General features: G+C 56.9%; 3 protein-coding genes across 3 annotated transcripts in view; 1 reads left to right on the top strand and 2 right to left on the bottom strand.

Moving 5' to 3' along the window:
• Positions 1-2779: 2779 nt before the first annotated feature.
• On the bottom strand, positions 2780-7079 carry PURB (purine rich element binding protein B). The gene has a single exon (XM_034761634.1). The coding sequence runs from the start codon at positions 7053-7055 to the stop codon at positions 6135-6137; it is 921 nt and encodes a 306-aa protein (XP_034617525.1). The 5' UTR covers positions 7056-7079; the 3' UTR covers positions 2780-6134.
• A 26704-nt stretch (positions 7080-33783) lies between these two features.
• LOC117872836 (neuropeptide Y receptor type 1-like) lies at positions 33784-39115 on the top strand. Its single transcript, XM_034761635.1, has 3 exons — positions 33784-33983; positions 35437-35664; positions 36803-39115. The coding sequence occupies exon 3, from the start codon at positions 36863-36865 to the stop codon at positions 37964-37966; it is 1104 nt and encodes a 367-aa protein (XP_034617526.1). The 5' UTR covers positions 33784-33983; positions 35437-35664; positions 36803-36862; the 3' UTR covers positions 37967-39115.
• A 28982-nt stretch (positions 39116-68097) lies between these two features.
• LOC117872837 (E3 ubiquitin-protein ligase MARCHF5-like) overlaps positions 68098-69763 on the bottom strand; it is a 4288-nt gene continuing 2622 nt past the window's right edge. The window contains 3 exon segments of the mRNA XM_034761636.1: positions 68098-68417; positions 68941-69110; positions 69467-69650. Of these exon segments, the coding sequence (XP_034617527.1) occupies positions 68262-68417; positions 68941-69110; positions 69467-69650 (510 nt within the window). The 3' untranslated portion in view covers positions 68098-68261.

Genomic DNA, 69763 nt, shown 5'->3' on the forward strand with positions numbered 1-69763 from the left:
ATTCTTGTGAATCCCACATACAATCAAAGGCAGGCTTTTCGAGCCAGATGGGCCTTTCACCACAGCACAGAGCAGGAAATTAAACATTTGGTCTTGGAAGATCTCTGAGGTTAATATGAGGCGTGATAGCCACTGCTGGAAATTAAGCTCTCTTTGCAAATTTCAACTCCCTCTCTCTATCTTGCCATACACAGAGCAGCAGTAATTGAGAAAACAGCCTCTGTGCAACCTGCAGGAGCTTTGAAAAGGCAGAGCACCTTACTGCTTACCTGTGGGCTGCTTTCCTCTGTAGATACAGTACGTAAGAGATTAAGGCTAGATAGCAGCATATTACAAGTCGCCTGTGACAAATGCACATCGCTTTTATGTTCCTTCTGTGGAACTTCCGATGCGATCGCCAGGTGAGTTTCAGTTTTTAAAAGAAGAAACTTGAGCTCACTCACTGCATGGGTTAAAAAGGAGAGGGGAAGGCAGTGAAAATGACTAAGAAAAATGCAACTCAAAAAATAAACTCCTCCTGGAATTACAAGGGAGCCTTGCAAAAGACCACTTGAAAGCACAAGTTTCTTCATCAGCATAAGGTCGCTGTGCCTCTGGTACCAAGTCTTCCCTGGGACTCTGCCAGGCTGTAAAATGCAACAGATTCTTTAAGAGTGGGGGAGTTCGTGTACTTTTAAAGGGTCAGGAACCACTAAGATCCCATCAGCCCGCGGTGCAGTCGCGCCTTTTAACTCACTGAGGCTGCTACAAAATCCACCGCTTCAGACAGGTTGAAGAATTTGGGCGCATTCATAGTAACATACTGGGGAGAGTTTCTCTCACAGTTTAAAGAGATGGAGAGAAATTTTGGCAAGGGGATTAGACCAAAATTTGTCACGAGTTTTAGGGGGGGGGAAATCGAGGCACTGTTCCATGTTACAATTTAAATAGGACTACAAGGTATTATGCCATTCACAATATACAGGTAAGAAAACCAAAGCTAAGTGCCAGTGGCAAAATAATTGCTACCACATAGGTAAGAGGCAGTAATTAGTGACCACGTTCAGACGTTCTGATTCCTGCCTCTGATCCCAAACCTCTTTGGATTGGAAACCACGTGCAAGAGGGTTTCAATACAAGGCTGTCTGACCAGTCAGAATACCACACACAAAGCAAAGCAGCATTTGTCCCAGTACTTTTTTGGTATTTTCTCGTGTGGGCTGAAACCAGAAAGTGCAGGAGGTGTGAGATTTGTGTCAACCTGACCAGAGGAAGGGGCTTCTGTTCTTTTACCAGAGTCATGTCTTCCCCATCCTCATAATCCAATAAAAAAAAATTGTTCTTTCAGCAGTATGCAGTTTTAAAAGACAAATAAAATGGGTCTTGGGTAATTTTCAAAACCCAGCTTTAGGTACAGTATTCTTGCCAACCCAAAGTTCTCCTAGGCATCCTAAATATCATTAGAAGACCTGGAATCAGATTAGAGCATTCTCTGGGAAAGGGAGCAGGGGAAGGGTTCAGGGTGTTTACCTGGCAAGCGTCCTACTGAAGACACTGAACGAGCAACACTACCTCTTGGACTGGTATACACACAATGCAGAAACTGCCACAGCTGTTGGACATTCACCTGCCTAAAGATATGAGCATCTGACTCCACAAGGAAGAGGAAATTGAGTGCAACAGGTTGAGGATCTGCTGTCTACAACTAAAATTACTTACACAGCAAGTTTATAGCAGTATTCTTTAAAAGTACAGATCCATTTAAAACACATTTACCAGGGGGTCTTCTCATCAATTCAAACAGTTAAACCTAACATCAGATCAGTTATTCTCATTATACTAATGTGTTTATAGCAAACAGCACATGGCAAGACACTAAGATTGTTCACCTGCTTAAGAAGAGGCATATTGGGATAACATTTACTACTAAGAACTCACAACAATTTGCAGCCAAAAAAGTGCCATTTTTATATAGGGAAACCTCTAGATTTTCCTCTCCCTCCCTCACGTTAGACTCAAGGCCACACTGTTTTTCACTGAATATCTGCTGAGAGATTAATTGTGCATCAGATAAAGTACCATAATAATTCTGTTACACTCGTAAGAGAAGACGTCTGTGCATATACTATGCACTGACCAGTTTTTCACCAAAATTAAAAAAAAAAAAAAAAAAAATCAAGAAACTGCCACTCTCTCAAGAGCAAAGTAGTTTGTGAGTTGTCAGTCACTTTATAATCCTTTGTGTAGATCAGATTCTACACCCTTGTTTTGGATGGGAAAAGATCACATTTTAGCAAGTCCTCCTCAGCTATTACAATATCGAAAATGTGCAGTCGTCGACCGGCCACTCAATATGAGGGGATTTATTGTAACCAGCCTCTTGTGCCCCTTACCCTGAACGTTTGAAAATCAGACAGGATAATTACGTGTTTTTTGGGAGGGAAACTGAAGCAGAAGCTTGAATCTCTTCCTTAACAAGGCTTGTGATTTCTTACAAAAGGATTCCTGGATAACTGACAGTGCTGCCTGCTTTCTAAAGGCAGCTCCTGCTGCTGCAGCAGGAATCCTTTTGCAGCAAACACCTATGGAACAGAACACCAACCCGTAACGCTACGGGAATTTATACCTGTATGCCTCGAGTATTTACATTGGAGGGTTTGGTGCTATACAAGATTTACATTTTGTTTTGTACAGCAGATGCCTTGACATAGTTGCATTCTGGAACTGTCATTCCAGGGGCAACAGAAATCTGAAGTTCCATAAATTCAGGAAATCTCCTCTCCAGGGGTGTTTTGCCATATTTTTTTTTTTTTTTTAAACAGAATCCAAGTTTATGGGGATTTTTTTAAAAGAAGAAGTGTCCAACCCTTCTTGTTGCAGAGGTCACGTTCTCGATCCAAGCAGTAACACCAAGAATGGGACAAATTTCCTCCCCCTTTTAACTATACAGGACTTGTTTAAGGATCAAGGTGAACTGTTTGATTGTCCCACAAACAATCCAGTTAACATGCTTGCCTGGAGTAAATGGATATACCGGTCACATCAAGATGTCCCAATCTTGTGATGCCAGATTCTATAGAAATAGGACTATTCTGAATATCCAAATAACTAACATGTTACAAATTAGTGTCAGAGTGATGCACTGTAAAATATACAGTGTAATTTTTAAGAGGCTGTGGATTATGGGGACCTTCTGGAGCCCCATCAGAATCAATCCACTTAATTTATAACCCAATACGTATTTCTGAATGATCCTCTTTGCATCTCACAAGAAATATTCAGAGTGAGCCCAAGTACAATAGAAAACTAAAAATCTCTGCAGAAATTCTGCAGTTCTGAGGCAAACTCCCTCCTTTCTGCCCCACCTACCCTGTCTCCAGATTCCAATTGCCCCACCCCCAACAACAGGGAATGATTTCCTCAGTCAGTGAACCACTATACTCAACATGGCCTTGTGCCACTAGAATTGGGCTCCATCTTCCTGCAGAGGGAAGACCATGAACCCGCTGTAGGAAGAGATAATCCTCAACAGCAGTTAAGACTTATCAACCCACCTTTCATGATAGCTTAGTTGGATACAGGCAGGTTAACAGTTTTGAATATAAAATTTCTTCTGGAAACACACTGCATTCTGACCACACCTGATGTTTGCTGGAAGGCCAAACTGAGTTGTATAGGAGTTTTGTACATCGATACATCACTTATCTGGTCTAATGACTACAGAAGAAATGTTTCTGGTTGCCAAAGCCGGTGCCATATATGGCTGTGTTCTTGGCATACATGATACATGCTTCTGTCCACTTCCATACTTCCTAGACAGCTAATGATAGCTTATGTAGCCACTGGCAAGGGACTATCAAGACCCTGTCGCTACCACATAAGTAGAAAGGTAAGGCTAGTTACTGCAATTCAGCCAAAAAATAGAATCCTCTGGAAAAGGAGAGGTACTGCATCTTCGCAAAACGTGAATTGGCTCACTGCAGCTGAGCAACGAAAAAGGTCAATCACCATTGAAGCAACAAAACACGTTGTTGGTCTATACATAAATTGTACATAGTTTTAAAATGAATGGAAAAATTACACCACTATACACCCAATGTCTGCAGCCTTCAAAATTCTCATTGCTGCCTGCAATCTGTAATTAGTTACGCAGAGTTTTCTACACCCCTAAGTGCTGTGATGTCTCAGCCCTTCTGTCTGCTGAAACGGTGGAAATTTGTTCTCCGCAGCAAAGAACTGAACACATGTGAACGAAATACATAGGTAAATACAGCAGGACATTATTGAAAACAGCTGCCTTAGAGTACAAAATACAGTACAAGTATACGGATGTAATTAAAACATCAAGAAGAACTATTGCTCCCGTACAGTTTAGGAAACCCGGTTCTTTGCAACGGAGAAGAATTAAAAAAAAAAAATCTTTAAAAATTGGTGTTAAAAAGACCTACCATGGACATCAGGAGGAAAGAATTAGTTTTTAAAAGGGCAACAATACAGGTCTGTGGCTGAAACAAACTCGTGGTTAATGTTCTGATAACTGATTTTTATCATTATCTCAAAAGCTTTTTTTTTTAAATCCTACCCAATCTCCCCCCCCAGCCACAACTGCATGAAAAAAAAAAAAAGCCTTTTGTATGTTCCTTATTTTCCAATAAATACAAAATAAAGATAGTATAGGTAGAGTAATAACAAAATAAGGTAATAAGGGTATGCAATAAATTAAAAAGGCAGCTCAAATAAAGGACAGGCATGCACAGTTTAAAAAAAAATATGAAAGATTCTATGATGTCACCCAAGTAATATCTGGAACTTTGGAATGAATAGCACTCTCTCCATTCAGTTCAAAGTTACTAGAATATGACTAGGTGTCTAGAAATACCTTTCTGGAGGGGTAGGGTTGACTCAATTAGCTAAAAAAATCATTTTAGAGTGAAAACCCATTTAAAGTGGTGCTCCCTGGAAAGAGCCCCAACTGCATTCTGGAGCAACAGCTGGACGAATTGGCAGTAGCCAGTCTATGGTGAAATTTCAAGGTGGTAAAAAATGCTGCTAGGGTATATTTATAGTCACAGAGCTTATTCATTTTGTTTCTGCTCCTTTTCAGTGATGGATCTGAAGCTCCCACAGGTTGTGTGCTGCTCTGAACAATCCATCCGTGCATTTTTGACAACTCTGCTGTTAACACAATGTGAGGTACTGAGGAAACAGATTGAGTTCTCTTCTCTTGTTAAAAACTCTTGTAAAAGAACAAGTGATGGACTTTTGGACCTGAGGTTCTTGGTGTTTAGATTCATAGTCGAACATGTCCACTGATTTCCATTGAAGATGAATGACGCTCATGTCTCACTTTGTGCCAGTCATTCTTCCACAGACTAGACTTGTAGCCACATGTTGCTGTTCTCAACCAAGTTATGGTTTAAAGATTTAAAAACCCAGCTCCCAGGCTGGATTCCACTTATTGGCTGGGTCAACCCACTGAAGCCAAGAGAGTTGGCTCTTACTTCTCCCTATTGCTAACGCTGTTTCTTTTCCAAGACCACCTTACTTGGAGAGAAGGGGAAGAACTTCAGTGAGCAGCAACCAATCCACTCAGCTTTCCTTGTGCTTTATGCCTGTTTTTCCTTGAACCTACCTCTTCGCAACCCCCATGTTTAAAAACAAAAAAATCAAAACAAGAAAGTGTCTCTTAATCTTCAGCACGCTGCCAGCGGGAACTCGCTCGCTGACCGGTTCCGGCAGCGCCCGGAGCGGAGCAGTTTGCATCCCAGAAAACAAGTCTGCAAAGGAAAGGACAGAATGGACGTTGGTCCGGAAACAGGCTCGTCCCAACTCTAGGCCCGAAGCTGCCGGGATTCCCCTCCCGCCCCGGCTAGGCCCGATCTCCTTCCCCATCGCAACCTGTACCCTCGGATCTGGATAGCTGCGGCGGCCTCTCCCTTCTCTTCAAGCGCTCGGCGGCGGCGCGGCCGCCGGGATGCTGGTTTCCATGGCGGGGGCGGGGGGGGGGGGGGATCTCGAAAGGGGCCGGGGAGGGATCCGGGCAGCAGGGGCCGGGGCTGGGGACGGTCGGTGTCTGCGGTGAAGCTAGATTCTCTCTCCGCCGGGGCCAGGGCTGGGGGTGGCGGCGGCGGCTGCTCCCCGGCCGGGGGCGCCGCTCAGTCGTCGTCCACGTCGTCCCCGTCGGAGTCGTCGCCGGCCCCGCTGCCGCTGCCCGGCCCGGCCGGCCCGGCGCGGCGCTCGTAGAGCTTGTCCCGCTGGCGCTCCTGGATGTCGCGCATCTCGTCGGCGTAGCGGCAGAAGGCGCCGCCGAACTGGGCCCAGGCCTTGCAGGGCACGGTGATGGCGTTGCGGTAGGACGGCTTCACCTCGCTCACGCGCAGGAACACGCCGTACTTGTTGCAGCCCACGTCGAAGAAGAAGCGCTTGGAGTCCACGGTGATGGAGGTGCCCTCGGGCAGCTCCCCGCCCAGCCCCGCGCCGCCGCCCGGCCCGCCCAGCTCCTCCTCGTCGCCGCCGTAGTCGTCGATGAGCTTGGCCAGCGCGTCGCGGAACTCGATGAGGCCCTGGGCCGGCAGCGCGATGGTCTGGCCGCTCTGCAGCCCGGGCGGGCCGGGGAAGCCCGGGCCCGGGCCGCGGTTGATGGTCTGGCGGATGCGCAGGAAGCGGCCGCGCTGGTTCTCCTTCAGGTCCAGGTAATACTTGCGGTTCTCGCGCACCAGGAACTCGCTCTTCAGCGCGCGGCGCGGCCCGGCCTCCTCGCCCGGCCCGGCCGCCGCCAGCTGCTCGGGGCTGCTGGGGCCCAGCTGCGCGTAGTGCTCGATGAAGTCGCCCAGGTAGTCGCGGAACTCGGCGGCCACGGCCATGGAGAGCGTGAGGCGGCTCTTGGAGCCGCCCGCGCCCACCTCGGCGATCTTGAGGAAGCGGCCCTTGGCGTTCTGCTTCACGTCCAGGTAGAAGCGCTTGTTCTGGATGTCCAGGCGCTTGGACGCCAGTTCCTGCGTCTCCTGCTCGGGTCCCGGCCCGCGCGGGCCGCCGAACCCGCCGCCGCGCTCGCTGCCGCTGTCCCCGTCCGCCATCTTCTCGCCCCCGCCCGAGCCGCGCCGCGCGTCCCCCCCGCCCCGCTTCCGGCGCCGGCCTGCGCGCGCGCCGGAAGCGGGCGACGTGCGCCAGGCCCCGCCCCGCGGGGCTTGGGGCGCGCGCTCTACGCCCCGCTGCGACAAGGGTGACGTCACTGCCGCACCGCGACGTCACCGCGTGGCGTCATCGTATTCGAGCCGCGTTCCCTACCCCTGAGCCCCGGCCCCTCCCCCACGCTAGGCCCTGGCCCCGCCCCCGCCCCTACAGTCCCCCCCTCCTTACAGGCCACAGCCCCTCCCGCATAGGCTGGCCCAGCCGCCCGCTGCAGAGCTAGCTGGCCCCTTCCCTGGCCCATACAGAGCTGTTCCCCCAAACTTCCCTGCCTCCCTCAGCCCCCCCCACGAGCCCCCTCCCCCCCACGAGTCCCCAGCCCTTCCCCTTCAGCCCCCCCCACGACCCCCCCCCCCCCCCCCCCCCCCCCCCCGGCCCCCGCCCCCCCACAAGCTACCAGCCCTTCTCCCGAGGCCCCCACCAGCCCCCTGTTGGCCCAGAGCCCAGGCCCTGGAGTGGAAGAGGCAATAGCAGCTCCCCACCTTTCCCTGCACTCTCCAGACCCGCGATTTGCTCTTTGGGGGCAGCTAAGGGGAGCTACCGGCCCCAGCCTGGCCAAGTCCTGCAGCGCCGAGACAGCCCCACCCCAGTCAGCGGGCAAGGTGGCCACGGGTCAGCGAGTCCCCAGAGCAGCTCCCTGGGGCGAGGCCTTCCAGGGCCGGTGGGTAACTTGGGGGCTAGAACGAGGGGCATCTCGCCCCCTCGCAGAGATTGGTGCCTAAATCCAGGCCCAGGGAGGCGGCAAGCCCTGCTTGCCATCCTCAAAGCAGGGCAAGCTGGGCATTTGGCCACCAGAGTCACAGGTGGGGCCTGAAACAAATTGGCTGGCCTAGCAGATAGGTTATTCACACAGGCTGTGGGAGACACCCCACCCCACCTCAGTTCAGGCCCCTCTTCCTGCAGGGGGAAAAGGGATTTGAATTCGGGTCAGCCATCTCTCAAGGAGGGCTCGAACCGCGCGAATGTAGAGTTATCCAACTCTTTCACTGGCCCAATTCATATTTAATTATTCAATTATTGAAAGTGGAACAGCTTCAACAGGCGTGGCTGAGGGAAGCCCACAACAGGATATCCCCTAGCCCAGTGGCTGGGGAACATACCAGAGAGGTAGCAAAGCTCTGTTCAAATCTCTTCTGTCCCCTCTGGAGAAGGGGGGGACTCGAACTGGGGGTCTCCCACCTCCTGGGTGAATACCCTAGCCACTAAGCTGAAGGTTATGAGGCAGGTCTCCCCCACCCAGCCATTCTGTATGAACTTGCCTGCGTAGCCCAAGCCAGCAAGCAGCCTCTACAGCAGGGGTCGGCAACCTTTCAGAAATGCTGTGCCGAGTCTTCATTTATTCACTCTAATGTAAGGTTTCGCATGCCAGTAATACATTTTAACGTTCTTAGAAGGTCTCTTTCTACAAGTCTATAATAAAGAACTAAACTATTGTTGTATGTAAAGTAAATAAGGTTTTAAAAATGTTTATGAAGCTTCATTTAAAATTAAATTAAAATGCACAGCCCCCTGGACTGGTGGCCAAGACCCGGGTAGTGTGAGTGCCACTGAAAATCAGCTCGCGTGCCGCAAGTTGCCTAACCCCGCTCTACACAAATGTTGCTGCATTAAGCCCCCCTACTCGATGCAGGCGGCTAAAGGCCTGGCTTTCACGGCTTGCGAATCACTCTGGGGCTTAGATAGGAGACATGGGCAGAGGGTATCAAAGGCCAGGGCAGGCTAAGCCTCCCCTGACCCAGGCCCTGGCCCTGGCCCTGTCCTCCCTCCCACTGTACCCTGAAGCTGGCGGTGGCTCAGTTCTAGCCGGAGAGCCTGGAGTATGGGCAGGCTGGGCTCTCCAAAGAGGGGTTCACCTGCTGCCCATGGTGGGAGATAGGCACCTGGTGCCTACAGTCAGGCTGTTGCACGTATGCCCAGAAGCAAAAATGTAGGTGGCAGCCGAGCGGGCATTTTGTGGATCGCAGTGGTGCCTAAAACTGGATGTAGGGCCCTAGGCATCTCCACATATCGCACCCTCAGAGCTGCTCACAGAGAGAAGTGTTGCTTCTAGGAACTTCAGCCTGCGCAGTCCTAAACTATCACTGGATATTGTTTTAAGTCTTGTTGGATTGAGGTAAAAAATGTGTCAAGACCAATGACAAATTTTGGCTCAAGTATTGTTAGAATGGAGACAAATTCAGCGGAATCAGTTGACAGAAGCAATTGTCCAGGGGATGGTTTGAATCTGTTGCAAAGAAATCCTTCAGCACCGATGGTGTTAAACGTTCCTCGCTGACACCAAAATCCCGCTGGTCCACTTCCTTGCTTCTGCTACAGGCTGGACAATGTTCAAGCAGAGCTTGCTAGCTTGGGGGAACAAACTTTAACACAGTCATATGGCTCTGTCCTTTGCAATTCAGCTGCTCACATTTGTGAGCTCAAAGCTTTAAACCACCAAAGGGACTGGGTTTAAATATCTTATGTGGCTCATCAGAAGCTCTCACCACTTTCCAGCGGCGGCTCGACACCATGATGCCCGTTTCACAGAGAGGAAAACAGTCCCGGAGGCTGAGGGCTTGCCTACCCGGGGGTTTAATCAGCAGTTTCGATGCGTGTCAGCTAACGCACAAGCCACGCTAATAGTGTGCATGCGAGATGGGGAGCGCATCAGTGTGTATGCACAGCAGCAGCTTGCTGTGTACTAAGGGCCAGGTGTTGTCAGAGGGTAGCCCAAGGTGCTCTGCTGCTGAGCAATGTGTATTGGGATTTTTCTCACTGCATTGTGGGATGCCTGGTGGAAGCCAGATGAGTTACATTTTTGTAAAAATCCCATGTTTCTCCACCCCACACTTCCTTTCTGGGCGGGCTAGCGCCATTTTCAAATAGCTGTCGGCTAGCCTAGACCCACCAATGCTCCATGCTGGCAACCCCAAACGCATGGGCTGCCCTCACCACTCCACGCTGGATGAATTCGGCTGCAGACTCTGCCTGTCGCACCGCTGAGCAGATTTGTCAGCAGCAGGGCTCTTCCCGCAGGAGCTGAGTACGTGGGACGAAGACAAGGAAGAAGAGGCAGATGCTGAGCAGCTGATAATACCAGCCTGGTTCCTGGAGCGCCCTTTCCGGGCTTGGGACACCAGCGAGGGTTGAGGGGAAAGGATTGCTCTGCAGACCTGGGATGAGAATTTCAGGATGGGGAAGGCAGCCGTGTTGGAGGATGTGCTGAATTAACTCTGGACTGTAGCCACGGCCGGCTCCAGGCACCAGCTTACCAAGCAGGTGCTTGGGGCAGCCACTTCGGAGAGGGGCAGCACGTCCAGCTGTTCGGCGTCAATTCGGCGGACGGTCCCTCACACCTGCTCGGAGTGAAGGACCTCCCGCCGAATTGCCGCCGCAGATCGCAATCGCGGCTTTTTTTGTTTGTTTGTTTGGCTGCCTGGGGCGGCCAAAACCCTGGAGCCGGCCCTGATTGCAGTGTCAGTGTGCAGACATGCGGTGCCCCATACCCACGGACAAGGGGGTCGCTGTTGGCACCTGGAAACTGCCCCCCCAAATGCTACCGGTCCAGAGCCAACTGGTTTGGCCTGGGAAAATCATCTATTGGGGCTGTTGTCATGCGGGTGTGTGAGGATTTCATCTGATTGATTTCTAACCAATTCTCCAATTTGTCAAGATCATTTTGAAATCTAATCCTGTCCTCCAAAGTGCTTGCAACCCCTCCCAGCTTGGTGTCATCTGCAGACTTTATAAGCTTACTCTTCACTCCACTATCCAGGTCATTAATGAAAACACTGAATAGTACTGGACCGAGGACGGGCCCTGTGGGACCCTGCCCACCCAGTTTGACAGTGACCCATTGATAACTACTCTTTGCGTACGATCTTTCAGCCAGTTGTGCACCCACCTTCTTGTAATTTCATCTCACCCTCATTTGCCTAGTTGAACTGTTGTTTCAGTAGCTGCAGGATGGGAATGGAGTGTGCATTTGGCCATTTGAAAGAAAGGTGGCGCTGTTTGTGGATCAGGTTGGAAGCAGCAGAAAAGAACATCCCAAAGATGATACCTGTAGGTTGTGTTTTGCGCTGTATTTGTAAGGTGCAGAGCCGCGCTCAGTGGTTTGGGCAGCCCGTGCAAAACGACACAGCTTGTTGCTCTTATTTTGAGTCTAGGCTGGAAACCGTGCAGCCGGAGCTCTAGCTGTTAATCTGTGGAGAGGGATGGGGGTGGATGGGATGGGAGCGGGTCGGTGTTGTTCATGGGCAGTGGAGGCACAACGCTGTGGCGATCCTTATTTGGCAGCCTGTCTTTGCCTATGTGCTTTTGTAAAACCGTACAGATTATAGGACACGGAATGAATTTCTGTGTTTAAAGCACTGTTGACTCCACAGGAATTTGTTCAATAACAAACACTGAAAATCTATTACATAATAAGCAAAAATAAACCTTTAAATGAAACCGCAATGCAACAACATTGTTTCATAATGAAACAATCTATTGAACCAATCTGGTGTCTAACAGCTACAAAGAAACCTTCAGTTAAAACAACAGTCAAACAAAACATCCAAGTGCAGCAGGGCAGGACCCGGGGCCGGGGGTTGGAAGTCGCAGGCGTCTGCCTCTCCTTTCTCATGGGCCTTCTGGGGTCGAGTGCCAGGCTCCACGGTGCCAAGGCAGCTGAGGGCTCAGACTGGGCTCCCAGGTGCAGTTGTTCTCAGTATCGTGAGCTTACGTCTGCAAAGGGCCTGGCCCGGGATCGCTTTGGCAGGAGCACAGGCAAGGGGAGATGCTAGTGTGCCCAGGCCAGTAGCCTGGGTTGGCCAAGGGCTGCAGAGCTGGGCTGGGGCCGTGGTGACAGCACTGCAGTGCCTGCTGCCCGGACAGCAATATTTGCTGCAGCTGCCTCTTTTGGCATTGCCTCCGGGCGTTCTCTCTCAGCACGGCTGCAGGCGGCTGTTTGAGGCATGTCGGAGGGTTTCTGGGGTAACAGCGCACCTCTTGTGCTATGCTCGATTCCAGGGCAGAGGGGCAAAATCTGTCCCCGCGCAACGTGAGCCCAGAGCAGAGGAAGGCACCCAGGTAACCAGACACAAAGCAGTGTGGGATAGCCATTGGAGGACTGCCAAAGCAGCATCGGGTGCACACGAAACACACTGAACTATCTCGACTCCCAGCAAAGTCAGTTCACTTTGAAATAGAACGGCAGGGTTGACAGTCAGTGCAGAGTTAGTGCACTCTCATGGATGGCGTCATGTGTACACAAGCGTTTTCAAACCAGATTAACTCGACTTCATCCACGTTACCCCCTCCCCCAGTCCTCCCAGTGTAGACAAGCCCTAAGGCCAGATTCACAAAGGGACTTAGGCGTTACTATGATCTACAAAACCATTGCTCAGCTGCCACCTAATCCCATAGACTCTGGTTTGGCAGAACTTTGGCTGTTCCCTACACACCTACGTTTCTGCCTCTGGGCCTGCGCAGGTCAGCCACGTGAAGTCAGGCAGTGGCAGAGAGCCAGGAATGGATCCCAGGATGCAGATAGGGCTCCTGGGAGTTTTCAGCTGCGTTAGCACATTAAGTTAAAGGCTAACTCATGAAAAATGCCAACTGCCTTGTCTTGATTGGGCTGTTTGCTGGAGTTAAGAACCCACCGTTCCTAGCGATGGCAGCCTGGGAGCCTCTTGCTCTGCCTAGGACACGGTGCTGCCTCACCTGGGCAGCGGTATCGCTGGGAGCCAAACTCTCCCCTCCAAAGCCATGACGGGGGTGTCGAGCCTTCCAGCTGTGAATGGCTGTGACTAGCTGCAGGGAGGTGGGAGGCGTTCGCACACACACGACTCAGCATCAGGAGATTCCAGCCAGTGATTGTACCACAGACAGCTCTGGAAGCCCGTGTGTACATGGCATCGGCCAGCCCAGCCAAACTGCCCGGGTTTGATGGAACTGCACATCAGGCAGGTTTCTCTTGGTTCCCACAACTCATTCCTGCCTTCTCCTGGCTGCACTCCCAGCTGACTGGTTCTAACAGCCTCTTAGCCCCGTCCCCTCCCAGTGCAACCTCCGCCCTCCACCTGCCCAATCCAGACTGTTCCTCCCAACACCTGCTTCAAGCTCCCACAGTCCAGCTGCCCCAGAACCTCCTGTTCTCACACCCTGCCTCAGTCCCAAGCCCACGCTGGCCCCACAAACAGCTGAGAGGAAGAGTTGAACCTGTATGGGTCACCCCATTATCCCACCATGCATAGCGTGTGAACACTGGTAAGCCCTAGCTCTTAGCTGGCTTTTTTCACCCATTGAGCTCAAAGCGCTTTACAAAGGGGGTCTGTAGAATTACCCCCTGTTTATAGATGGGAAAACTGAGGCACAGATGGGCAGTGACTTGTCCGAGCAGGCCAGGGGCAGGGCTGAGAATGGAACCAAGGTCTCCTGACTGCCAGCCCTGTGCTTGGCTGGTTCTCCCTGTTAACCAAGGGGCAGAGGTCCTGGGATGCTGAGGGACGCTCATATTAATTCAGCCCTGGGGAATCCTTGCCCCAGCACGCTCTGCCTGTGGCTATTTGCCGGTGCCGCTGGGTTAGCTGCGAGGAGCCCTGGAGTCTGGTCCCAGCGTTCCCACTTGCTTGCCTCTGCCTGAGTTATTTCCCCTGGCTGGGAATTAGGGGCAAATGGAGTTATTGTTCCAGGTGAGGCTGGAGATTGGTGGAGGTAACTCTGCTAGCACAAAGTCCGAGGACTCTTGGCGTGGTATAGATCCAGGGCCTTGCTGTCTCCTGGGAGTCACCATGACTGAGAACATAACAACTGGATGGTGACAGCCTGCGAATCCCAGCAATGCTTGAATTTGGTGAGATTCCGGACAGACCGAGCGCTCGACTGTGCTGGGGCCGTTTCCAGCACTTCCCACTGCCTCACAGACGCTCTGGGCTGCGTGTGATGCACAGACGGGCAATCCTGGGATCTTCTCATACACGGCTATTAAGTGCATTCTTTACAGGAGCTCCTAGAAGCCCCCCAAATCCGGGGCCTCCTTGTGCAAGGTGCTGCCCGGACCCACAGCGAGAGAGAGGCCCTGCCCCTGAAGAGCTCACGCTCTAAATGAACTGCCCCCAAACCCTGTCAGCAGAGTTACGGGTGCCCAGTGCTGCCTCATGTCCTTCAAGAGGGTGGCAGGGGCTAAACGACCTGAAACGCGGACAGCATAAAGTGAGGGGAGGGGCCACTCCCAGCACGTGGGCGTCGCTCAGGTCAAGGGCCCTGGCCTGGCAGTTCTGCTGACGCCTGCACACCTGTCCCAGCTCCGCTGACATGCACATTTCACTCCTCGCTTTGCCAGTTTGGGTTGCCCCCTTGCTGGTGTCCCCGGGCAGCCTCCAGAAGGCCTGACCCCACGTTTCCCAAAGGAGCCGTGGGGGCCAGGCACTTGCTGAGATGAGTCACGGGAAGCAGGGGGCTCAGTTTGGCATTTGAGCCCCAGGTGTGTGTGAATTAAACATTCGAAGCAGCAGAGGATTTTGTTATCACAGGCTTTTTAGGGGGCTCTGTCTGGTGAACCCTCTCGTGACTGATCCCAAATGTGGGCCACTCGCCCTACCAAGGGCTGCCATGGGGCACTGCATGGAGCGAGGCGATCTGGGCATGCGTGTGGATTTTACAGCACTTGTTTTAAACAGTGAGCAAGTCTCACCCTTCCCTGCTGTGATAGTTACGGCAGAGGGTGGGAGGGGAAAGAGGGGCCCAGAGGGCAAAGGACTTGTCCTGGGCCACACAGTAAGGGAGGGGCAGGGCAGGGAGGCCCCAGGTCCTGGCACACAGAGACACACGCAGTCCCTCCCAGCTGCCCTGAGCCCAGCCGAAGTGATCTCTGCTAATAGTGTCGCTCTGCATGCGGGTGGCTCAGCTGCTGCGGGCAGGGAGCTGGGAGGGCAGCACTGGGCCTGTCCAGCCCTGGGAGGGGGTTTGAGGGCCGGCTAGATCCTGCTGTTTCTCTGTGGAGGAGAAAGCGAGTCGCGTCAGGTCCTAGTGGCCCTTTGTTCCCAAGCGGGTGAGAGAGGAGACGTGACCAGCACAACTGCGACTATCACTGAGCCGGCAGGGCCCTGTGTGCGAATGCTGCACGCTTGGCTGGTCGCTGATTTATCCCCCTGCCCCTTGATTGATTGATTGGCCCCTAGTGCCAGCAGGTTTGCTGGCCAGAACCGGTGCTGGGGCTGGGTTGAGGTTCCCGTGCAGAGGGTTGATGGGACTGGCGGGACGCTAGGCCAGGCCAGGCCAGGCCAGGCCAGGATCGATCCGGCACTAAGGACGCTCCGTGCCGGAGCACGCCCCAGTGCGGTTCAGTCTGCATGCTGCAATGGCAGGCAGTGTCCAGTGAGACGCTGCGATTGCCTGGCGGATGTTGGGCCTGTTTTCTGCCTTGTGAAGGGCCAGGTTGCAGCGGAGGTGTGGTGGGTGGGGGGCTCTTTCCTCGAGGCCTGGGGCTGTTCAGAACCAGGCTGGTCCCATTTCTAGCTGGGATCGGTTCTGAGCCCGGGTGACAGCAGGGGACCAATGCTGATAACACAGTAACTTCCCCACACTGTACCTCCAGCCCCACTGAAATGCAGCCACCTCGGGGGTGGAGGACAGCAGGCAGCACACAGCGGCCATAACAATGGTGAAAGGAGGGAACATTGTCTGCAGACACCTGAGCAATCCCTCAGCCCTTAGGAGAAGCTCCCAGGGATCTTAACTGTCCAGGCACAGCCAACGAGCTCGGGTTTAAAGTCTCACGTGGCAATAAACAGCCTGCTGCCCACAGAACCCATCCACCAGTGGAGTTGGCAGCACCAAGCACCGGGTTCAGTAACTAGTGGTTCCTCCAAACCATACAGAACAAAACCGAGCCCCCAGCCGGTCAGCTGGGAAAACAGAGGCACCACTTACCCCTTCGCCAGCAATGGGCCTGGGTGAGCTGAGAGGGGGAACCCGGCAGTAAATCGGGAATTCTGAACTCGTAGCTAGCCAAGGCGGGCGCTTGTTAACACACAAGTCAGTGGATTGTATCTGTCCACACCTGGAACTGAGCCACACACAGAAACTTCTCCATGACGGCCCATTCCCAGGCCCAGAACTGCAGCTGGTGAAGGGGCCAGCGAGTCTCGGCTGGCATAGGCCCCAGGTTTCCATTTGCCTTCCAGGTCCTGGTACAGGACGGCTCCCAAGCCCCCCGCGGGATCCTGAGGATACACAGCTTGTGTGGGTCAGCAAAGACCAGGTCCGGGGCAGGAGTTAGCTCTGAATGATTCCCCCCAAAGCCCTTTCACATCTCTCGTCCCACAGTTTCCAATGTGCCGAGGGGTGCTCAACCCCCTGCTCTACCCCAGGCCCCGCCCCCACTCCACCCCTTCCCTCAAGGCCCCACCTCTTCCTGCCCCGCCTCTTCCTGCGCAGTTACACCCCCTCCCCCAAGCGTGCTGCATCCTCGCTCCTCCCCCCAGAGCCTCCTGCGCGCTGGGAAATAGTTGATCGTGGGGGGAGGGAGGGGGAGGTGCTGATCCGTGGGGCCCGCTGGTGGGCAGGAGGTGCGGGGAGGGAGGGGGAGGTGCTGATCCGCGGGACCCGCTGGTGGGCGGGAGGCACTGGGGGTGGGGAGAGCTGATGGGGGGCTGCCTGCCAAGGTCATTCAGCGGCTTTATGATGGTAACATAATTCTTCACAAGCCTGCGATAGTAGCCGCTAAATCCTAGAAAGGTCTGTAACTATACGGCCATGTTGTGATAAATGAAGGGGGTGGGGGGGTAGCTCCCTTTTATGGACCCAGCCAGCCAGTAGCTATAAAATCCCTCCTAGTAGCTGTTCTCTAATTGCTTTACCTGTAAAGCGTTAAAAAGTCTCACTGCTCTGCATAGGTCAAAGGAGGTGAGCGGGCACCTGGCCAAAAGAGCCAATAGGAGGGCTAGAACTTTTTAAAATTGAAACAAGACTCCCCTTTGGTCTGTCTGTTATTGTTTTCCCGGGGAGAGGCGGCCAGGGTAGAGCCATGCTGTAAGGAACTTGGGCCAGGTAGGAAAAAAATCATCAGTATCATAGCTAGAAACTACTCATTTAAAACCCCAGATATGTAAGTAGATCAGGAAATGTCTAGGAAGATTCAATTAGGTTTATTACTTGTATTTTGTTATGGCGTGTGGATTCCTCTGTGCTAACCCCAAGTGCTTTTGTTTTGCTTGTAACCTTTAAGCTGGACCTCCAAAGAGCTATTCTTGATGCTTAATCCTTGTAGTTGCTCTTTTAAAATCTAGCAACAGCCTGAGTTCCCAGATGTATTTTCTTTTTTTTATTAATAAAATTTACTTTTTTTTAGAACAGAATTGGATTTTTGTGTCTTAAGAGGTTTGTGCACATGTGGTTTAATTAGCTGGTGGCAACAGCTGATTTCCTTTTTTTTTTCTTTCTCAGCTCTTCCCCGAAAGGGCTTGAGGGTACCCCACAGGAAGGAATTCCCAAGTGTTCCTTCCTGGACTCTCAAAGGGGTTCTGCACTTGGGTGCTGGCAGCATCTACCAATCCAAGGTCAGAGAAGAGCTGTAACCTTGGGAGTTTAATACAAGCCTGGAGTGGCCAGTATTAATTTTTAGAATCCTTGCGGGCCCCCACTTCCTGCACTCGGAGTGACAGAGTGGGGGATCAGCCTTGAAATGCCCAGCCACGGATCCTTCCCCCAGCCTGCCTGGCCATGCACCCTTCCCCCATCCCATCACGCCACAGACCCTTCTCCCGGCCCACCCCCTCACAGACCCTTCCCCCATCCCGCCACGCCACGGACCATTCCCCCGTCCCACCCCACCATGGATCATTCCCCCGTCCTGCCTGGCCACGGACCATTCCCCTGGCCTGCCCCCTTACAGACCCTTCCCCCGTCCTGCCACGCAACGGACCCTTCCCCTGGCATGCCCCCTCACTGACCCTTCCCCCGGCATGCCACACCACAGACCCTTCCCCTAGCCTGCCCCCTCATGGACCCTTCCCCCATCCCGCCACGCCACGGACCCTTCCCCGGGCCTGCCCTGCCATGGACCCTTCCCCCGTCCCGCCATGCCACAGACCCTTCCCCCAGCCTGTCCTGCCATGGACCCTTCTCCCAGCCTGCCACTCACACTTCCGTATGCCCGCCCTGCCACAGACCCTTCTGTGACAAAGTCGGGGGTTCTCTTGTTTTTTCCAAGGGTTTGCATGCAGAGGGGGTGGGACTCAGTTCCCCTGGGTGTTACTGGTTTAAGGAGGTGAGGGGAGAGGGACGGAAGAGGACCAGCAACAGAACTTAGGACCCCAGCCACTGGCCTGGAGGATGGAGACCCCAGTGACTGGTGATCTGATGACCGGGAGGCCCAGCTCAGGAGTCACAACCGGTTCTGGCCAGTGGGAGGACAATGGGCTGTAAAGAGAGGATCCAGGTGACCTGATCAGCTGGTTCCAGCCAGATGGGGCCAGAGGACAAGAAAGGGGAGAGGAGGCCCAGGTGACCGGTTTACCTGGATAGGGGACAATGGACAGAGGTGGGGCCTGGGGCCGGTGATATCAGATGCCCAGCTGGGAAGCAGGGGGGCTCTGGGCTGGAGAGGGGGAGCAGGCAGAGCCCACCTGGATGCAGGGAGACTGGGATGTGCGGTGCTGAAGGAGGCCAGGCCTGAGGCCCTGAGAGTTTCCTGTGCTGTGTTCAGACGCTCAATAAACCCTCCTGTTTTACGCTCGCTAAGTCACTCTGGTCTAGAGAACAGGGTTGCATTATTCCCTCTGGGAGTGGAAGCCCAGGGGGTCCAGAGCGAGTGGACTCCCTGAGGGGGCCCATGGCAGAGACAGACGTGCTAAGGCTCAGAGAGGTGTATCTCCAGGAGTTGAAAGGGCCTAATCCCAAGAGAGAGTGGACGCCCGAGAAGGACTGTATCACTGAAAGGGGCACCCCCCCACGGACCGCACAGGGCCAAGAGTGGGCACGACCTGTGAGTCCGTGACACATTCTCTCCACCTTCCCCCGTCCCGGCCCGCCACGGACCCTTCCCTCCGCCTCCCCCCTCACGGACCCTTCCCCGCCTGCCCTTCAGGAATCGCCCCAAGTCGGCTGCAGGTCAGCACGAAGGACAGGTCCTGGCAGCTCTTGGCCCCGTACCCACAGCTGCCGGATGGGGCTGTGCCACCTAGAGCGGGTAGCTGGGCGGGGAGCGGGGCAGACAGGGGAAAGCTCCTTGCTGTATGACCAGCGGGGGCCATTCGATTGCAGCTCCTCTCCCAGGCACGAAGCTGCCGCTCCACACGGGTCGGGCCAGCCCTGGCCGGCAGCCGCAGCAGGGCTGTAACGTGCCACGGAGACGGAGCCCCGTCTTGTCCCTGGAGCTCAGAGCCAGAGCCTGTTGCCACCAACAAACAGCCATTTCCTGGCCTCTTAGGAGGCCTGGTGTCACCAGCCCATCAGGCCCCCAAGCCCAGAGAGGTTTCAAACCGGTCGCTGACAAGTTCGGTTCTTCACCGTCTCCTCTTGTCTCCCCATCACAGCCAAAATTCGCCCTCGTCCCAGGACTCCAGGAGCTGGAGCTTCACAAACGCACCAGGGCCCGTAAGACTCGCGGTGAAATGGGGCGAGCACCCGGCGCCTCCTGGGGCACAAACGGGGAGAGGGAACTAAAACCACAGCCGGAGTGGGGATCAGGACACCTGGGTTCTATTCCCAGCTCCGTCGCTGAGCTCGGGCCAGTCACTGCCCCACTTGGTGCCTCAGTTTCCCCATTAATAAAGTGACTCCAGGGGGAGCAGGGATCTGACTCCAGTCCCCTGCTCATGCACGTCTGGGCAGCGATGCTGCCGCTGGCCACCAGGTGCTGCTGTTGAACCACTTTTCACCCTCAGCCGACTCTCGGGGGACACCTGTTCCCAGCCCATCACCCCGGGCTATACCAATACCACCCAGTTCTGCGGTGCCCCTCACTCCCGACCCGCAGCCCCCACTACCCCAGCCCTGCGCCCCCCACAGCTCTGCTGGGACCCCTCACTCCCGACCCACAGCCCCTGCTAGCCCAGCCCTGGGCTCCCCTCAGCTCTGCTGGTGCCCCTCACTCCCGACCCACAGCCCTCTGATAGCCCAGCCCTGAGCTCCCCCCAGCTCTGCCGGTGCCCCTCACTCCTGACCCCGAAGGAGTGGGTGGCTCCCTCCAGCTCTGGCCTGAGCTCTCTCAGCACCTGCCTTGCTTCAGACCCCAAGGGGTGGAAGACGTGGTGGCACATGGGGAGCCAGCGACCAGGGCCTAGGGGTTGCACAGAGATTTTGGCTAGAACCCCCAGGGATGGGGCAGGGAGAAGCCAGAGCCAGGGGGCCTGTCTTGGCTGTCGGCTGGCAGTACTGGGTTGTGTTGCTACCACACACCCGCCGCTAGAGGACACCCCAAACGCACAGGTTCACAGCTGATCCACAGGCTGGAGTCATGGCAGGACCCCCCCACCCCATTAGCTGAGCAGGTGGGGCCATTCTAGTTGCCACAAGATGGCCTCATGCTTAGAACAGGACTCTGGGACTCAGGACGCCTGGGTCCTATTCAGTCACTGAGGCATGGTGGGCAAGTCCCTGCCTTTGTCCATGCCTCAGTTTCCCCCTCTGGATATAATGGTACTGACCCACCTTTGTAAAGTGCTCTGAGTCCCTCCAGTGAGAGCTGGCAGAGGGGCAGGGCCCCGGGGGGCTCTGGGATCCTGGCTCCATGGCCCTCCATCTCCAGACTGGCCCATCAGAGGAGCTTGGGGTGGGGGCAGGAGGGTGAAGATGAAGGAGGGGGGATCCCAAAGACCACACCTGGGGTGCAGGGATGCTGGGGAGTGGGTGAGGGGAGAGGCCCTTATTTTTAAAATAGAGATTGGCTGTTTGTCTAAAATAGCTGCTCTGGCCTGGGGCAGGTCTTCGGCCCGGGGGATGCAGGTCAGACTAGACATCACAACAGCCCCAGCATCCCACTGATCAGCCTCTGCTCCCGGCCCCAGGGCTCCCCTGGCTTGTGTAGCTCTCGACCAGGTTGTTCTCTGTGCAGCACCCAGCCAGGGCTGGGGCCACCACAAAACACAATCCCCCAGCGGGAAGGGCAGCGAGACGGGGGTCGGCTCCCAGCTTCTAGTGACCCAGTGTCTGCGGGTGAGAGAAGCTGTCGAGCTGCAGAGCTGGGAACAGCTCCGAACATCACAGCTAAATGTGGGGCTGGTCCTGTGACATCACCTCAGAGGTACCACTGCTTGACCCAGCTCCAGGGGATCGCAGCAAGGACCTGGCTGGCAGTCAGGGCAGCCTCTGTAGTCACTGTCCCCCCCATACGGACTGAGGCTGAGCAGACCTAGGGGCTCAGCCCTGAAATCACCTCCAGAAGCCAGCAGCCAACCAGAAACAAAGACTCTCAATTGAGTCCCATCAGCTGATTAAACACCAGAGAGCACCAGGTAGGTCCCTGTGACAGTAACCACATCACGGGGCAGCCCAGCCCTACTACTGGCCTTTGGCATCCCTCCCCCCTGCTTGTTGGAATGAGACAGAAACCCAGTGTCTTGTTCTCATGGTTTCTAGTGTCTAGCAAAGTTAGGAATTTACGGTCCCAGGCTTGTCTTTTGAAGGTGTTGGGCAGGTTCCCTTGGAAGACAAGGACTGACAGGTGGGATGTAGGCTGATCGCTTTGTGAAATGTGTTCGCCCACAGGTGTTGGGGTGGCTTTGTCTTTTACCATGTTCCTGGGTGAGTTCATTGGAGAGCGCAGTGATTGTCTGGTTTCACCCACACAATTGTTGGGGCATTTACTGCACTGGCAGAGGTACCCACATGCTGTGACAGGCCTGCGTAGGACCCATGGATCTTGACAGGAGTGTTGTGGGGGGTGTTGATCGTTGTAGCAGTGGAGATGTGTCTGCAGGTTTTGCAGCTCTTGTTCTGACAGGCTCTGGTGCCGCTTTGAGTTGGTGGGTGCTGGTATGTGGGGAGCTTGCTTGTGATTGTAAGCAGGATCTGAATGAACTCTCCCCTGACAGCTAGCTGGGAGGGGGAGAGACTTCAGGAGCAAACTGTATTTACATGAATGCCCCTACTCTGCTTCCAGCAGATAGAGCGGTGTCATTCAAAATAATCAGCTTTGGCTGGTGTTGGGTTACAAATCACTTTAGTACTGAATGCTGGGGTAGTGAAAGGCTATCACTAATGTTGTTGTCTTTATTGTATGAATACAGGGCAGCAGGACTGTGCTTATCTTATCCTAAATGAGGGGGTCACCCTCAACTGAAAGCACCTCGCTAAGCCAGAGTCTCGAATGCCAGAGCCCTGGGAAAATAAGAGGTGTGGCAAGAGATATCCCAGTTAAGAGGTGTTTCATTTCTAAAAGAGTCCCTTGTTCTGGTTTAACCTATTTCTCTCCAGTGTTCAAAGAGAGAGCTAAATAGGTTTTATTAGGAGCCTTTTTGTTCTGTTAAAGTGCTCTATCTACCCAGCCTGCTGAGAGCTGAAAAGCACTAAAAAACTGACCTACAGAGGTCACAGCAGAGATAGGTGGCAGGGAGGTGGGCTGGCAGGAGGTACTGAGAAACATTGGCAGGGTGGCCAGGCAGAGCAAGTGCTCAGAGAGTGGAGCAAGTCAGCTGCCTTCTTCCCTGGGTGGGAGGGGAGCTCACACCCACGTGCCTCTGAACCTGGGTCCTGCTGACCAAGGACATGCCCTGTGCGTGGGGTCTGGCGGGGGGCACCGTAAAGGAACTGTAGGTTGTAGAACTCAGGACCATGAGGCAGAAGGCTCGGCCCCACGCTCTCTGCTCACAGTTTTAGGATTATGAATCTTGCTTGTGGCATTTCCCCTAATTAATGTCGGGTGACTTCCCTCCTTTCATTACAAGTTTCTTTCCTACACTCAAACTCGGTGCTAGCGAGTGGAGAATTCCTCTCAGAGACACCCAGGGGTGGGGTGTAATTTTCCTAGGTTACTGGGTGGAGGCTCGAGCTGGTTCTGTGTTGTAATTTCTGTGCTAGGAAATTTCTCTTGAGATTGAATCTAAATCTGCTCTGCTAGAGTTCGACCTCGTTGCCTCTTGTCCTGCCTCCATGGCAAGAGAGAACAACTTTTCTCCATCTTTTTATGGGAGCCTTTCAAGCATGGGTGGCGGGTGAACAAGCTGTTGGGGGAGGGAGGCTAGTTTCCAGCCCCTCCCCCTGTACCCAAGCCCCGCCTCCCCTTTCTGCTTCCCCTCCCCCGCCGGAGACCAAAGCACACACACCCTGTGACCACCAGCCTCCCCCTGCCGCGCAGCCCTGGGCCTTGTGAGCACTGGCCCCAGTCTGCCTGCCCCGGCCTCTCAGCCAAGGAAGAGCGGGAAGGAAACTGGAAGCAGGCAGGAGGGGGCCTGTGGACAGAGCATGGGTGGGGACACACCAGGCTGTTTGGGGAGGCACAGCCTTCCTTGGCCTAGGACACCCGCCGCCCATGCTTTCAAGTGTCTGAAGACCGTTATCATAGCCCCCTTTAATCTCCTCTTTTCCAAACTAAACATACCCAGGTCCTTCAGCCTTTGCTTATGTGGCTTGTGTTCCGTCCCTTTGATCATCTTTGTCACCCGCCTCTGGATCCTTCCAGTTTCTCAACATCCCTTCCACACATTGGTGACCCAAACTGGACACAGACTCCAGCTGAGGTCTAACCAGCGCTGAGCTGAGCGGCGCTAGCACCTCCCGTGACTTGCCTGCTGTGCCTCTGGTAATGCAGCCTGAAATCGCATTTGGGTTTTTTGCAACAGCATCGCGTTGCTGACTCGTGTGGAGGTTGGGATCCACCACAGCTCCCAGGTACTTCTCAGCAGCGCTGCTGCCAAGCCAGTTCTCACCCACTGTGCATTTGTGCATTTGGGTTTTCTTCCCTAAGTGCAGTGCCTCCCATTTGTCTTTGGTGAATTTCGTTTTGTTGTCTACAGCCCAGTTCTCCAATTTCTCAAGAGCTCTCTGAATTTTAGCTCTATCCTCCAAAGTGTTGGCAACTCCCTCTTGCTTTGTGTCATCTGCACACTTGATCACCATGTTCTCTAGTCCTAAATCCAGGGAATTAATAAAGATGTTAAACAACCCCAGGTCCAGAACAGATCCCTGTGGAACCCCATTTGAGACCTCCCTCCAATCTGACACCATCCCATTCATAGTGACTCTTTGTTTGCGGTTGTTTAACCAGTTATGTATCTACTTTCCCCACTTTTAAAGGTGGGCACCACGTTAGCCCTTCTCTAGTCTTCCAGGACCTCTCCTGTCATCCATGAGCTTAGTGGCTCCGAGATTTCTTCAGCTAATTCCTTCAGCACCCTGGGGTGAACAGCATCCGGCCCCACTGATTTTAAGTCATTCTGATTGGTCAGAAATTCTCTGACATGATCTTTACGTATCCTATCGGCCTCCTTCCCCTTTACTGTCTGTGGTAACTTCACTAGTCGTCTGGTCACAGTGAGAAGACTGAAGCAAAGTCGGCATTGAGCAGCTCTGCCTTCCTCTCACCTTCTGTACCCAGCTCACCTTCTTCGTTGAGCAGTGGCCCCATGCCGTCCTTGGGCTTTCTTTTTGTCTGACAGATTTGTAGACCCCCTTCTTGTCGTTTCTAACATTCCTTGCCAGCTGTAACTCGTTCTCTGCCTTGGCTGTCCTGATTTTGTCCTTGCACGCTTGTGCTATTCCCATGTACACCCCCTTGGTGACGTGCTCCCCTCCCATTCCCTGTATGGATCCCTTCAGGGTTTTAGACAGCTACAAAGCTCCTTGTGCAGCCACATGGGCATCTGTGATGACTCTTCTCTTTCCTCTGCATCAAAATAGCTTGATGTTGAGCCTCCAGGATTACAGCTTTTAGGAACTGCCATCCCAATTGGTCTTTCCATGGGACTTTGCCCACTATTTCTCTGAGTCAGTTGAAATCTGCCCTTCTGAAGTCCAGTGTCTTTGTGTGACAAAGTGGGGGATGTTCTTGTTTTTTCCGTGTTTTTCCAATGGTTTGCATGCAGAGGGGATGGGACTCAGTGTCCCTGCGTGTTACTGGTTTAACGAGGTGAGGGGAGAGAGAGTTGTTACAGAGGACCAGCAACGGAACTTGGGACTCCAGCCAATGGCCTGGAGGAGGGAGACCCCAGCGACTGGTGACCTGGTTACCCGGAGGCCCAGCTCAGGAGTCGCAGCTGGTTCTTGCCAGTGGGAGGACAATGGGCTGTAAAGAGAGGATCCCGGTGACCTGACCAGCCGGTTCCAGTGAGAGGGGGTCAGAGGAGAGAAAAGGGGAGAGGAGGCCCAGGCCACCCTGTTTCCCTGGAGAGAAGACAATGGACAGAGGCGGGGCTTGGGGCCGGGGGTATCAGATGCCCAACTGGGAGCAGGGGGGCTCTGGGCTGGAGAGGGGGAGAAGGCAGAGCCCACCTGGATGCAGGGAGACTGGGATGTGCTGTGCTGAGGGAGGCCAGGCCTGAAGCCCTGAGAGTTTCCTATGCTGTGTTCAGACGCTCAATAAACCCTCCTGTTTTACGCTGGCTGAGAGTCGCTCCGGTCTAGAGAACTGGGTGTCATCAACCCCTTCAGGGGGTGGAGGCCCCGGGGGTCCAGAGCGAGGGGACTCCCTGAGGGGGCCCACAGCAGAGACAGACGTGCTAAGGCTCCGAGAGGTGCGGCTCCAGGAGGTGGAGGGGCCTGACCCCAGGAGAGAGTGGATCCCCGAGAAGGGCTGTCTCACTGAAAGGGGCACCCCCCATGGACCGCAAGGGGCACCCTCCATCAATACTAGCGCATGTGTTCGCTAATCTGGTGACCTGCTCCGAGGACGCCTCATTCATCTGCTCTTCCTGACCCGGTGTCTGGAACAGACCTCCCCTCACCCACCCGCCCAATCGCTACTGTTCCTTTCCCTTGTTCTCCGCACCCAGAGACTGTGTCTGTCACCAGGGCCGGCTCTAGGCACCAGCTTAACAAGCAGATGCTTGGGGCGGCCTAGGGAGAGGGGCGGCACCTGCAGCAATTCAGGGGTGGCAGGCAGGGCCAGCTCCAGCATTTCTGCCGCCCCAAGCAAAAAAAAAAAGCCGCGATCGCAGTTGTGACCGGCGGCGGCAATTGGAGAAAAAGAAAAGAAAAAAGCCGCGATCGGCGGTGGCAGTCCAGCGGCAGGTCCTTCGCTCCTAGAGGGAGTGAGGGACCTGCTGCCCCCGAATTGCCGCACATGCTGCCCTCTCCCTTGGCTGCCCCAAGCACCTGCTTGTTAAGCTGGTGCCTGGAGCCGGCCCTGGCGGCAGGTCCCTCACTCCCTCTAGGAGTGAAGGACTGCCGCTAAATTGCCGCCGCCGATCGCGGCTTGTTTTTTTTTTTTTTTTGCTAGAGCTGGCAGAAATGCTGGAGCCGGCCCTGTCTGTCACTCATTCCCCTCGGCCGCGTACAGCTGGTTGGGACGGGCCCAGCCAGCCTGGGCTGTAATTGTTTGATGCGTGACACTAGCATTGTGCAGCCCCACCGCTGGGCACATGGACAGGCCAGAAATTCCCGGCTCTGCTGACCTCCCCTCTCCAGGCACCTGTCTGGCAGGTAACAAATATTCACCAATCACTAACGACTCCTTGCTAATTCCCAGAGCTCTGTCACCAATTCGAACAAGCTGCTGGTTCAGAACCGGTCACTGATGGGGAATAATTAGGGCCCACATATTCAGAACAATGAATCACTAACAGCTACTGATTAATACACAGGAATAATTGATCACTTTGTCATTGTCTTCTCTTTGAGCCGCTCGCTGGGCTGAGTCCCGGCCGGCACCGTCCCAGACCCATGGGAATCCCCTGGCCGTAGGGCCCAGATTGGGAGTCACCCACCTCCTCCAGCCCCGGGACCAGCCCAGGCCGCAGCGGGTGGAGAGATGCTGTCAACGAAGCAGGCCCTTCCCCGATTGAAAGCAGGCTGGTGCCCAAGGGAACTACGGCTCCCTGGGCTCTGGGCACCCAACTCCCTTGGGCCAGTGTGAATAGTCCAACCTAGACTGTCCCTGTTGGACACTAAAACGGGGGCTGGGCAGACTGTGCCGCCCCCATCCCCGCTAATGGCCTGCGTCAGAGCCCAGCTGGCCGCCCACGATGTCCGAGCTGCTGTGACGTTTCTCCTCCGCAGGCCCAGCCATGCCCACGTGAGGGCACTAGACACCAGCGCTCAGAAGGAGCCGCTCTGGGTTTTAAAACCTACTTCCCAGTCCAGCTCTCAAGAGCGAATGGAGGGAGGCTGTGAGCACCAGGCTGAGCGCCGGGCGTACCCAGCCTGTGTGAAGCAGAGCAGATGGTTTGGAACAAAGGCCCTGAGCCCCGGACACACACAGGCTGATCCGGGCGGGCCCAGTAGAGCAGCCGACTTGCCCTGTTTCCCCCAAGCCCGATGCCCGCGTGTGTTGCTTTTAGATCCGTATGTCCCGGAATCAGGGGATGCCACAAGAATTCCAGAAGAAATCGCCGCCTTCCCTAGAAAACGTGGCCCTGGGCACCTGGAGGCCGGAGAAGCAGAACCCCAGAGTGACTGGCGTTCAAAGGGGGGTTTGGAGCCTGCTCATGATTTTCCGGCTCTGACTCAGCACGGGGCGGCTGGAGCTCGGCTGATGAATGTTTCCAGCACAGCCCCCGCCAAGGCGTGCAGCACAACAGCGACGAGCTGAGCCTGACAGGGCCGCGGTGCGTCTATAACTAGCGGGCATCCGCTGCCTTGGCAAGACCATGGCTGGACCAGGCTGCAAACTCCTGGCCCCAGGCCCCAGGGAAAGCAGGGGGTTCCCTGGCTGTCCCCGGTGTCGCTCTGGGAAGGGCTGGAGTGTGCCCAAAACAGCAGTGTCAGGGGAAGGAGGCCTGGGACTCACCCTGTGACAGGGAATGAAGCAGGGCCCAGGGTCGAGGGCCCACGTCCCCCAGGCGAATTCAGCTGTGCCGCAAGCCGGAACCGGGCAGTTACAAACCAGCCTGGGCCGGAGAGCAGGTGTCGCGTGTCTCTTGGTGGCTGTATTACCCTGGAGCCGAACGGCCCCTCGGCTCAGCGCCTCTCTCTGGCAGGGCGGGTTGTTCCAGCAGCAGCCCTGGCGTGCTGGGTGCTGGACACGCTTCATGAGAGGCCCCAGCGTGCGCATCACTTCAGAGCTAAGTGACTCCCCCAGGGGCACCAAGCAGGGCAGTAGCAGAGCTGGGAAAACACCCGGTCTCCTGACTCTGAGGGCAGGGCTCCACCCACCAGGCCATTGTCCCCGGGTTCTCCCTGCGTCTCCTCTCGGCCCTTCCTCCCGTGCGCTCCTACGAACGCCTGTCCCCCTCGGCTAGGCTGGGCTGCATTTCCCGCGCCTGCCCGGGGGATCCGGCCTGCACCGGCCGAGAGCGTGAATGGGGCCCGAACACCGGGTCCCTGGGTCCCCACCGGAGCAGGCTGGGCTGTCCCAGGGCTGGCACTGCTCCAGCCGGAGCCAGGCCGACGGCTCGTAGCAAGGCAGCTCTGGTGCCTGGCTGGAGTCGCTGCATCAGGCCTGGCTGGCTGCATAGGAGCCGCACTGGCTGGGGACAGGCCAATGGGCCCTTCTGGCCGTCATGCCCCGATGGCTGCAGCTGGCCGGTGAGGGCCTTGGGAAGGGCTCGGCCTGGGAATGCCTTCCCCTTCCCCTCCCCGCTCACATGCAGACCGCCAGGGTTCAACACAGCCCCACACATGTGCCCCACGGCCTAGCGCAAGTCACCAGCCCCAGTGCCTGCAGCCCCGCTTCTCCCCACAAACCAGAGCCCCCAGCCCAGATGCCCGTCAGTGCCTGTTACCCACCGAGCCAGCACAAGCTGCTGAAGGCTGGGGGGAGCCTCCATGGCCACTGCTGTAATAACCAGCCCCCCGGGATCCAGCCTCCTGCCCCTGCTCCTGCCGGGCTGGCCAGTCCGGTGCACGTGAGCCCAGTGTGTCTGCAGGGGGGGAGGGCCCCTGTGCACTGGCAGATGCCCCAGGCTGGGCTTTGCATCATGGCTAATCAGAGCTGAAATCCCCGGTGACAGGAAGCAGGCGGCAGGGGGCAGGGACGGAGAGAATGGAGCCGCCAGCAGCCTCCCAGCCCTTCAAGGAGCGATTGCTGCAGGGAGTGTCTAGGGGTCGGTGCCCGAGGGGTCCCGGCCAGAGCCCGTCTGTTAGTGTTTGGTGTATTGCAGTAGGACCTAGACACACCCCACAGCATCAGGTGCTGGACATCCCCACACATTGAGCGACCCACGGCCCACAGAGCTGCCATCGAAACCAGGGAGCCAGCAAAGGGGAAACTGAGGCACAGAGCCTCAGTGGGAGAGCTGGGAACAGGTGCTTGTGCGCTAGGTGCCACCCCAGTGCCTCCGCCACTAGCCACCCCTGCTCCCAGGGCACCTGTGGGGCACTTGCTCTGCTGTGTCACTGGCCAGAGCCCACGCGAGGGACCCAGATGAGCCCCTTGAACAGCCCCCAATCTGAGCTGCGGCGTTACGGCCAGCCAGCAGCTAGGGCGGGAGAGGCCTGAGCCACTTCCCTCGGGACCCTGCTCCCCGCACGGGACGTGGCAGGCAGATCCTGGGCAGGCTCCGCCAGGCAGGCATGGTGCCCAGGGGGGCTGCCCGTGCTGTAGGGTCAAGGTGATGTACCCACATCCAAGGGCTCTAAGCTTGCTTGCGCTGCCTCAGGAGTGCGGGGGGACTGCGGGTGGGGTGTGCACCTCCCCTGACTGCAGGTTAGCACCAAATCCCCAGTCTGGAGTGCAATATCGGAAGCCGCCTGCCATCTGTCACTGCGGGGTTCCCACAGGGCTGGGTGACAGGCGGCAACAGGACACTGAGCTGGGGGGCAGGGCTGGGGCGGGCTAAAGGACATACATGGCAGCCAGGACTCCTGGGTTCTCTTCCCGGCTCTGGCAGAGGAGCAATGAGCTCTGGTGGGTCCGAGTGGGGCCGGGCAAGTCCTGGGTTCCAGGCTTGGCTCGGGGGGCGGGATCTGGTGGCCAAGGCAGGGGACTCCTGGGGGCTTCTCCCAGCTCCAGGAGACAAGTGAGAGCTAGGGATTTGCTGGGCGCCGTATACCCAGTTCTACCACTGCCTGGCCGAGTGGCCTGGGCAAACTGCTGCTCCACTGCGTGCCTCAGTTTCCCCACCTGCACCATGTGGATAATGATCCCGCCCTGCCTCTGTGGGGAAGGGGGGTTGACTGCTTGCCCAGTGGTTTGAGACGAGTGGCTAGGCAGGTGCTGCTGTGATTCCCCCAGGCCTCAGGACTGGAAAGGCAGCAACACCCCCCTGACTGGGCCGGGAGCCAGTGCAGCCAGGAGCCTGGAATTTCCTGCCAGTCACTGGCTGGGCTCAGTGGCGGAGGCTGCCCCAGAGACACCAGCATGTGGCGAGATGGCTCCGGAACAGGACGTGCGACCTGGGCCCTGACGGCAGCAGCCACAAGGCAGGTGTCGCCGCGCAGGGCAGGAAAAGCCCGGGTCCAGCCCAGGGAGCTGAGCTCACCCAGAGCCTGGCGCAGATGGTGGCTGGCCTGGAGGAGCTGGCGATGTGCCGGGGATTAGACGCTGGGGAAACAACCGCTCTCCTCCCAGCCTTAGCCAGCTGGGGAGCCCAACTGGGAGCTCGCTAAGCAGGGCCTGTCTCTCGCTGGGTCTCTGCTCCGTGCCCGGCACAACGGGGCCCTGGCCTCAGCTGGGACCTCCAGGTGCTGCTGCAACGGGGCCAGTCACAAGCAGGGGTCAGCGAAGAAGAAATGCTGATATCTGAACTGGTGCCTTGTGGTCAAAGCCCTGGTCTGGGACCCAGAAGCCCTGGGGTCAAGGCCCAGCTCTACCAGCAACTGCTACCCTCTGTGCCTCAGTTTCCCTATCTGTAAAATGGGGATAATGACCCTGACCTCCTTGGTAAAGTGCCCCTCTCTGCAGCGGTACCTGCCCTGTCTGTCAGAGGAGAACCACTGGGGCTGGACTGAGAATTGCTCCTACCCCAGGGTTTTGGTTCAGTGCCCCTGGAGAAGATCCGGCCAGCTTCCGGGTCACTGTCGCTAGGGAATAGGAATGTTACAGGAGCGAGTGGGGAGCTGAGCAGGAGCCGGGCGTTGTGCCAGGCACTGGGCACACACATGCACAGATGCACACACTTGTGCACACGCATCCACGCGCATGCAGGCCCTGTCCCAGCGAGTTACCAGCTCAGCTCCCCAGCGGGCCTGGGCCCTGCACTGAGAGAACAGGAGCGGAGAGGCTGTAGTGCATCATGGGAGAGGTAGTCCGACAGGGGACACCAGCTTATGGAGGCAAACGGGGGCACCAGGCACCTGAACTACAGCTCCCATGAGGCACCGCAGCAGCACGGCAGAATAGAACTATTTTGATATTCAACTTTTTGCTGGAAAAAAAGTTCTACAGGGGAAAAGCCACATTCCCGACCATTTCTAGGGGACTTGCAAGCCATTTCCACGGGAGGGGACAGGGAGCTGCCCAGGGCCAGCTGGGACCCCCACATTTAGCACAGCTGGACTGGCAGGGGGCATATGCTGGGGGCAGCTCTCCTGGCTGCCTGCCCCGGGGGCAAGGCACCAGTTCAGATTTTGGTGAGGGGGCAACTTTAACCGTGATTCCAGGGGCTACTTAGGCACACTTGAAAACTCTAGTTTTTTGGCAGAGAACTTAGCAATAAGCTAACAGGGGCCCTGGAGCTAATTCCAGTCTGAAAGACCCACTCAACTCTAACACTAACATGTTCTGACATCTTGTGGCAAGTCACTTAAGGGACTGGTTAGATTTAAAATGTTAATGTCGATTCTTACTATATGCATCCGAAGAAGTGGGCTGTAGTCCACGAAAGCTTATGCTCTAATAAATTTGTTAGTCTCTAAGGTGCCACAAGTACTCCTGTTCTTTTTGCGGATTCTTACTTTGTTACTAACTCTGCGGAGAGAGAGACTCTGTAAGGACTCCTGGGTTCTATGTCAGCTCTGGGAGGGGAGTGGGGTCTAGTGGGTTACAGCATCGGGCAGATACATCTGGGTTCTATATAAGAACATAAGAGCGGCCGTACTGGGTCAGACCAAAGGTCCATATACCCATAGGTGCCAACTTTCTCCGGCGCCGGTGGGTGCCCGTGCCCCCTGCCCCTGGCCCCGCCCTAACTCCGCCTCCCTGCCCCTATTGGATCCCTTCCCCAAATCCCCACCCTGGCCCCGCCTCTTCCCTGTGCCGCTTTCCCCCTCCACCCCCCCGCCCCATGAATTAGCTGTTTCACGGCGCAAGCGCTGGGTGGGAGGGGGAAGAAGCAGGACATGGCAGCGCACTCATGGAGGAGGCGGAGGCTGAGGTGAGCTGGAGCAGGGGGTGGTGTGGGGCCACGGGGACCTGCCAGTAGGTGCTGAGCAACCACCAATTTTTTTCTGGGGGTGCTCCAGCCCCTAAGCACCCACGGAGTCAGCGCCTATGCATCTACCCCAGTGTCCTGTCTTCCAACAGTGGCCAATGCCAGGTGTCCCAGAGAGAATGAACAGAACAGGGAATCATCAAGTGATCCATCCCTTGTCGCCCATTCTCTGCTTCTCGCAAGCAGAGGCTAGGGACATCATCCCTGCCCATCTGGCTAGTAGCCATTGATGGACCTATCCTCCATGAGCTTATCTAGTTCTTTTTTAAATCCTGTTATAGTCTTGGCCTGCACAACATCCTCTGGCAAGGAGTTCCACAGGTTGACTGCTTGTTGTCTGAAGAAATACTTCCTTTTGTTTGTTTTAAATCTGCTGCCTATTAATTTCACTGGGTGACCCCTAGTTCTTGGGTTATGTGAAGGAGTAAATAACACTTCCTCATTCAATGTTTCCACACCAGTCATGATTTTATAGACGTCTATCATAACCCCCCTTAGTTATCTCTTTTCCAAACTGAAAATTCCCAGTCTTATTAATCTCTCCTACTGAAGCCATTCCATACCCCTAATAATTTTTGTTGCCCTTTTCTGAACCTGTTCCAATTCCAATATATCTTTTTTGAGATGAGGCGACCACATCTGCACGCAGTATTCCAGATCTGGACGTACCATGGATTTATATAGAGGCAATATGATACTTTCTGTCCTATTATTCATCCCTTTCTTAATTATTCCCAACATTCCGTTCGCTTTTTTGACTGTCGCTGCACATTGAGTGGATGTTTTCAGAGAACTCTCCACAATGACTCCAAGATCTCTTTCTTGAGCGGTAACAGCTAATTTAGACTCCGTCATTTGATATGTATAGTTGGGATTATATTTTCCAATGTGCGTTACTTTGCATTTATCAACATTGAATTTCATCTGCCATTTTGTTGCCAGGTCACCCTGTTTTATGAGATACTTTTGTAGCTCTTCGCAGTCTGCTTTGGACTTACCTATCTCGAGTAGTTTTGTATCATCTGCAACTTTTGCCACCTCACTGTTTACCCCTTTTCCAGATCATTTATGAATATGTTGAATAGGACTGGTCCCAGAACAGACCCCTGGGGGACATCACTGTTTACCTCTTTTCATTCTGAAAACTGACCATTTATTCCTACCCTTTGTTTCCTGTCTTTTAACTGGAGTGTCTGGCAGTGCTTTCAGGATCATCTAAGGATCCTTAATTTAATTTAATGACAAGCCTTTTGTTATCTTAATCACCCTGCCTCTGTGTATAAACAAACTCCCAGCTGTACTTGTGTTCCCATAACCCAGCCTGCTTTCAAATCCCAGCTGTGACTTCCTGCCCCACGGCCTCCTCTCCGCTTCCCGTCTCTCCTGCCCACCAAGGAAAAGGGGTAAAGCAGAGAGGCTGCAAAGTGCCACTGGAAGTGCCAGGTAATGCGCTGTCCCGACGGGCGATGGGCGGTAGTTGCTGCTGGGTTTATGCCGTGGGGGGGTCTCTGCAGTTAGAGCTCACAGCAGCCAACCGTCCTGCAGTGCTGCATGAAAGGGGCTCAGTAGCGTCCTCAGCATTTTAAAGATGGGGAAACTGAGGCACAAATGGGCGACTTGTACAGGGGCAGATGATAAAAGAATCAGGAACAGAACCCAGGTGCCACCTCAGTGGCTGCTCACGCTGCCTCCTGCCCAGGCTGTTCGGGTGAGCAGGGGTTGGCCTGCAGCCAGCATCCCTCCTGGGCCCCTCCCCAAACCCGTGTGGGGCTGGGCCCTGGCACAGCCACGTCCGTCACTGAGGCCTAGGAACCTGTCCAGCGTCACGCTGGGGTCGGAGGCCGTCGCCACAGCCAGGCAGAGACCAGGCTCCTGGGCTGGGCTTGAATGTGGGCCACCCGACCCCCAGTGCCTGGGGCTAGGGAGCCGTGGCACCCACCCTGGGCACCACCCCCTACTGCAAACAGGCCCCTCCCTGTCCCACGGCTGCCCCTGCCAGCGCCTGGGCTACAGGGCTGGCTCTCTGGTAAGGGGGCTCTGCGCTAGGCATCCAGGCCCGCTTGAAGCATGTGCTGGTGCCCCTTCCCCCAGGTCCCAGGGGCTTCTCCTCCCCCTGAGTGCAGCTGGGAGCCCACCCGTCCACGCGCTCCCTGCCACGTTCAGCCCCCAGCCCAGCCTGCCCAGGGTCCCTGGCACCGCCCAACCCAGCCCAGGCCGCCTGCCCTGCTCCGTGGGGCCCCTGCTGGGTATTGGGGATTGGTCCCAGGGACCATACAGACAGGGGCTGAGCTGGCCCTGGTGAGCACCTCTCCATGGGTGTGTCACACCCGGCCACACTGCGCCCTGCTCCCCACAGGTCTAACAGGGGGCTGTGGGTCGGGACTGAGAAGCACAGGCAGAGTTGGGAGTGGGGAGGAGCCCAGGGCTGGGCTAGCAGGGGCTGTGGGTCGGGAGTGAGGGGCACCGGCAGAGCTGGGGAGTGGGGAGCCCAGGGCTAGAGTAACAGGGGGCTGCAGATCGGGAGTGAAGATCACCACAGGGCTGGAGTGGGGGAGCCCAGGGCTGCGGTAAAAGGGGGCTGTGGCTCAGGAGTGAAGGGCACTGGCAGGGCTGGGGGGAGCCTAGGGTCAGGGGAACAGGGGGCTGCAGTTCGGGAGTGAGGAGCAGCGCAGGGCTGCGGGGGGGGGGGGGGGGGGCCCCCGGTGATCGCCGGCCCCCCCCCCCCCCCCCCCCCCCCCCGCGCCCCCCCCCCCCGGGGGGCCCCCCCGGGGGCCCCCCCCGGGGCCGGGGGGGGGGGGGGGGGGGGGGGCGGGGGGGGGGGGGGCCCCCCGGGGCGGGGGGGGGGGGGGGGGGGGAGGCTCCTGCAGTTCACGTGTCTCCTCCCATCACTTCCCAGCCCCGCGGAGCCTCCCGCTGCCGGGGGATCCCGGCTGGTGCCACCCCCGGAGCCGCCCCCGCCCCGCAGAACCCCCCCCCCCCCCCCCGGCGGGGGCCGGGGCGTCTCCGCGCCGCCTTAAGACGGGCCGGGCCCCTCCCGCGCCAGCCGGGAGCGCAGCGGAGCCGCCAGCCCGGAGCGGGGCCAGACCCTGCCGCGCCGGACCGGACCGGACCCTGTCGGAGCCAGGTGAGGGGGCGGGTCTGTGCGGGGTGATGCCCGGGGGGGTCCCGGCCTGGGTCGCGCTGCACTGGCTCGATCCCGCGAGTACCGGCCCCGCTCGGCTCCACAGAAACACACACACCGCCCCCTCCCACTCACACACCGCACCCCTCGCACACATCACCCCCCAGCCCCTCCACACACACACCGGTCCCCCTGCACACATCACCCCCCCACACACACACACACCATCTGGCTCCGCTCCCCACTGTGGGGTCCTTGTCTCCATGCCCCCACCCCCACGTCGCAGGGCTCCCAGGGAGGGGCAGCAGCGAGGGGGGGGGGGTGTATTTTGCTGCCTCACACTGTCCCTGTCACCCCCAGCCACCCGGTGGAGGGGCTGGCCCCACGGGCTGCCCCCAGGTATTGGCGGCCCAGGCTGCATAACCCCCTTCCTGCCATCGGAGGCCATCCAGCTGTCTGTCTGTCTGTCTGTAGGGAGCTGGGGGGATGTCAGTCTGTCTGTCCCCCGGGGGCCCAGAGCCCCTGCCTGCCCCCACCCATTGCAGGTAGCTGGGCTCCCTCCTGGCACACGGCTCCGGCCGGGCAAAGCGCCCAAGGGAGATGCCATGTGACAGCAGCGTGGGGGCTCTCCTGGCACCGTCTGGGGCTCCACTCCCTCCCCCTGCGAATGGTTTAACTTGCTGGGCATCCCCCTTCCAGCGATCCCCTAAGTCAGCCCCACAGCCTCCTGCGCTGTCTGCTGGGCATTCCCTCCCTGCCCCGCTGGGCCCCGCCTCCCCCACTGCCTCCCACTCACCCCTCAGCACCCCTGCAGGCTGGGGCACGCAGGGGGCCCTGGGTACATGATGGGGTGGGCACTGCTCAGGCGCCTGGGAGCAGATGGGGCTCAGGCATAGGGGACAGGAGGCTTGGCAGAGCCAAGCAAGGATCTGAGCTGCTGGGATGCCTGGGGGCATCAGAAATGGCTCCCGGGGGGGTTGGAAGCGGCTCAGGTATGTGAAAGGCGCCGGGAGTGGCTTGGACCTGGGGTCGGGGCTGGGCATTGATCAGGCACATGGTGGCATGTGGGCGAGCCAGATGCCCACATGGTGAAACGCCCACGTGCCACCCTCCCCAGCTCTTGTTCCCTGTCTTGGCCTAGGCTGAGGACGCTGTGAGCAGAGTGTCCTGCCCCCGGCGCAGCCCCAGCCAGGAGCAGAGGATGGACGAGCTGCTGAAGCTCATGTACCTGAACGTCTCGGAACGGCTGAGCCTGCCCTGGGAGCAGGCCGGGCCTTGCGGCCCCTCGGTGGGGAACAGCACCATCCTGATTGTGGCCTACAGCGCCCTGCTGGCTGTGGGGCTGGTGGGGAACCTGGGCCTGGTCTGCGTCATCGCCCGGCACAAGTTGATGAGGAACGTCACCAGCATCTTCATAGCCAACCTGGCCTGCTCCGACCTGCTGATGAGCGTGGTGTGCCTGCCCGTCACCGTCATCTACACGCTCATGGACCGTTGGGTGCTGGGTGAGTTCCTGTGCAAGGCCAGCCCCTTCGTGCAGTGCGTCTCCGTCACCGTCTCCATACTCTCGCTGGCCTGGATTGCGCTGGAGCGGCACCAGCTCATCATCAACCCCACTGGGTGGAAGCCGGGGGCCACCCATGCCTACCTGGCTGTGAGCGTCACCTGGCTGGTGTCGGGCTGTGTCTCCCTGCCCTTCCTCGCCTTCAGCGTCCTGACGGACGAGCCCTTCCGCAACCTCAGCCTGCCCTTCGACGCCTTTGCCGGCCACCTGGTATGCGTGGAGAAGTGGCCGTCGGACGGGCACCGCCTGGCCTACACCACCGGGCTGCTGCTCGGCCAGTACTGCCTGCCCCTGCTGCTCATCCTGGCCTGCTACTGCCGCATCTTCCTGCGCCTGCGCCGCCGGCGGGACGTTTTGGAGCGACCCCCACACGGTTCCCGCGCCGCCAGCCACCGGCGGGTCAGCGTCATGCTGGCCTGCCTCGTCGCCGCCTTCGCCGTGTGCTGGCTGCCCCTGACCGTCTTCAACGCCCTGTACGACTGGGCCCACGAGACCATCTCCGGCTGCTACCATGACCTGCTCTTCTCCCTCTGCCACCTGGCGGCCATGGCCTCCACCTGCATCAACCCCGTCCTCTACGGCTTCCTGAACACCAACTTCCAGCAGGAGCTCAAAGCCCTTCTCCACCGCTGCAGCTGCGCTGCGGAGACGGACACGTACGAGAGCGTCCCCATGTCCACCGTCAGCACTGAGGTCTCCAAGGCCTCACTGCGCAGCGGGGGGGTCGCCACCGACGCCTGACGGGCGGCTGCTCCCAGCGCCTGGTGCCAGGAGCAGAACCCGCCATAGCCTCGCCCAGCGGGCAGATACTGCTCTCTCGTATGTACTTTCTGCAAATCTAGGGCAGCCCCCCGCCCCTCCCTTGGGCACAGCTCAGATCCGGAGGGAGCCTGGGAGTGAGCTCTGAGGAACCCCAAAGAAACCAGCCAGAGCATGGACACGGGAAGTCTCTGGGTTCTGAGCCTGGCTCTGACGCACATTCCCCCTGAGCCACTCACTCAGGCTCCAATTTTCAGCCTGGAGATTTTCAGAGCAGCCGGGGGCACCCCCTGGAATGGAGGAGCAGTGGGTGTCTGACTGCCCCAGATAGCCCAGCGCTGGTGTCTCGTTCTAACCCCGTAGATCGGGTCCTGGCTGGGTTTGCCAAAGGGCTTCGCTGCTGGGACTTAGCACCTGTGAAAATCAGGCGCTGAACTCTGGAGTGAGGTGTCTAATGTGAGGCATCAGCCTAGAGATTTTTGGCCTTCATCTCTCTGCCTCCGTTTCCCCCGACGAGGCAGATAACACTTCGCCATCGCAGCTCGGGAAGGGCGTGGCGGGGTGAAATGGACACACTTGGAACATCAGCGGCTCTGTAATAGGGTTAAGCATCATTATCACATTGGAAATGTCCCTGCTTGTTGATTTTCAAAGGCGGGACAACCCCCGCCTCCATGCGCAGATGGTGGGTGCATTGCCAGGCTGGGTGATTCAATGTGCAGTCGGTGGTTAGATCTGCAGCTACGGGAGGCAAACACAAATTATTCCAGGTGCATTTAAAGAACATCTTGAATATGTCTATTGTATCCTAGGCATTCTTGCCAGGCGCATTGATTGCCATGGTATCTGAGCACCGTCACACCGAACTACCCAGCAGCACATGCGAGTAGCTGACTTGTGCAAGAAAATCGCCATTTTCATGTGTAACTGGGGCATTAGCACCTACTTTGAGTCCTATGAAAATTCTGCTGTTTGCAAAACAATACACAGAGCCCTTGATTTCAGAGATTTGTGATGATCTCTTAAAACTCCCAAATGACCGATTTAAATCCAAAAAAAAAAAAAGAAAAGAAACCGACATTCCTTTAACTCGCTTGTTGGTATTTTGAAGTGAAAAAAGATGCTGTCGGAAGGGGGGCTGTGGAGAGATGGGTCACTTGTTTTTCTGAAAGCAAAATCCCCTTATCTGTGACTCCGGTAGCACCTTAGATTATTCAACCTGAAAAAGAATTCCGAGATCTAATTTCCTTTTCACTGGTGAGTTTTGTGCTCCATTCTCCTTTCAGTCCCGCCCGTTTTACCCAGTGACTGCACAGGTGATATTCCTGATTTACACCAACGTCTGGAAGTGGAGAATCACTCCCCTTACTGTATTTCCCGTCAGCTCACTCAGTCACTGGCACTAGTCGGTTTCTGAGCAGGGTCACTTTCTCGGGCTGCGTGGTTGGGGCTAACAGGACAGAGGGACCTGGCCATTCGAACAGCTGTTCTTCTGGACACTTGTGAACAATCGTAAATCATTTTGAGTTTGCTTGATCCAATCCCAGGGGCTTAGCTAATAGGGTTCTTTTACCCTGATCGCGCCTACTCGTATTCTGTGCCTGTCTCTTGACGCAGTGATGAACATTGGCTCCCAACTGGTGGGGTCAGGGGGTATTTTGGCAAACAGTCGATGTTTGTAACCAATTGATAAATATGTATCTTATCGAAATGCATAGACTGCTGCAGCTTTTCTAAGGCAAAGAACCGGGGATAATTCTTTGTAATAATAACCAAGAATAAACTGAACAAGCTGATGAAATGTGAGTAACTCCCTTTAACTGACACTCCCGGTGTGTCATTTCTCCACAAACGGCCCCGTTTGACACGCGGTGTGAAAAGGAAAGTGGCCAGCTCTGGGTCTTTCCCTGCAGGCATCACTCAGGCTGTCACTGGCAGACGTTTGCAGTGAGGTAGCACCTAGAGCCAGTCCCGTGTTGGAGAGACTGAGCCAGATCTGGGGTCCAGGTTAGAAAGCAGAGTGAGGAGGGTGAACGGGCCGAGCAGAGCCACCACGTTATCTGAAGGCTGGAAAAGACCCTTGTGGGAAGAGCCGTGAGGCTCAGTCCGGTGAGCTGCTCAGGAGAGTGAGATTGGCTTCGTTAGGGCGCATCAAACCCGGGTTTCCAGAGGCTCTTGGAGCAGAGGAAGGCAGAACAAGCACCAGGCCGGACACATTCCAGTTGAAGTGGGGCACTGGGTTACACCAGCGAGGAGACTAGCCCTTGGCCTGAGCTCCCCCGGGCCATGGGGGAGTCTCTGTCTCCTGGTGGCTGCCCAGCCTGGCTGCCTTGCTGGAAGATGCGCTGGGCTCAGTGCGGGGCACCGGGGGACGGTCTCTGTGCTAGCTGGGGTCAGGCTGGAGGAGCTGCTGGGAGTCGCCGAAGGGCCCAGGGTTGTGTGTGCTGGCCGTGGTACAGACCCAGGCCTGATCTCCAGGGATTTCAATGGCAGAGACCACTGGGGAGCAGGGCCGGCCTTGGGGGGTGGGCGCTATGGTCGGGAGGGCACTGTGTGGCAGTGCAGGGGGCACGCTGCCCGGGTGGAGTCGAAGCTGCTCCTGGCTGGCAGGGGAACACAGGGGTAGTGGGGAGCGGTTACATACGGATCCGGCTCCTCCCTCCCCGACCATCCTCTGCACCCCCAGGGGCTGTGAGGGGAGGGTGAGGAGAAACGCCGAGCGCTCAGTGCACCCAGGTCACTTTCCCCACCAGGGTGGCTGCTCTCCTGTCCTTGCTTTACACAGCCCAGCCCTGATGTCGCTCCGCACCCCCCACACACAGGTGGTGCAGGATGGGGTGCCGGGATTAGGGGTGCAGGGGCCAGGGGCACAGTGCAGGGTTTAGGGGTGCAGGATGGGGGTGCAGGGGCTAGGGGTGCAGAATGGGGGCGCAGGATGGGGCGCAGGGGGCTCAGTGCAGGGGCTGGGGTGCAGGTGGCACAGTGCAGGGCTTAGGGGTGCAGGATGGGGTGCAGGGGCGCAGGTGGTGCAGTGCAGGGGTTAGGGGTGCAGGTTGGGGATGCAGGGGCTAGGGGTGCAGGTGGTGCAGTGCAGGGTTTAGGGGTGTAGGATGGGGATGCAGGATGGGGGCACCGGTGGTGCAGTGCAGGGGCTAGGGGCGCAGGATGGGAGTGAAGAATGGGGATGCAGGTGGTGCAGTGCAGGGGCTAGGGTGTAGGATGGGGGTGCAGGGGTTGGGGCACAGGTGGTGCAGGGTCTAGGGGTGCAGGTGGTGCCATGCAGGGTTTAGGAGTGCAGGATGGGGTGCAGGTGGCGCAGTGCAGGGGTTAGGGGTGCAGGATGGGAATGGAGGGGCTAGGGGTGCATGTGGCACAGTGCAGGGTTTAGGGGTGTAGGATGGGGGTGCAGGGGCTAGGGGTGCAGGATGGGGGCGCAGGTGGTGCAGTGCAGGGGCTAGGGGTGTAGGATGGGGGTGCTGGGGTTGGGGCACAGGTGGTGCCGTGCAGGGTTTAGGGGTGCAGGATGGGGTACAGGGGCGCAGGTGGTGCAGGGTTAGGAGGGTGGGGGAGCCTGGGACACCAAAGTACAAGGTGGCCCAGGGCTCCGTTTGCCCCAAGGCCGGCCCTGGTTGGGCGTCACAGTAGAATCCCTGGCAAAACAAACCCAGGCCTGAGTCGAAACAGCCCAAGTACAAACCCCGCCCCCTCACGGGAGCGCCTTGTGATGTCATCATATTGCTGGTGATGTCACATGTCACCAGTTCTCCAATCACCATGGAGACCTCCAGGGCAGACAAGACACGAGCATCTCCCGGCACAACGCCAGCAGGGGCTGGGCGTGAGCGGAGTGGGGCTCGGCCTTCAGACCTGTCCCCCCTCCCCAGGCGACCTGCTCCCCCTCCCATTGCACCCCAGTTCTGGGGCTAGCCCGGGGGAGGGGGAGGACATATCGGTTACCTGCTGCTGCGATGGGCCTGAACCGGGAAAACCAGATTAGTGGGGATCCAAACTCTTCTCCCCACTGACCTCCCCAAACTCTCCCCAATGGTTTCCTTCCAAAACAGCCTGCTTCGCTTCCCAGGGGACCCTCTATCCCAGAATCCTTTGTGCCACAACCCCCTTGGACATTGCAGTCCTCAGTTTGTCCGCTTCCAAGTGCCAGAGACTGGCGCATTGGACAGGCCCAAGCCAGGGCGAAGGCTGAGCCCAGAGCGCCAAACCGGGTGCCCTGGACAAATCTCTGCCCCCCTTTAAATGGCGCTTTGCATCCCTTCATTATAGTAACTTTAAACATGTAAAAGAAGACTGGTGTGTCTCTCTCCTTCTGCACCCCCTGCCTCCCCATCCCCCGCAGCATTTCAGCTCCTCCTCCCATTCCAGCAGCACTCAAGGTTGCTCCTTGCTTAGAGTTTTTTAAGTAGATTTGGAACAAAAAGAGGCCTGACAATGGTAGTGGGCCATTACCAGACGGAAATGGCAGAATTATTAATAAGAATGCAGAAAAGGCAGAAATGTTCCATAAATATTTCTGTTCTATATTTGGGGAAAGAACAGATGACGTAGTTATATTATATAAGACTCTTCCCATTCCACTAGTATCTCTGGAGGATGTTAAAGAGCAGCTACTAAAGCTAAACGTTTTAAAATCGTTTGGTCCAGATAATGTGCATCCAAGAGTTTGAAAGGAGCTGGCTGAGAGCTTGCTGGGCCATTAATGATGATTTTCAATAAGGCTTGGAGCACTGGGGAAGTTCCAGAAGACTGGAAGACAGCTAATGTCGTGCTAGTATTTAAAAAGTGTAACAGGGATAACCCAGGTAATTATAGGCCTGGCAGTCTGACACCAATCCTGGGCAAGACAATGGAGTGGCTGATACAGGACTCAATAAGAATTAAGGGAGAGCAATATAATTAATGCCAATCCACATGGTTTTATGGAACATAGATCCTGTCAAAGTCATCTTTTGATGAGATTCCAAGATTGGTTGATAAAGGAAATCACGGTGCTGTAATATACCTAGACTTCTTGAGGCGTTCAACTGGGTCCCCCATGACATTTTGATTAAGAAATTAGAATGATATAAAATGACCACGGAACACACTGCATGGATTGAAAACTGGCTAAGTGACAGGTCCCAAAATATCATTGTACGCAGGGAATTGACATTGGCTGGATGTTGCCAGTGGGAGCCCACAGGGATCAGTTCTTGGCCCTGCGCTATTTCACATTTTTCTCAATGGCCTGGAAGAAAATATAAACTCATCCCTGCTGAAGTTTGCCGACGAAACTGTCACGAAGTGCCGGGGAGTCAGGGCCCTGCACCCCCCCCCCCCCCCGACTTCCTGCAATTCACCGTGACTCTCAGCCAGCCAGTAAAACAGAAGGGTTATTAGACGACAGAAACAGACTAAAACAGACCTTGTAGGTACAGAGAACAGGACCCCTCAGTCAGGTCCACCTTGGGGGGTAGGGAGCCCAAACCCCGGTTCTGGGCCTCCCTCCATTTCCCCAGCTAGCTCCAAACTGAAACCCGCTGCAGCTGCCTCACCCAGCCCCTCCCCCCACCCCGGCTCCTCCTCCAGCCTTTGTCCAGTTTCCTGGGCAGAATGTGTCACCTGGCCCCAACCCCCTCCTGGGCTCAGGTTACGTGCTCAGGTATCATCCCTCAAGTGAAGTCACCCCCTGATATCCCACCACCATTCAGCACCAATGCAGATAGTCCCAGTAAAACTCCCACACAACATTCCCAGGTCAAACCCCCCTACTCCATCACATCTCTCCCCCCTTCGAGACTGAACTGAGAGGGGTCACTCTGACCAGTGACTGGGGAAGTTCAGGGCCCCCTCTCCGGGACAACGCATCCGCTATCACGTTGGCACTTCTCTTCACATGGACTACGTCCATATCGTAATCCTGCAGGAGCAGGCTCCACCTCAGGAGCTTGGCATTGGCTCTTTTCATCTGGTGTAGCCAGGTCAGGGGAGAGTGGTCAGTGTATACAGTGAAGTGTCACCCAAATAGACATGGCAGTAGTTTCTTAAGGGCCCACACCATAGCCAGGCATTCCTTCTCTATGGCCACTAGTTCTGCTCCCGGGGTAGCAACTTCTTGCTCAAGTACATGATGGGGTGTCTCTCCCCCTTTTCATCAACCTGCATTAACACCGCACCCAGCGTCAGTGAACACCATAAAGGGCTTGTCAAAATCTGGGTTTACCAAAACTGGGCCACTGACCAGAGCCTCCTTCAGCACACACAGAGCCCTCTGGCACTGCTTGGTCCAGACCACCTTGTCTGGCTTTCCCTTCTTGCACAGCTCAGTGAGGGGGTGGCTATGGAGCTAAAGTGTGGCACAAATCTTCGATAATACCCCGCCATTCCAATAAGGGCTTGGACCTGCGTTTTGGGTTTGGGGAGCGGGCCAGTCTCTGATCGCCTCCATGTTGGCTGGTTCTGGCTTTAGGCAGCCGCTCCCCACCCGGTGGCCCAGGTAAGATACTTCAGCCATCCCCACCCTGCACTTCTCAGCTTTTATGGTCAGCCCAGCCTCCTGGAGTCTGTCCAGCACTGCTTAACCTGGGACACATGGTCCTCCCAGGTCTGGCTAAAGACACAGATGTCATCAATGTACACCACAGCAAAACTCTCCATCCCCCTCAGTAGTCGATCCAGCAGACACTGGAAGGTAGCCGGCGCTCCCTTGAGGCTGAAAGGCAGGGCCAGGAACTCATAGAGCCCCAGAGGGGTGATAAAGGCAGACTTCAGCCTGGCATCTGCATCCAGTGGCACTTGCCAGAAGCCCTTTGTAAGATCCATGGTGGTAAGGTACCTAGCTCCTCCCAGCTTGTCTAGGAGCTCGTCAGGCCTGGGCATGGGGTAGGCATCAGACACAGTGATGGCATTAAGCTTCCGATAGTCCACACAGAACCGGATTGACCCATCCTTTTTGGGGACCAGCACCACCGGCGAGGCCCAAGGGCTGGAAGATGGCTGGATCACTCTCAAAGCCAGCATGTCACTGACCTCTCTTTCCAGGTCCTGAGGGGTTTGACTGAGTCTGTGACTCAGAAGGGGGAGCATCTTATAGGAGGATGTGATCCTGTCTCTACCCGGTGGACAATCAGATTAGTAAGTCCAGGCTGGTTGGAAAACAGCTGTCGGTACAAATGCAGCACCCCTCTGATCTCAGCTTGCTGGGCAGGGGTTAGCCGATCCGAGAGGGGAATTGTTTCCAGGGAGGAGCCAGCTCCTGTCTCAGGGAATAGATCTACTAAAGGGTCATCTCCCTGCTCCTCCCAATGTCCACACACGGCCAACACCACATTCCCCCTGTCATAATATGGCTTCATCATATTAACATGGTACACCCGGTGGCGGAGTGCCCAGTTAGACAGTTCCACCACATAGTTTACCTCATTTAGTTGCTTGACAACCTTGAAAGGACCTTCCCAGGTGGCTTGTAGTTTGTTTTTTCTCACGGGGATGAGAACCATCACCCGGTCTCTGGTGGCATAGGCACGGACCCGTGCCATGCAGTCATACCAGACCTTCTGCTTCCTCTGGGCTCTGGCCAGATTCTCCTTGGCCAAGCCCATGAGCTCAGCAAGGCTTTCTTGGTAGGTCAAGATATACTCCACAACTGATTCTCCATCAGGAGTGGCCTTCCCCTCGCATTCGTCCCTCATCAAGTCCAGGAGCCCCCTTATCCTTCTTTCATATAAAGTTCAAAAGACGAAAACCCAGTAGACTCCTGGGGCACTTCCCTGTACGCGAACAGCAGGTGAAGTAAATACTTGTTTCCATACTGCGGGTGCTGGTTCCTAAAGCTTTTCAGCATCATCTTTAGAGTTCCACTGAACCTCTCCACCAGCCCGTTGGACTGGGGGTGATATGCTGAGGCCCAGTTGCACCGGACCCCACATTTCTCCCACAAGCACCGGAGCAGGGCTGACATAAAGTTGGATCTTTGGTCTGTCAAGACTTCCTTAGGGAACCCCACTTGGCTGAAAATGGTCAACAGCGCATCTGCCACTGTGTCTGCTTCGATAGAAGACAAGGCCAATGCTCGTAGGCGCCAACTTTCTCTGGTGCCGGTGGGACCCCGGGCCCCACCGCCCCTTTCCCCGCCCCTGGCCCCACCCTGACTCCACCCCATCCCCACCCCTGGCCCCGCCCCCATTCCAACCCCATCCCCAAAGTCCCCGCCCTAACTCTGCTGCCTCCCTGCCCCTATTGGATCCCTTCCCCAAATCCCCACCCGGCCCCACCTCTTCCCACAGCGCGCCGCATTCCCCCTCCTCCCCCCTCCCTCCCTGCCCCGCCAATCAGCTGTTTTGCGGCGCAAGCGCTAGGAGGGAGGGGGGAGAAGCAGGACGCGGCGGCGCGCTGGTGGCGGAGGCGGAGGTGAGCTGGAGCAGGGGGATGGGGTGGGGCTATGGGGAGCTGTTGGTGGGTGCTGAGCACCCACAAATTTTTTTCCGTGGGTGCTCCAGCCCCAAAGCACCCATGGAGTCAGCGCCTATGCCACCGCCTCGGGGTAGCGGGTGGTGAAATCTACCACCACCAGAATGTATTTCTTCCCCAACTGGGTCATCTTGCTGAGAGGCCTCACTATGTCCACAGCCACCTTCTGAAAAGGCTCCTCTATGATGGGCAAAGGTCTCAAAGCTGCTTTCCTCTGGTCCCGGGCCTTCCCCACCCTCTGACAGGAGTCACAGGATCGGCAATACTGATGGACAGTAGTAAAGACTCCAGGCCAGTAAAAGCTCTGTAGCAGCCTCTGCCTGGTGCGCCAGATTCCCTGGTGTCCTGAGAGAGGGATGTCATGGGCCAGGTACAGTAGCTTGCAGCAATACTTCTGGGGGACCACTAGCTGCCTCCGGATCCCCCACGACTCCACTTCCCCGGGGGAGCCCCATTCTCAGTACAGGAACCTCTTCTCCCACAGGAACCTCTCCTGGCAGCCTCTCCCCATGGTCTGTACCACACAGAGGCCAGCAAGGTTCTTAGCTTCTGCAAGGAGGGATCTTTCTGCAACTCGGCCTGGAACTCAGCAGCTGGGGAAAGGATGGGGGCCTACTCCCTCTCGCTGTCTGGGTCTGAAGCCGCAGACCCTCTGAGCCTTGTCCCTGGGCACTCCCTCCCCTCTGGGGTGGGGTCCTGTGCCTCCAGCAAGGTACCCTCCCCGAGGTCAGGGCATAGTGCCCCTTGCCGGCTCTGGCTATGGGTCACAACTAAAGTGTTCTGGGAGTTGCTTGGCCAATCCTCTAGGTGCCCCCCATCAACACCTCAGTGGACAAATGATGGTGCACCCCCACTTCCTTGGGGCCCTCCTTTTGCCCCCCATTTCAGATGTACCCTCTGTGACAATGCGGTTCTGGCGGAACCCAACTGAGAGTGCCAACTCAGGACAAATTGCTAAAACAGGGCAGTTACANATGGGTCCATTGTATAGCTGATGGTCCTTAATGGGCCATCAAGCAGGCTAGGCAGAGCTAATCTCCGCTTGTCTGGGATGTCACCCAGCAGCATAGCATAAATTTGCCATACAGACAGTATAGAGCCAATATTCATAACTTCGACTACAAAACTGATACACACATATAAACAGTATAATCATAACCAGCAAACCATAACCTTGTCCTAGACACCCCATTTGACCCCCTTTATACAAGATTTGGGTGCCACTACAGGACCTTGGTTGCAACAATGATCTATATGGTCCCAGTTTATGTCAATAACGTCACACCCTCACCATGGGCACCTTGAATGGGGTCCCGCCCACCCCCATCAGGGTCAGGTAGGTGTCGGGCCTCACCTGATCTGGAGCTACCACCTCGGGCCGGGCCAGCGTCACCTCCGCGCCCGTGTCCCAATATCCATTGACCTTCCTCCCATCCACTTCCAGGGGAACAAGGCACTCGCTCCGCAGGGACCACCCCGCGTCCACCCTGTAAACGGAGAACCTGGTGTCTGGAGCATCCAGCCCCCCCGGGGAGCTGGTCTGGGAAACTCCTCCCTCCTGAGCCATTGGGAAGCTGTCAGCCCCCCAGCCTGGGAAGCCCGCCCCTCCTCTGGCTGGGTCCTTACCCAGTTAACCCTGTGAGGGTTTGTTTTGCTCAGTCTGTCCTTGAGCTTGGGGCACTGGATCCGTATGTGGCCTCTCTGGCCACAGTAATAGCAGCTCATGTTCTGTTGGTCCCCTCGAGCCGGTCAGTTGATCCTGATGCCGGTTGTTCCCCTTAATAGATTATCAGGGTTGGAAGAGACCTCAGGAGGTCACCTAGTCCAACCCCCTGCTCAAAGCAGGACCAATCCCCAGACAGATTTTTACCCATGTTCCCTAAATGGCCCCCTCAAGGATTGAACTCACAACTCTGGGTTTAGCAGGCCAATGCTCAAACCACTGAGCTATCCCTCCCCCGTTCTCCACATTCCACCTTTGGGGGGTCCCAGGGTGACGCTCTCTCTGCAACATGGTGGGCTTAATATTTTGGGACTTCTCTGTTCCACCCCCTGACCGGCTGTCCACAAACTCATCGGCCAGTTGCCCTGCACTCTGCAGGTCCTCTGGCTTTTTGTCCACCAACCATATCCTCAGGTCGGATGGGTAATGTGCATACAGGTGCTCCAGTACAATCGGTTTAAGCATGTCCTCCTTAGTCTGGGCCCCATCTTCCTCAATTGTGGACATGTCCCTCCGTTTGGAGGATTAGTTCCAGATATGTGGTCTCAGGGGTTTTATGCTGACTCCGGAACTTCTTCCGGTACGCTTTGGGAGTCAGCCCAAACTTGCGTAGCAGGACCTTTTTGAATAGTTCATAGTCCCCTGCCATCACCCCTTCCATTCGGCTGTACATCCCCACAGCTTTGGGGTCCAGTAAGGGGGTGAGAAACTGGAGCCTGTCTGCAGGGTCAACCCTGTGCAGCTCATAGGCCTTCTCAAAGGCAATCAGGAATTCATCTATGTCCTCCCCTTCCTTAAACTGGGACAGGATGCGCTTATCAAAGCTCCATGTAATCCTGGGTTCCCCCTCACTCACTGCAGCAGGGGGCTTTCTGCTCCTCAGCCTTGCCAACTCCAGTTCATGTTGCCGCTGTTTCTCCCAATCCTCCAGCTCCAGCTCTTTCAGTTTTATCTCCCTCTCCCATTCCAGTCACCTCAGCTCCAGCGATGGGGAGCGCCACTGGGAGGATCCCCTGCTGGCTGTGGGGGTCATGGTGCCCTCGGTGTTTGCCGGGCTCCTTCCAGCCCCTCCCCTAGCCATAGGTAGGAGGGGCCTTGGGATGCCCTCGGCAGCAGTCTGACCCCTTCCAGCCGGGACAGACACTGGTGCCTGAACTGCATCTGCTGGACTGCTTCCCTCAGGGACAGGGATCAGCTCCTCCGAGTGATCCTCCTCCTCCAGCTGGCCCATCAGCTGTTCTTTGGTGAGCTTTCCAATACTGTTATGTTTATAAGAAGCACACGGGATCTTTTTCAGGGGAAAAGACAATACACCGTGTTTATTGGAGATACAACAATTAGCATATGCATTCAATCACACCACACACACACACACACTGTCCCGCCAGTCGATGTTATAATTACCAGACCAGAGTCCGGATCAACCTAGTGGCCAGTAGGGAGGAGCCGGGTTCCATCGGTCGCGACACAATGCTCTGGGGAAGTCTTGGCAGGACGAACCCGAAGTTTCATGGCAAGGCACCTTGCTTATATAGTGATTTTCCTTCATTGGGACCAATGAGTTTTGCACCATCATGCTGTAATCAATTGTTGTTTGACGAGTGCTTGTTTTCTGAAATTGTCCTTCTCATCCTTTATCACAGCTCTCTCGTCCCCATTGATAGGTGCCTGTCTCATCTTTAGAGTCGTCAGTCTGCCCTCCTCTGGCATCACAATAGGGGCGTGTTGCAGCCTCCTGGCGCCCTTGCGTCTGTCTCTGGTTCCTCCCTCATACATCTGGCTCAGCGATGGTCTTCACACATCTCTCTTAACACACATTCCTCGTTCACACACAGCACAGAATGCATTTACACAGAACAGTTTGAACAGGAACATCAAGTTGCAATGCACAAGAAAACAATCACGTCATTTTTCTACTTATTTTAAAATGCTAAACTTACAACGAAATAGTGACCTTAAAACGTCTGTTACTGCCTTGAAATCAGCCCAGTCACATTCCGGCTGATGCATCTTTACCAAATGGCCGATTAGGCCATTCCTTTCTGCTATTCAAAAAGGGTGGCTGGCAGGATATGATCAAAGCATACACCAGTACATTTAATACATGCTACATTATTATCTCATTATTCTTTATCTTTCATTCTAAATCATACAAAATACAAACATAAAATCCTACTACTACAATGCGCAGCCCTCTCTGTTTGCACAGCTCGACCAGGTCCTTCTTAAGGCGATGGTTATACATCTTCCCACTGTTCCCAAGTGGCTGTGGACTCACAGGCCTGTGTGCTCTCAGCTTCCCATGGTTTCCAGGAAGAACCCCTAGTGTGTCAGCCCTTCTCCAGGTCACCACTTCTCTCCCAGGGTCAAGCTGCAGACTCCTCCACCCCCGGAAACTGCTCGTCTCTGACCCTTCAGCACGCTTGGTCCTCATTAATGCCCCTTTGTTTTACTGCTCCCCAGTCACTTACTGCAGGAAGCACCAACCACGGGGTGTAGTACATCCCACCACTGCCACCAGTTGTCAGGGCTGATGAGAGTGGGGGGAAACCGATACAAATTACCGGGGCCCAGCGATCCGGAAGGGGGCCCGGGGCCCGGCTTCCCCCCATCTCGTCAGCCCTGTTTAGCAGGTCTGCCCTTGCTAGGGGGCCCAAAAACATTTTTTCACCGGGGCCCAAACCCGCTCTTGGCAGCCCTGCCAGTTGTCATGGAGTGTGGGGGAATCAGAGCCCTGCACCCCCTACTTCCTGTGATTCACCGTGACTCTCAGCCAGCCAGTAAAACAGAGGTTTATTAGATGACAGGAACACGGTCTAAAACAGAGCTTGTAGGTACAGAGAATAGGACCCCTCAGTCAGGTCCATCTTGGGGGGTAGGGAGCCAAACCCCGATTCTGGGCCTCCTTCCATTTCCCCAGCCAGCTCCAAACTGAAACCTCCTCCAGCAGTCTCACCCAGCCACACCCCCCAGCTCCTTCTCCAGCCTTTATCCAGTTTCCGGGGCAGAAGGTGTCACCTGGCCCCAACCCCCTCCTGGGCTCAGGTTACGTGCTCAAGTATCATCCCTTAAGTGAAGTCACACCCTTATATCCCACCACCATCCAGCACCAATGCAGACAGTCCCAGTGAAACTCCCACACAACATTCCCAGGTCCCTGCTCCACACACACAAAAGCTGGGGGGAGTGTAAGAAATGAAGAGGCCAGGTCACTGCTACCGAGAGACTGGGATTGGCTGGTAAACTGAGTGCAAGCAAACAGTAAGTATAAATGTGTGTGTCTAGGAACAATGCCTAGGCCTGGGTGCTCTGCCCGGGGAAACAGCGACTCTGAAAAAGTTTTGGGGGCCTGGTGGGTGATCAGCTGAACTTGAGCTCCCAGTGTGATGCTGGGGCCAAAAGAGCTAATGCGATCCTGGGATGGGTAAACGAGGGACTCTCAGGTAGGAGCAGGGCGATGATTTCACCACTGTATTCGGCACTGGTGTGACTGCAGCTGGGATTGCCTGCCCAGTTCTGTGCCCAGTTCCGGAGGGGGGTGGATAAATTGGAGAGGGGGCAGAGAAGAGCGACTAAAGGATTAGAAAACCTGCTGCAGAGCGACAGACCCCAGGCGCTCACGCTCTTTAGCTTCACACAGAGAAGGCCAAGGGGGGAATTGATCCCAGTCTGTCAGTACCTACCTAGAGGGGCTGGGCCTCCCCAGACCCCGGCACATCCTTGGGAGGGGAGAATGTGGGGACAACAGGTCCCCCTCAAGCCATAATCCTCTCCAGTCCCCCAGCCACACACCCCCAACCCACCACAGTGAATAGTCCTTCTTCCACCTAACCTGAACCCCCAACCTTCTCCCTCTCCACAGCCCCAAACCCCTCCCCAGTCCCCCCATCCCCACATTCTCCTGGCCCCCCAACCCCAGGGTCTGCTGCCCAACACCACACACCCCTCGATGGCGAGGCCGGATCCCCCCAACGGGGCTGCAGCTCAGCCTCCGAGCCCATCAAGGGCTGGGTCAAACTCACAGGGCCTGGCAAGGCTGCCCAGAGGGGGCCTAAAGAGGCAGTTTGTCCCAGGCCCCCCAGTCGAGTGGGCTCCCAAAGTGACAGGGGGCAGTTGGGCCCCATTGAGCCAGTGTTGCAGCCTGGTGCGTGGTGTGTTTACAGCTGGCCGTATTAAAACCCATATTGTCTGCTTGTGCCCAGCTTACCAAGCGATCCGGATGGCTCCGTGTCAGTGACCTGTCCTCGACATCAGTCACCACTGCCCCAAACTTTGTGTCTTCTGCAGCCTTCAGCAGGGATGAGTTTATGTTTTCTTCTGGGTCATTGATAAAGATGTTAAATAGTGGAGTACCGAGAACCAATCCCTGTGGGCCCCCACTAGAAACCCACCGGACGATTGGAGAAAGGCAAATATAGTGCCCATATTTTAAAAAGGGAAGAAAAAGAACCCGGGCAACTACAGACCGATCAGCCTCACCTCAGTCCCCAGCAAAATCATGGAGCAGGTCCTCAAGGAATCCATTTTGAAGTACTTGGAGGAGAGGAAGGTGATCAGGAACAGTCAACATAGATTCACCAAAGGCAAGTCATGCCTGACCAACCTGATTGCCTTCTATGATGAGATAACTGGCTCTGTGGATACGGGGAAAGCGGTGGATGTGATATATCTTGACTTTAGCAAAGCTTTTGATACGGTCTCCCACAGTATTCTTGCCGGCAAGTTAAAGAAGTATGGGCTGGATGAATGGACTATAAGATGGATAGAAAGCTGGCTAAATCATCAGGCTCAAGGGGTAGTGATCAATGGCTCGATGTGTAGCAGAATCTCGATATTCAAGCGGAGTGCCCCAGGGGTCGGTCTTGGGGTCGGTTTTGTTCAATATCTTTATTAATGATCTGGAGGATGGGATAAATTGCACCCTCAGCAAGTTCGCAGATGACACTAAGCTGTGGGGAAAGATAGATACGCTGGAAGTTAGGGATAGAGTCCAGAGTGACCTAGACAAATTGGAGGATCGGGCCAAAAGAAATCTGATGAGGTTCAACAAGGACAAGTGCAGAGTCCTGCACTTAGGATGGAAGAATCCCATGTATTGCTACAGACTAGAGACCGAGTGGTTAGGCAGCAGTTCTGCAGAAAAGGACCTAGGAGTTACAGTGGACGAGAAGCTGGATATGAATCAGCAGTGTGCCCTTGTTGCCAAGAAGGCTAATGACATATTGGGCTGTATTAGTAGGAGCATTGCCAGCAGATCGAGGGACGTGATCATTCCCCTCTATTCGGCACTGGTGAGGCCATATCTGGAGTATTGTGCCCAGTTTTGGTCCCCCCACTACAGAAGGGATGTGGAGAAATTGGAAAGAGTTCAGTGGAGGGCAACGAAAATGATCAGGGGGCTGGAGCACATGACTTACGAGGAGAGGCTGAGGGAACTGGGGTTATTTAGTCTGCAGAAGAGAAGAGTGAGGGGGGATTTGATAGCTGCTTTCAACTATCTGAAGGGGGGTTCCAAAGAGGATGGAGCTCGGCTGTTCTCAGCAGTGGCAGATGACAGAACAAGGAGCAATGCAGAGGCGCCGACTCCGTGGGTGCTCCCATGGGGAAAAATTAGCAAGTGCAGCCAAGCTCCCCCCACCCCATCCTGCTCCCTTGAGCATGCCGCGTCCCCGCTCCTCCCCCTCCCTCCCAGCACTTCCTGCTGCCCTTCTGCCTAACAGCTGTTTGGCGGCGCTTTGGACTTTCCAGGAGGGAGGGGGAGGAGCGGGGACGCAGTGCGCTCGGGAGGAGGCGGGGCAGGGACTGGGGAGGGTGACAAGCACCCACCGAGCAAAGGGGAAGTTGACGCCTATTGAGCAATGGTCTCAAATTGCAGTGGGGGCGGTTTAGGTTGGATATTAGGAAACACTATTTCACTAGGAGGGTGGTGAAGCACTGGAATGGGCTCCCTAGGGAGGTGGTGGAATCTCCATCCTTAGAGGTTTTTAAGGTCAGGCTTGACAAAGCCCTGGCTGGGATGATTTAGTTGGTTGGTCCTGCTTTGAGCGGGGGGGTTGGACTAGATACCTCCTGAGGTCCCTTCCAACCCTGATAATCTATGATTCTATGACACTCTGTGCTACGGGGGAACCCCCTGCACCCCCATGTTCATCTTTGTAAAATGATTGTGTGGTATCCAATGCAAAGTTTGTCATGTCAGGTGTCTTCAGAAGGCTCATGATGTACTGAGTATTGCTGTTATAGTGATGTTATAGGTTGTAATGTCATGTATCTAGTTATGAGGCTGAAAATATGTCCTCATGGCTTAAAACAACCCCAGGCAAAACTCTCCAAGAGCAGAGGGGCAGTTCACACCTCATCAGGGCATGTATGGGACAAACCCAGCCCAGCCTGGCAGGAACAAACGACACTGACCTAGATAGCAACAAAGGATCTGTTGGACTCTCCAGTGAGTCACCCCCTTCCCTTGGTAAGTCAGGGACTGTGATGAGGTAATGCTCACCTGACTCTGAAGGGGGGGGGCAAAGCCAAGAGGGAAGAAAGGACATGATAAAAGGGAGAGACTTTTGCCATGCTCTCGCTCTCTTCCACCTCCATCTACAGACACCACCACCAAGCGACTGAAGCGCTGATCAAAGGGGGGGAGAGCCTGACTGAAAAGTAACCAGCCAGCCTGTGATGAGAAGCATCTAAATTTGTAAGGGCATTGAAAGTGTTAATATCAGCTTAAGTATCAGAGGAGTAGCCGTGTTAGTCTGGATCTATAAAAAACGACAGATCTGTGGCACCTTATAGACTAACAGACGTATTGGAGCATAAGCTTTCATGGGTGAATACCCACTTCCTCAGATGCACGTAGTGGAAATATCCAGAGGCAGGTATAAATATTCAGGCAAGAATCAGTCTGGAGATAATGAGGTTAGTGCAATCATGGAGGATGAGGCCCTCTTCTAGCAGTTGAGGTATGAACACCAAGGGAGGAGAAACTGCTTTTGTAGTTGGATAGCCATTCACAGTCTTTGTTTAATCCTGAGCTGATGGTGTCAAATTTGCAAATGAACTGAAGTTCAGCAGTTTCTCTTTGGAGTCTGGGCCTGAAGTTTTTTTGCTGTAAGATGGCTACCTTTACATCTGCTATTGTGTGGCCAGGGAGGTTGAAATGTTCTCCTACAGGTTTTTGTATATTGAGATTCCTAATATCTGATTTCTGTCCATTTATCCTTTTACGTAGGGACTGTCCACTTTGGCCGATGTACATAGCAGAGGGGCATTGCTGGCACATGATGGCGTATATTACATTGGTGGACGTGCAGGTGAATGAACCGGTGTTGTTGTGGCTGATCTGGTTAGGACCTGTGATGGTGTCGCTGGTGTAGATATGTGGGCAGAGTTGGCATCGAGGTTTGTTGCACGGATTGGTTCCTGATGTGACGTTATTGATATAATCTGGGACCATATAGAACATGGTTGCAAACAAAGTCCTGTAGTGGCACCAAATCTTGTATAAAGGGGGTCAAATGAGGTGTCTAAGACAAGGTTATGGTTTACTGGGTATAATTATGCTGTCTATATGTATGTATCAATTTTGTAGTTGAAGTTATAAATATTGGCTCTAAACTGTCTGTATTTCAAACTTATGCTATGCTTCTGGGAGACATCCCAGACAAGTTGGTGTTAGTTCTGCCTAGCCTGCTTGATGGCCCATTAAGGACCATCAGCTATACAATTGACCCATTGAGAGAAGGCAGATACGCCTTGTAACTAAGCAAAGTATGCAGGGACTGGCCCATGTGACTCCAGATTCCATTTTGCTGTAATTTTCCACAGTAAGGACAAAGAGGTGTTCTTATACCTGGAAAGGACTATAAAAGGCTGATACCTCATCTCCATCTTGTTTTCAATCCTGCTTCATACCTCTGGAAGAACTTGGCTACAAACTGAAGCTCTGAACAAAGGACTGATGACCCATCCCAGCTGGGGATGTATTCCAGAGACTTGATTTTGAACCTGCAGTTTATTTCATCACTGCTACAAGCCTGAACCAAGAACTTTGCCATTACTGTATGGAATTGATTCCATTGATCCAATTCTAACTCTCATCTCTATCTTTTTCCTTTTATGAATAAACCTTTAGATTTTAGATTCTAAAGGATTGGCAACAGCGTGATTTGTGGGTAAGATCTGATTTGTATATTGACCTGGGTCTGGGGCTTGATCCTTTGGGATCAGGAGAACCATTTTTCTTTTACTGGGGTATTGGTTTCCATAACCATTTGTCCCCATAACGAGTGGCACTGGTGTAATACTGGGAAACTGGAGTGTCTAAGGGAATTGCTTGTGTGACTTGTGGTTAGCCAGTGGGGTGAGACCAAAGTCTTCACTATCTGGCTGGGTTGGGTTTGCCTTAGAGGTGGAAAAACCCCAGCCTGGGGATGTAACTGCCCTGTTTTAAGCGATTTGTCCTGAGTTGGCACTCTCAGTTGGGTTCTGCCAGAACCAGCATCGTTACACCCCTCTGCATGGGGAGGCGCCAGGGGCCGTGAGTAGGCAGGGGGTTGTCCTGGGAGCCCAGACAGGGCAGGGAGCCTGCCAGGCTGTTCAGACGCCTTGAGCCCCATGCAGGCAGCCTGGCCTCCTACAGAATGAGTGGGGGCTGGGGGGCACATGGGTCTCAGGGCCCTGCAGGAGGAACTCCCCCCCGGCTGCTCTATGGGGCGACGGGACGAGCCCCTTGCTCCAGCACCCTGCTGCCGGCTCTGGTGTGGGTGGCATGGCGGGGGAAGAACTAGCTAGCATGTGTGTTCGGGTGGGAGACAGAGCCCCAGCTGGGGGACGCCCTGGGGAACGGCTTCTCCAGCTTGTGGCCTGCGGCGCCAGCTGCCCCGCAACCCGCCCCCAGGGGCTCCTCTGGGCACATGGCCTGGGAGCCAGGTCAGTGCCCATAGGCGCAGCAGCCCACATGTAGCCCAACACGTTACATGCCGTTGGTTACTGGCTGGCCCAGCTGGGCCCAGAGGGGCGCCGAGGAGCCGTGGCTGGTCGGGATGCAGCTGGGGCGGCAGCAAGGCTGCCCCCATGGCATGGCCAGGCCCAGGAGCCCCAGTTGGTGACAATGACCCACAGCCCACGTCCCCCCACACCTGCCCGGGCGTCCGGCCCCTCCAAGGCCGGCGCAGCTGTGGGAGGAAGCGCCCGCCGCCAGCATCTCCCAGGCCAGGGCCAGGGCTGGGCATCCTTGTTCCACACGTCAGCCTGCGCCCCGTGTGCTGAGTGAGCGTTTTCCTGCCCTGCCCCTGCCCCCAGCAGAGCCCCCCCTCGGTGCTGGGTTCCCGGGGCTGGCCATGTTCCCCGGCACCATTGGCCAGGAGCCTGTCCTGGAGCAGGGCCCCACAGCGCTCGGTGCGGCCCAGCCCCCGATCAGAGCCAGGCGAGTAATGCAGGAGAGACGGGGGGGACGGGCGGGGGCTCAGGACCCAACAGCCTGACGGCTCTGGGGTCGAGGGGGCATCCTGGCAAAAGCTGAGCAGTGACTGACTGGCCCCGCTGCCAGGTGAAGGTCAGAGCGAGTCCTCAGAGAGCAGCAACCAGAGCACCTGGCGCGGGGACACGAGGGTCCATATCTATGGCCCACGTGTGGGCTGCCTGGGGTGAAATCCATGGCGAGGGGAGCCATCGATCTGCCCCCGATACCGCACCCATCCCCCACCCCTATATGCCCCACCATCCGCCTATCCATCCCCATCCCCCCAACCCCATCCACCCCGCCATCCGCCGATCCCCATCCACCCCACCCATCCCCATCCCCCCAACCTCATCCCCCCACCCATTCCCCCATCCCCATCTACCCCACCCATCACCATCCCCCCAACCCCATTCACCTCACCCATCCCCCCATCCCCATCTACCCCACCCATCCCCATCCCCCCAACCCCATCCCCTCCACCATCCACCCATCCTCATCTACCCCACTCATCCCCATACACCCCACCATACACTCAACCCCACCCTTACACTCCACCCCTCCCCCCACACCCCACCATCCCCATCCAACCAACCCATCCCCATATCCCCACACACCCTACCCATCCCCATCCACCCAACCCCAACCATACACACCACCCATACACCCATCCCCATCCACCCCATCATCTACCCATCCCTATCTGCCCCACCATCCGCCTACCCAGCCCCATCCACCTCACCATCCCCATCCACCCATCCCCACCCACTGCACCCATCCCATCTGCCCCACCATCCCCCCATCCTCATCTAACTACCCATCCCCATCTACCCCACCCATCCCCCCAACCCCATCCACCCCACCATCCACCTCACCCATCCCCACACACCTCATCATCCACCCAAACCCACACACCCCACCAGCCACCATCTATCTATCTATTGATCTTTGCGAGGCATCAGCGAGCCCTGGGGCTGTGAGGCAGTGTTCCCCACAGCTGTGTGGCTGTGGGCGCTCCGGCGCTCGGCCTGAACACTGCTAACAGTAACAGGACATGCCGAGGAGTTAGGGTGCGTTCTCCTCCTGGGCTAAAACTTTCCATCCCATCAGGGAGCAGACGCGGAATCAGCCCCCCTGGCTGAACCAGCCAAGGTAGAGGAGTCCAGTCACACCGGTGCCAAGGGGCTGATTCCAGGAGCTAGTCCCGTCTGGGGCGGGGAATGGGGGTTAGCACTGCTACGCCACGCCCACACCGCAGTCCCAGGAGAGTGCTCCTCGGGTGGACATGGCTTGACGAGCAAGGCTGGGCTTTGGGCCCAGAGCCAGCACCCCTCACCCCATGGAGCGAAACAAGCTACAGCTTCTTTGCCGGTACAATTGTGTAGATACGAGGGGCTTTGCCAGCACAAACATGTTGGCCAGGGATCATCCCTGCCTGGAACAACAGAGCCAGGCCGAGCCGGCTGTGGGGGAGCTCAGGCCCGTCCCTGCAGCCACACTGGGGTTTGGCTGTCACCTGTCACAGACAGGAAGAGTCCCCCAGGCAGTGTGTGGCCCAGTCCTTGGGGGCTCCCCACCCAGCGGGAACAAGCACCTGGGCCCACCCGTCGTGCTGAGCAGGAGTCTCCGAGTCCCTTGTGCCCACGTCCGGATCCAGCCGTCGGCTTCTGTCTCGGCTCCCTGGGGCAGGGGCTGGCTTTTCGTTCTGTACAGCACCTGACGCTACCGTAATACACCTAATATAACCAGCAAAGAACGGGTGTGTGCTGAGAGCACGAGCGCGCCACAGGGCTGGGCTGTATCCAGCAGCCTCGGGACAATTAGGATGTCATTCACCCAAACAGGCTCTGCGTCTGTCGGGGGCAGGGGCCGCTGGGCGGGCTCCCCCAGGGGATTGGGAGCCCTGGGCAGAGCCGGACCCTGCAGATTTCTGCCCCACTGGCTCAGGACCGTGGGGAGCAGGGCAGCCAGTCTGGTGCCATTCAGCCACCCCCAGCTCAGTCTGGAGCTCGGGACCCTGCCCCAGGGCGAGCGGCCTGGCTCTGCGCGGCTCTGGGGACATGGACAGCTCAGATCTGGGGGATCTCCCCGCTGGCTACGCTGCTCTGGGGCCAGGTCGCCTTAGGGCAGCACAAGGAAATGGAAGAACTGCGGAGCACCTGGCGGTCCTTCCAGGCTGTGGCTCTGGGATGCTGGTTCGCTGCCCCGATGGGGTGGCTCATGTTGTACTTAAAGTACTGCACAGGATCTTTTCAGGGGGAATAAGGCAGAACGCCACATTTATTAGTAATACATGTATTCATTAACACTGTATTATATGCATATAATATATTACACTTACACTCACACACACACACAAACACACTCCGTCTTGTTGTTACCAATTAGTTGCTCCCCTTAACTTCACTGGCCAGGTGAGTTAGATGGGGGAGGGGGTGGAGCCGGGCTTCTGCCGATCCGGATCGATGCTCCCATGTTGACAAGACGAGACCCGGGGTCCTCTGCAAGACACCTTACTTTTATAGCAGCTTTCCTCTTATGCAAATCTATACCAGATTCAAACTCTGTGTCTGTGTCCATTGGTCCTTTGTGCTGCTTTCTTTTGAGTGTTGTCCCAATGCTGCAAAGAGGGTGTTTCCAAAAGAAGGTGCTTGCTTCTAACCCCCGAGGCCGTCAGTATGTCTGCTTGTCTTTAATGAGCCCACTTGACACGTTTTATTGTTCTTGGGTCTGGCTCCCAGCCCCTCTCCAACAGTTGAGGCTGTCTGGAGGTGCTGCCTTCCATGCCTTGCTCATCCACACCTCATTCATTCAATAGGGCAATTGATTAAGAGTGGGGGGGGGGGGGAGAGCTCTTGTTCTACTGCTAGCAAAAAGAAATTTTTCTTCTATCTTATTCTATCCTTAGGGGCTATAATATTATACCAAGGGCAATGCAAAGTTTCTAAATGAGGCTTTGATACAAAGTTCCATGAAAACAGAGATCACACGTGGGTAGACCCACCACAAGGTTATATGAAGAGGCACAATGTAAAGTCATATGAAAATTATCAGAGATTGATCTACACTCTGAGTGCGCTGCCCTGATCCCCCCGGTGCTGGCGCCTGCATCCCCCACTCGCTGCACGCGACAGGCATGTCTGCGGTTTATACCTCTCAGGACAAGAGCTGGGGCTGGGTGCCAGTGAGCCCCATGGGTGCTAGCCTGGGTCTGCCAAGAGAGAGGGGACAGGCCAGTCCTTGTGCGTCTCTGCCCCGAGCAATGGGGACATCTGGAAGCCTAGGAATTACTGGAGTGGCCCAGTGAGTTTGGTGCTCTGTATAGACAGGTGTGATGGGGGGAGCACGACCGCTGGTGGGCAGCGCCTGAAGCTGCATGGCTCCTCCTGTCACTTTTTCAACCTGTGAGGTAATAGCTTGGAGGGTAGAGCGGGGGCTGGGAGCCAGGACGCCTGGGTTCTCTCCTTGGCTCCAGAAGCGGAGTGGGGTCTAGTGGTTAGACCAGGGGCAGGGAGGCTGGGAGCCAGGACTCCTGGGTTCTATCCCTGGCCCATGTCCCAGAGCCGCCCTCGCTCTGCCACGGATGCAGTGTCCCAGAGATCCATGGGGCCTCGCTCGGGAACCTTAACGAGGGGGCATAGGGATGGCTTGCTCGGGAGCCCCAGCCTTGGGAGCCCCTCCCGCTCAGCCTCAACCTGGGGGTCGGCTCCCCGACCTGTCCACCCAGCCCAGCCAACTCTGCAGGGATCCGCCAGTGAACCCCAACTCCTGAGGCCCCCACAGCTGCCTCATGCAGTGCCCAGCCCCTCACAGCCGCTGGTCAGGTCGCTGCCTCCCACGAGCCGAGACACCGCCTCCGTGTAACACACGGCCCGAGGCCGGTTTTGTATAACACGACTCGGGATGGCACTAAAGACCAGAGACATCAGTGAAGCAACAGGGCTGACTATGAGCAAAACACAATGACACAACGCGCTTCCTGGTGCCCCCCACTGAATGCCAGCCCCAACAGACATGGCCAAGGCAGGTTCCCATGGTCAGCGCTTGTCTTTCCCACCAAGAGGATGCAGCTTTCCCAGGGCGCTGGCCCCTGTCGGGCCCTCAGGGAGGGATAAGTAAAACGTTCCCCCCCAGGACCCAAAGCCCCCTGTCAAGAGCCAGGAAGGTTTCCTGGGTGCAGAGTCTGTCCCTGGGGTGACCGTTCTCCATGGCTTTACTCCAGTTGTCAGAGGTCTCTTGCTGATTGAGCCGGTCAGACAATAGCCACATCCTCCCCCTCTACATGCCACTCCTGAGCTACATGCCACCACCAATGTGCCAGGCTGACGGGGACCTCTGCCACTGTCACTGATGGGCTCCCAGGGCCCCCAGCTTGGGCCATGGTTGGGTTCTCGTCTCCCCCGGTGCACGGATGGCTCAGCCTTGCTCCCCGGCGGTGTCATACCCAGCAGCATTGTGTTCCACTAGCGCAGAAAATCAGGCGCTGATGCCCCAGGAAGGGGACCTGGAGAGTCGCAGGAGGAGGGGAGCATGGCCTAGGAGTCAGAGCACGAGAGAGGGGTCAGGGCAGCCCAGCTCCACCAGTGCCTCACCATGTGCCTTGCGCAGGCCGCTATGTGCCTCAGTTTCCCCAGCTGTACAATGCGGGTGATAACACCCAGCTGTGAGGAGGTGGGGCTGTGTTGGCAAAGCGCTGATAGCCTGGAATGAAAGGGGCCTGAGCTGAGCCGCTGGATCGATGGGCAGTGGGTCAGGCCCTCGGAGTCTTACCCCAGTGTGCAGCCAGATGCCCCTTCCATGCCCGCTCAGCGGGGAACCCATGTTAGAACCAGCCCGGGGGACAGGCCAGTGACACCCGCTGATGGGCTGTGCCAGGCGCAGCTTCAGCAGGCAGGCTCCCGTTTCCCCTGCTCCGCAGGGCTGTGCCGTGCATCCTGGTGACTGATCCACACAGAGACCGTACAGGGCAATAATATGGCGTCACTCCTGGGATCTAGTCCCTGAGCTGCCACCGCCCTGCTGGCAGGCCTTGGGACTTCCCTGTCCCTCTCGGCGCCTCAGTTTCCCCTCCCACCAATCAGACCAGGAGCACAGCCCTCATACCCGGAGACAGGAGGGTGATTCCAGCCGGGGGTTCAGACCCAGCGTTTCTGGGCATGGCTGGAGAGCGATGTGGCCTCGTGGGGGTCTCTGGGAACCTGGTTGGAGTGGGTGGGAGCCCCGAGGGCGCTGGGAGCCAGGTGGCGGGCGGTGCCCTGGGGTGGGACCGGCAGGTGGCCGGAGGAGCTGGGGGTGCCCCCCAGGAAATCAGCAGTTCTCCTCTAGGGGAGTAAGGGGGGCTGATAGCCCCTCAGGAGCTGTCTTGTCCCACCCAGGCCTGGGGAGAGGTTGCCATGGTGCCCGTGTAGTTGCCATGGGTGCCCACCACACCCGGGTGCCCCCCACTGCAGAGAACCCAGCCCCAGACCTGCTGGGAGACGCAGCCAGCCCTGGTCCCACCAGAGCCTCCTGTCTCCATAGTGAGGGTCGTCAGGGAAACGGTGGGAAACAGTGCCGTCTCCATAGCGACCGTGCATTCTGCTTTCCCTCGCCAAGGGCTAGCTGGAAATAGGAAATTGGTTGGGGGGGGGGGGCATGGGGCTGAAGCGGGCTGGAGCGGGGCAGGCAATTGCTCCAGGCCCCTCACTGGGCCTGTGGAACCAGCCCCGTTCAAAGGGCCATAGGCCCAAGTCCCTTCTCCCAACCGGGCACCCCGAGCAAGGCAGCCCAGGGCCTGGGGTGGCTGTGCCAGGGAGCTGCCTGACAGCCCTGCCCCAGATCCCACAGGGCATCCCCCACAGCCAGGCTGGTCCAACCCCCATCAGTGCAGACGGGCCACGCCAATGCCTCTCCCTGGGCAGTGCACACTACCCACTAGGCGACATTCCCTCCCCTGCAGTGGCATAAGCCCCCTTGGCATGTCTCTCTGAGGCACTTCCCCAGCCCCAGGAGCTGGGCACCTCACTGCCCCCCTCCCCTGGACCCCACAGGCAGCTGACATGGAGAGCCTGAGCCACGAGGGCTTGAGGGGCTTCAGTGGGAGCCTGACACCCATTGAGATTCAGCGAAAGCGATGGCCAAGGCGCTGGGGGAGAACTGGGAACAGATGCAGGGTCTCCCAGGTGCACCCACTGGGCCATTCGGCTCTACTCCTGTTCCATTACCAGCCTCTGCTTTCTGCCAGGGCCGTGGGGGCCGGGCCTTGCGGGCAGCTTCCCAGGGGAGAAGACGTGGGACTCCAGGGTGGGGAAATCTCAGCATGGCCGAGGGCTCTAAGTGCCTCCTGCTTTGTTATTATCCTCTGGCCTTGTCCAATCACTTTCCTCTGAGGATCTCAAAGCGTCTCCCTCATCTTCATCCACTGAGCCTCTCGAGGTAGGTCAATGCTATCCCCATGTTAGAGGTGGGGAAACCAAGGCACGGAGCAGGGCCATGCAGTGAATGGAACAGAGCCTGGGTCTCCCGCTCTGACCAGACCACATAGCGCAGCAAGGTCAGAGTCAGAGAAGGGGTCAAGATCAGAAGGGACCAGTTCACCCAGTCTGACCCCACCAGCACCCACACACCCACCAACCAAAGCCCACAGCCCTCAGGAGCCTGGACTGGCATGTGCCCCAGAACTGAGGTGCCCGGTGCCCCACAGTGGCAGGGATGATGAAGTGAGACACACTCAGACAACCTGGCAAGGGACCCACCCCCCACGCTGCAGAGGAAGGTGACAAGCCCCCAAGGTCTCTGCATCTGATCTGGGGGAAACAGGCCCCCAGCGAGACCTGGGATGTGAGCCAGACCTGGCCAGCCACGCGCCTGAGACAGCGAGAGCTCGGTGCCACCAGAGCCCGGCCCCCCCCACTGGCCATCTCCAGCTGGCACCACCCCGACGCTTCAGAGGCCAGTGACTGAAAATCCCTCTCAGAACACAATGGTGGGGGGTCCCTCCCATCAGGACCCCCCACCATTGTGTTCTGGGAGGGTTTTTCAGTCACTGGCCTCTGAAGCGTCGGGGTGGTGCCAGCTGGAGATGGCCAGTGGGGAGGGCCGGGCTCTGGTGGCACCGAGCTCTCGCTGTCTCAGGTGTATGGCTGACCAGGTCTGGCTCACATCCCAGGTTTGATCAAACCACTAGTCCACGCTCCCTTTGCCACCAGCTCACCAGGGAGCTGGTGGCTCCAGCCGTCCCTTCAGCTTTCTAGGAAACCCCTCGGGGTCAGCACAGCCAGGAGGCGGCTGCTCCTGCTTCGCACACCCTGTGAATGGGCTCTTCACCCCACACCGCCAAGGCCGAACGCCGGCCGGGGCCCGAACGCGGAGCTAGAGGAGTTTAGACTAAAACTAGGGCGCAAACTTTTGGCTGGGAGGGGAATGAACCCCTGGGATGACTCCCCGGGCCGGTGGGTTCCCCGCCCTGGACGCGGTAAATCAAGGGCTGGTTTCCTAGCAAACCTGTCCAGGAATGACTGGGGGCAGGTCTCTGGCCTGTAACCACACTAGGTTCTGGGAACCCCCATGTGCCTGCGGAACTGGCACTAGGCCCATACTGGGCGTCAGTGCCCTCTAGTGGCTGATCTGTGAATCTGCCAGCTGGCATTGCACATGGGCCTTTCCCACACCTGATGTCCCTGGTTTCAAACCCGGCTGGCAGCGCGACGACGGGATGGACACAGTCGTTGCCATGGGGTCCCACCACACCCGGGTGCCCCCCGCTGTGGAGAGCCCTGGCTCTTCAGGGCGACTGTCCCCGGCGGCGGGGGAAGCATGTCCTGTGCTGTGAGTGGAGGGGGGGGAAGGTGATGCCGCCCCAGAGACGTGACTCCAACCCCCTTTAGGGGGGCCAGGTGTGTTATGGGGCTCCCAAATCACCCCCCCCCAAGCCCCAGGGATTTTGAACTGCCGGCACTGGGACCAGGGAGGGGAGCTGGCCTGTAGCCAGCAGTAAAGCTGGTCACCAAGGCGGCTGGCTGGGGGCGGCCTTTGGTCCTGCTTTAGGAACTGGGGGAAGGGTCCTGTGATGGGGCACGAGCCAGAAGAGACCCCAGCCCTAGCCCTGCGCCACTAGGAGCAAAGGGGCTGACTCGTGCCCAGCAGCAAAGCCGAGCCGGGAGAAGGATGCAGCTCTGCCCCCAGCCACCTCTCGGACCTTAATGGCAGCTCCAGGCCAACTCGTGGCCTCTGATAGACTCATAGACTTTAAGGTCAGAAGGGACCATTATGATCATCTGGTCTGACCCCCTGCATGCTGCAGGCCACAAGACCCTTCCCTGGACTCTGCCGTTGAAGTCCCCAATCCTGTGTTTTAGTGACTTCAATCGGCTGAGACCCTCCTGCTAGTGATCCCTGCCCCATGCTGCGGAGGAAGGCGAAAAACCTCCAGAGGCTCAGCCAATCTACTCTGGAGGAAAATTCCTTCCCGACCCCAAATATGGCGATCAGTAATACCCCGAGCATATAGGCAAGAGTCTCTAGCCTGACCCTTGTTGGCCATTATGCTATTCATGTACCATTGCTTGGTTTTCCTTGGCTACTATGTTTTACCATTAAACCATTTCCTCCATAAACTTATCCAACTTAATCTTAAAACCAGACAGGTCCGTCGCCCCCACCGTTTCCCTCGGAAGGCCGTTCCAATATTTCACCCCTCTGACGGTCAGAAACCTTCGTCTAATTTCAAGCCTAAACTTCCCCCCGGCCAGTTTGTATCCATTCGTTCTCGTGAGCCCCCCACCCAGTGAGTCCCTGGGGTACAGCGGCTCCCCACCCGATGCCACTGCCCCTGCAGCCAGAGCCGGGCAGCCCCTCGGCTCCCAGACTGATACAGCAGAGCCTGGAGGTCAGGGGCTGGGAGGAAGTGAGAATTCTCTAATATTTTTATGAAGTTGGTGTGCCTCAGTTTCCCCTAGCTGCTGCACTGTTCCCTAGGCAGGGAAGGGCTGTCTGCTCTAGGGGCAGGCTAGGACACAGGTGTGAGTGGCACCCAGGTGTCCTTAGGGGGCCTGATCGCCATAGCTGTGGAGACTCCAGACAATGGCAAATCCCACCCCTGGGACATCGAACCTGGCAACCGACCCCACCTCTCAGCATCTCCCCAACTGGCAGACACAGGACATGGGGGTGGGGAGGAAGATGGGAGTTCAGCGTGGGCTGCGGGAAGCTGTTGAAGCCCTGAGGGCTCACCCTGGAGGAAGAGTGGGACCCGTGAGGGGGCGCAGAGCCCAGCCTGACTCCAGCGAGCAGGACAGAGACCCGCCCCCCACCCCATCCCACCCCCAGGGATTAAAAGCTGCCCACCCCTGGGAGAGGGCACCGTGCTGGGGCCCCCTGGCCTGGGCCAGGACTGATGCTTGGCCAGTGGGCTCAGCCCCTGAACACAGCCTGGGGCGGCTGCCCCCCACCCCGCAGGGGCTGCATTTGGCCTCACTTGGCCAGCAAAGCCCTTTGTACGCTGCTCCCCAGCGCCACCAGCAGAACAGGCTGGCAGCTGCTCCACGCCGGGCTCTCTGGGCCAAGCACCTACTGTGGGTTGCTCCAAGCCCCCAGGAAGTCTCCCCCAGACACGGCCTCGCAGGGCTGTGACTCACCTCCAGGGCGCGAAGGGAGCTTAGGCAGGGCAGCCCAGTCACCTGCGGCCCCTCGACGGGTGTCCGTGGGCTGCTGCAGGGGGCTGTTCCCAGCTCCACTGCCCCAGCTCATGCCTCCATCCAGCTGGGGGAGCAGGGGAGAAATGCCGGCGGGCTCCCCTGGTGGTAACGGGGCAGCCAATGTAGCGAGCGGTTGTGGCACCTCTCGAGCCGTGGCAAAGGAGCCGAAAAGCACCTGGGAAAGGCAACAGCCAAAAGCACTGGCACCAGGACGATCCAGGCTCAGGCCTGCACCAGCCGCAGGGCCCGTGGGAGTCAGCTCACGAGCTCGGAGGGGGAAGCAGGGGCAGGGCCCCAGCCTAGGACGCAGCAGCACCAGGTTAGATTCCCTGCTCCACCCCAGAGCCCCAGGGAGCTTGGTACAGGGGCCGGGGGGTGAACACTTCACACCACATGGCAGAGCACCCCCCCTCCCCGTTCTGGGGACGTGGGGGGCCAGGGATGGATCTGTCCCCATTCGGGGAGGTGGAGAGAAAACCCCTTCCCGGCCGCAGGAAGCGCCCATGCGGCCTGAGGCAAAGGGGGACGCCAGCCCTGCGGATAACCGGGTGCCCAGGTGCCAAGACACTGCAGGGACATCCGCATGCCCCAGGGGACAGAAGCTCACGGCTCTCCCAGGCCGAGGACACCAAGGGGCCAAGCTCCCAGGGTAGCCCCCTTGCCAATGCTCTCAGCTCCACACGCCTGCGGGAGACAGGGAGAGGATCAAGTCACACAGCATCAGGGAGCTCCTGCGGGAGGGAAGGGAGACCCCCCCACCCCCGCTCCCGCAATGACGCCCAGACACACCCTGCACCGTTCAAACAAGGTTTGTATTTCCAGTGGCTATTTATAAAGGGGGCAGGGCCAGGAGAGCCTTCTGCGGGTGGACCCAGGGCAGGGCTCTGCCCCCCAGCTGTGACTGCAGGGCACGGCCCGACGGGCCAAGGAGCTGCAGGCAGGGGCCAGGCTCCAGGCCTAGCTGAGGTTGCCCTCGGTGCTGCTGTCCTCGTCCAGGGGCGCGGGGCCCGGCTCCAGGTAGTCGAGGATGCGCCGGTTGGCCTGGAGCAGGTACTGCTGCTGTCTGAAGTAGACTTTGAGCACCCCCTTGATGGCCACAAAGGTGATGCCGCCCTGCGGAGGAGGGGAGGAGATGACGCCAGCTGCTGTGCCAGTCCTATGGCTCTGGGCATCCCCTAGCACCACAGCCCCCCAGCCAGCTCCCCCCCCCACTGAGCACCAGGGACGGGGGCTCCCCCCTGGAGCTCTGCTGGTACCCTGATCCACACCCCCTGCTAGCCCAGCCCTGGGCTCCCCACTCAGCTCTGCCAGTGCCCCCCACTCCTGACCCGCAGCCCTGGGCTCCCCAGCCCCAGCTCTGCCGGTGCCCCTCACTCCCGACCCGCAGCACCGGTGCTCCCACAAGCACAGTGTGGGCGGCGGTGCCAGGCTGGCCTGCCGTTTCCATGGCAGAGAGCATATCACAGACCGCCAAGGTTTCTGAGCTCAGACTCCCTGGGTCCGGGGTTCTCGGGCTGGCAGGCTCCAGCTGCCACAGGGCGTGAGCCCCAGCTGCTGGAGAATCAGCCCAGGCACCTTGGGCAGTGCCCCGCATGGGCACCCCGCAGTGGCTGGCACAGCCCGGCCCCGGACTCACCAGGATGGTGCGCTGCAGGCTGGAGTCCACCCGCCGGAAGAGGAGCCTGCCCACCAGGTTGGCGATGGTGGGGAACACCAGGGCCCCGCACAGCGTTCGTGAGAGGGACGGGTGGTCGCTCTGGGGGCGGGACTCGGCCAGGGGCCCCAGGGGCACCGGGCGCCCAATCCCTGGGGAAATGGGAAGAAAGGGGAAACTGAGACAGTGATCGGTTACCGCCACCCGGCCGGAGGGCTCAGACCTGAACCGCTCCCCACACCACCCGCCTCGGCCCCAGTGTCTGCCCCCTCCCAGCACTCTGCCCCTTGTCACTGTCTCTCCTCCCCCTGCCAGGCCACCAGCTGACAGTGCTGCTGCCAAGCTTCCCCTCGTCCCACGGCTCTGCTCCCTCAAATCTCTTCGCTGCCAGCCTGCCCCTGCCTCGGCTGAGAGGCAGCCATGCCCACCCCCTCACCAACCTGCTCACCCACCGGCACCACCAGGGCAGCCCCAGAGCCCCCATCCCCCCACCGGCGACGCCCCGCACCTGGCACCAGGGCCTGCAGGGCCTGCAGCTTGCTGGAGTACTTCCGCCAGACACGCAGCACGTAGTCCTCCCAGCGGATCAGCCTGCCCAGCACCAGCATGACGGGGATGGTGGGCAGCCCCATGAGCAGGAAGAGGGGGTCTGCCCGCTCCATCACATCCAGCCCCTTCTTATGGCCAACCACCTGCAGCCGGGAGAGGAGGCGGCTCAGAGCCCACGCCGAGAGCTGGGCTCCCCACGCTGGCCGGGCCAGTCACACCCCCACAGCACAGGCACCACGTTGCCTTCTCAGGCCAA

The sequence above is a fragment of the Trachemys scripta genome, chromosome 2 (genome assembly GCF_013100865.1).
Source record: "Trachemys scripta elegans isolate TJP31775 chromosome 2, CAS_Tse_1.0, whole genome shotgun sequence".
NCBI classification, from domain to species: domain Eukaryota; kingdom Metazoa; phylum Chordata; order Testudines; family Emydidae; genus Trachemys; species Trachemys scripta.

Excerpts from the sequence above, each read along its gene's own strand:
- PURB (XM_034761634.1), bottom strand. The coding sequence starts at position 7,055 with ATGGCGGACGGGGACAGCGGCAGCGAGCGCGGCGGCGGGTTCGGCGGC.
- LOC117872836 (XM_034761635.1), top strand. The coding sequence starts at position 36,863 with ATGGACGAGCTGCTGAAGCTCATGTACCTGAACGTCTCGGAACGGCTG.